The sequence below is a fragment of the Ovis aries genome, chromosome 17 (assembly GCF_016772045.2).
Source record: "Ovis aries strain OAR_USU_Benz2616 breed Rambouillet chromosome 17, ARS-UI_Ramb_v3.0, whole genome shotgun sequence".
In the NCBI taxonomy this organism is placed as follows: domain Eukaryota; kingdom Metazoa; phylum Chordata; class Mammalia; order Artiodactyla; family Bovidae; genus Ovis; species Ovis aries.
The window spans coordinates 5,695,174-5,767,262 of NC_056070.1; positions in this window are offsets into that span (position 1 = coordinate 5,695,174).

Below are 72,089 nucleotides of genomic sequence, written 5' to 3' on the forward strand. Positions count from 1 at the left end.
TTCCAAAGAATAGCAAGAAGAGATAAGGAAGCCTTCCTCAGTGATCAGTGCAAAGAAATAGAGGAAAACAACAGAATGGGGAAGACTAGAGATCTCTTCAAGAAAATTAGAGCTACCAAGGGGACATTTCTTGCAAAGATGGGCTCAATAAAGGACAGATGGTATGGACCTAACAGAAGCAGAAGATATTAAGAAGAGGTGGCAAGAATACAAGAGAAGAACTGTACAAAAAAGATCTTCATGACCCAGATAATCGCGATGGTGTGATCACTCATCTAGAGCCAGAAATCCTGGAAGGTGAAGTCAAGTGGGCCTTAGGAAGCATCACTATGAGCAAAGCTAGTGGAGGTGATGGAATTCCAGTTGAGCTGTTTCAAATCCTAAAAGATGATGCTGTGAAAGTGCTGCACTCAATATGCTGGCAAATTTGGAAAACTCAACAGTGGCCACAGGACTGGCAAAGGTCAGTTTTCATTCCAATCCCTAAGAAAGACAATGCCAAAGAATGTTGAAACTACCACACAATTGCACTCATCCCACACACTAGCAAAGGAATGCTCAAAATTCTCCAAGCCAGGTCAACAATATGTAAACCATGAACTTCCAGATGTTCAAGCTGGTTTTAGAAAAGGCAGAGGAACCAGAGATCAAATCGCCAACATCCCTGGATCATCAAAAAAGCAAGAGAGTTCCAGAAGAAATCTGTTTCTGCTTTATTGACTATGCCAAAGCCTTTGACTGTGTGGATCACAACAAACTGTGGACAATTCTGAAAGAGGTGGGAATACCAGACCACCTGACCTGGCTCTTGAGAAACCTATATGCAGGTCAGGAAGCAACAGTTAGAACTGGACATGGAACAACAGACTGGTTCCAAATAGGAAAAGGAGTACATCAAGGCTATATATGGTCACCCTGCTTATTTAACTTCTATGCAGAGTACATCATGAGAAACGCTGGGCTGGATGAAGCACAAGCTGGAATCAAGATTGCCGGGAGAAATCTCAATAACCTCAGATATGCAGATGACACCACCCTTATGGCAGAAAATGAAGAGGAACTAAAAAGCCTCTTGATGAAAGTGAAAGAGGAGAGTAAAAGAGTTGGCTTAAAGCTCAACATTCAGAAAACAAAGATCATGGCATCCGGTCCCATCACTTCATGGCAAATAGATGGGGAAACAGTAGAAACAGTGGCAGAGTTTATTTTTTTGGGCTCCAAAATCACTGCAGATGGTGATTGCAGCCATGAAATTAAAAGACGCTTACTTCTTGGAAGGAAAGTTTTGACCAACTGAGACAGCATATTAAAAAAAGTAGAGACATTACTTTGGTAACAAAGGTCCGTCTAGTCAAGGTTATGGTTTTTCCAGTAATCATGTATGGATGTGAGAGTTGGACTATAAAGAAAGCTGAGTGCTGAAGAATTGATGCTTCTGAACTGTGGTGTTGGAGAAGACTCTTGAGAGTCCCTTGGACTGCAAGGAGATTCAACCAGTCCATTCTGAAGGAGATCAGTCCTGACTGTTCATTGGAAGGACTGATGTTGAAGCTGAAACTCCAGTACTTTGGCCACTTCATGCGAAGAGTTGACTCATTGGAAAAGACTTTGATGCTGGGAGGGATTGGGGGCAAGAGGAGAAGGGGACGACAGAGGATGAGATGGCTGGGTGGCATCACCGACTCAATGGACATGGGTTTGAGTGGACTCCAGGAGTTGGTGATGGACAGGGAGGCCTGGCGTGCTGCAGTTCATGGAGTCACAAAGAGTTGGGCACGACTGAGCGACTGAACTGAACTGAACTTGTCTCTTTTAAGGGCTCACCTAATTAGGATGGGCTCACCTAGAATAATCTCCCTTTTAATTAACTCAAAGCCGACTGATTAGGAATCTTAATTATTTTGGGAAAACACATTGCCACCAATCAGAGGGGGTTGTTGCTGTTGTTTAGTCACTCAGGTGTGTCTGACTCTACAACTCCATGGCCTACAGCACACCAGGCTTCCCTGTCCTTCACTATCCCGGAGTTTGTTCAAACCCACATCCATTGAGTCATTGGTGCCATCCAGAAATCTCATGCTCTGTTGCCCCTGTCTCCTACTGCCCTTAGTCTTCCCAGCATCAGGGGCTTTTCTAGTAAGTCAGCTCTTCGCATCAGGTAGCCAAAGTACTGGAGCTTCAGCTTCAGCATCACTCCTTCCAATGAATAGTCAGTGTTGATTTCCTTTAGGATTGACTGGTTTGACCTTGCTGTTCACAGGTGCTACCTACACTCCAAGAAAGAGGACTCTATAAGGGGATAGGTATGTACCCAAGATAGCTGGAATCTGGTGGATGGCTCTTAGAATTCTACCTATCACAGCTATAAAAGCTGAGGTTGCAGTCTTAAATGCTTGCAAAAATAGTCAGGCATAATTACCTGTGAAGATCTCAGATTTTGTTAGGAGGGACTAGTGGGGTCTACGAGGACCTGGAGAAGATGTTTCTTCCTCGAAGAGGAAAACTTTCACTTCGTGGCATAGCTGCTGAGATAATCTGGAAGTCCTGGAAAAGCAAATTCCTGAGTTTCAAATTGTAATTAAAAAAATAAAAACCCCACAATTGTGGGTTGAAAGCAATCTGTTGACCACATGCATGAGTTCTGTATTTGAGAAAGCCAAATCCAGTTGTAGGAGATGACAAAGTTGACCTTGCCAAAGAGAAATCCCACGCTAAAGACAAAATAGCTTCAGGAAGACAGTCAGCCAGGGCCCTGTATGTGGCCGTGCTTCTTGGGTACCAGAAGCTGACTTTGGAAGTCAGACCTCTGAGGTGGAGCGGGGCTGACTGGAGAGAGCAAGATGGGAGGTTGGGGTTCCACTGGGATCACTGCACTGCGACAGTGTTTACCCTGAAAAAGCCTCTCGGCCTTGCAGTGCGGTTCCATGAGCAGAACGACCCATCAACTGCATTTGTAACACAACACCTTCAACGGTTTGCTGGAAAATTGCTCCCCAAATTATACTTCTGTGAAGGGTACACAGTAATAATGCACCACAAGGGCAAAGAAAAATGCATTGCAATTGGATACATTGAATAATGTAATGTTTCCACAATACCAGAAAGCAGATTGTATTATTAAAATACCAAAGCCATTTTAAAACGCAGTGTTAAAATCACCATGAGCAGGCTTTAAGACTGAGAATAACAAATATTGAGTTTTTCTTAGAGTTATGGTGGGTCAAAAAATCCCCGAATCCACTTATACTTTCAGAGAATAGACAGGCATTTACTGGAAAGGGGGACTAAAGTGCAAAGAAATCACTTTGGCTCTCATTCAAGAGAGGAGTGGCAAAAGGGTAGATATTTGAGCATTTCTTTAAGCAACCTACAAGGTGCAGGAAGCAGGGGCCTGGCCAAAAGTCATGACCAGTTTAGATCAGTCTCCAAAACGCCAAACTTTTCTGGAATTGCCAGTCTTTGAGGGTAAAATAGTCGGTACTTTCAGTGTCCTTAATGACCTTATTTTATGAAGGTTGCTCAGTCATGTCCAACTCTTTGTGACCCCATGCAGTCCATGGAATTCTCCAGGCCAGAATACTGGAGTGGGTAGCCTTTCCCTTCTCCAGGGGATCTTTCCAGCCTAGGGATCGAACCCAGGTCTCCCTCATTGTAGGTGGATTCTTTACCAGCTGAGCCACATGGGAAGCCTCACAATGCTGAAACTAGAACAGGACCACCTGCAAGAGAAGTCACCTTTCCAGCCCTTGCTCCCCGGTCCACTGCCTCGGGCCGTGCCTGCAGGCGCACCGGTACAGGGGGTAGCCATCTCTCTACAAGCAATGTGCAGCTTCTTGCTTCTTCATTTCTTGTGTATGTGCTCTATTTCTCTCTGCCAGTTGGGGGAATAGTGTGTGTGAAAATAGCTGTAGGTTTGCAGAACCAATCAGTAATAAGACCCAACCTTGGGATTTCCCTGGTGGCCCAGTGATTAAGACTGGTCCAAGTTTCCACTGCAAAGGGCAAGGGTTTGATCCCTGGTTGGGGGAACTAAGATCCCACATGCCATTTGGTGTGGCCAAAAAGGAAGAATAAAATAAGAATTAAAAAAAGAAGACCCAGCCTTGACTGATGAAAGACCTTGGCACCCAGTTCCAAACTGAGATAAGAGGAAGTTGAGTGGACCTACTTCAAGTCCAACCAGAACCTCTCCAATTATTTTCTTTCCTGTCAATCTCATATTTATTAAACTTTGCATTATTTCATCACTGTATCCCAAAGAGGATGGCATGGGAAGGGAGTTGGGGAATGCCACTAACTGAAACTGAAGCCCGAAAGACCTACCATCCCACGGATGAGACTAGCCATCTGCTGAAGGGATGACTTGGAGTGTGCTCAGATTAGCTGAGACAGACTCCCCAGACGCATCTAAATGTCATTGATCCGAGATAAATAGTAAGTAGCTTTGTAATAGTAAATGATATAAATAGTAAATAGCATTGAAAAAGACACTGATGCTGGGAAAGATTGAAGGCAGGAGGAGAAGACGATGAGATGGTTGGATGGCATCACCAACTTGATGGACATGAATTTGAGTAAGCTCTGGAAGTTGGTGATGGACAGGGAAGCCTGGTGTGCCTCGTCCATGGTGTCACAAAGAGTTGGACATGACCGAGTGACTGAACTGAACTGATTGAAATACTAATCATGGAAACAGTACCACATTAATGATAGAAACAAGTAGTTGCTCTACTTGGGGTATTTAAAAGCATAAAGATGAAGAACAAGTTGAAGAGCCACTATTTGTCTCTGGCCCTGGGCAGAGGGGTGGGTGCTTTGATGGGTCCCAGGTCTTCTGGCCCACTAGGAGGTGCTCCTCATTAGGGCAGAGGCTCATTAGAGCTTGATGACATCAACCATTAAAAATCTTCCCATGCCCCACTCTGTGACCTTGCCTTGAGTTAGTAATTTCGTTTTTCAAAAATACTTTCCATTTTAGAAAAAAAAAAATGTACTCAGCAGCTGTCAGCTAGTTTCATGAGTTTGATTAGCCTGAACCAATCATCCAGAACTCTCATGAGCTCACAAGTTGAGCTCCCGAACCCTAAGATCTGAAGACCCTGGTGGTCTTGTCAAGGTACCAGCCCATGAGTTCCTGCCTTGCTTAAATTACTCTGAAGAGAAGTCCTTGCAGCCACAAAAAAAAAAAACAAGTAAGAAGCCCGGTTAACAACTGAGATGGTCAGTACCCCAGAGTCTTCTTTTCTCCAAACCCATTAGCCCATTCGGCAGGGAGACTTCTTGCCAGGTGAGGGCCCGGGAGCCCCAGCACTGTGGCACAGAGGTGGGTGTGGCAGGTGGAGCTCTCAGAGCACTTCAAGCCTCCAGCTGAAGGCAGCTGCTGTTCTCCCTGTAAGCAGGCAGGGATGGCCGGAAGAAGGACTTGCCAAGCTCTGCCTTTTCGTGAGCAGGCTGGCCACTTCAGCATCTAGACTAATGCTGCCTACCGGGTTTTCTCTCATTCTGTGGCTTCTGTCTGCAGACCTCTGTCTGCTTGGGCTGCCATAACAAAACAGCATAGACTGGGGCGTTTAAACAACAGAAATTAATTTTCTCATGGTTCTGAATGCTGGAAATCCAAGATCAAGATGTTGTCCAGTTTAGCTTCTAGTGAGGACTCTCCTCCCATCTTGCAGACAGCTCCCTTCTTTCTGTGTTCTGACATGGGGAAGTGAGGGAGGGGGGCGTGTAGAGGGGGAGAGAGCTCCATGTCTCTTTTTATGGAATCCCAGGGACGGGGGAGCCTGGTAGGCTGCCGTCTATGGGGTCGCACAGAGTCGGACACGACTGAAGTGACTTAGCAGCAGCAATCCCATCAGACAAGGGCCTAGCCTCATGATCTGATTAATCCCAAATCCTCATTTCCAATTACCATCACCTTGGGGGTTCGAGTTTCAACATGTGAATTTTCAGAGAACACAAACATTCAGTCCTTCGTGGTGCCCTTCTCCTTGTCGCTGACTTTTCCTCAGGGCCAGGAGCCCATTGCAAGCCCCAGGAACGGTAGTGAAGAGCAGGGCTGAGACTGTTGTAAAATAGAAGTGCCACGTCCTTTTAGAGAAGAGGTGTTGGGAAAGAAGAGCTGCTCACGGAGCTTCACTGACGGGGCTGGTCTCTTTTCTTTTATGAATATGCCCAAGGAAAGTGGTTATAGCCCAGGGACCAACCTCAGGTGCTGCAAAGGAGCCATGGAGGGAAGGGACCCAGAGAGTCACACACCAGTCTTGGGTTCCTTTTGGTGGAGAAAAGCAGTTTTGGGTAGGTAAGGCTCATAACACCTCATGACATCACTGCATTTATTAGCAACCAGCGTGAAACAAACAACCTTTTCTGAAAGCTGAATGACAGCCCAGAATGCATCCCCTTCAGTGCTTCCACCACTACCCGCTACTGTAGATCATTTGAGCAGTGTGAGAGTCGCCTGGAGGTGCGATGCTGCTGTCTTTCTGGTTGGCATCAGGCAGCCAGATCCCCTGACTCAACTGCCGTTATGGCCACTTGGGGAAAGTGCCTTGGGTGCCATCTCTAAGAGGACAGCTACAGACCTCACTGGGTTTCTAAATAAAGTTTTATTGGAGTATGGTTGCTTTACAAAGCTGTGTTAGTTTCTGCTGCACAGCAAAGCGAACCAGCTATATGTATACATATACCCCATCTGTTGTGTGATTTCCTTCCCACTCAGGTCCCCGCAGAGCACTGAGCAGAATCGCCTGTGCTATATGGTAGGTTCTCATTAGTCACCTGTTTTATGTATAGTTTTGTATATATGCCGATTCCAGTCTTCCAGTTCATCCCACCCCTCTTTTCCCCTCTTGGTGTCTGTATATTTGTTCTCTACCTGTGACTCTATTTCTACTTTGCAAATCAGTTCATCTGTACCATTTTCCCAGATTCCACATAGATGCGTTAATAAACCATATCTGTTTTTCTCTTTCCTGACTTACTTCACTCTGAATGATAGTCTCTGGGTTCATTCAAAATTGGCAAATGGCACAATCTCATTCCTTTTTAGGGCTGAGTACTGTTCTGCTGCATATATGTCTATGCTCCTTTCACACAGGGTGGGAGTGTCTGCAAAGTATTTTGTCCAGTCAGCACACGTCTCTGGCTCTGAGGCCCAGGCCTCTCTCTGACTGGACTCAGTATTGACGCTCGGGTCCTGCACAGTTGTAGTCACATCTGGGGGTTTCCTGACACCCATCCCTGGTCCTTAACACCCAAACTAAGCCAGCCAGCGGTACCGGCTCTCCCCGCCCTGAAGTGAGCTTAGGAGGCAGCAGTGGGCGATAATTAAACAGATTTTGGAGGTGAGTGATATGAGCATGGTTTCATGGGGGGCCTGAATCCAGACAGACTAAATTCCAGCTCTTCATGACTTTCTGTGTGACTTAGGGCAAGATGCTTAACTTTCTTGAGCTTGTCTCCTCCACCATCCGATTATGTGAACATTAACTTCTGCAAAATTCCTGACACAAAGAAATAGCACAATCAGTGCCGGCTATTATTACTAGTATTTTTACTATGTTATTACTAACATTTTGATTGTGGTCACCCTTAATAGGCGGACAAAACTCAGTGCTGGAGACTCCAAGGATCCTTTGTGTGGGGTCCTTTTAGGGGTGACCACATCTGGCAGCTCCTAAGTTCATGATGAGATGTTAGTCTCAGAAAGAGGGGCTCGCAGGGCTGGAGTAGATAGGCACAACTTTAGGAAGAAACATGACCGACTAGGCAGGTAGCCAGAGAGAAACCAAGAAGAATTAGACACAGGCAGAAAACCCATCTGAGAATGGGTATGCTACAGCTCTGGGTCTCAGCTCAGTGGAAGCCCAGGCCTCCCAGGGCAGGGGCAGCCAGGGCCCTTTGGTAGCCAAGGTGAGCCCTAAGTGGAACTTAGGTTAGACAGGGCTGTTTACCTCTGCAGTCTGGACGGAGCCTAAGGACGGTTGTTATTCCGTCACTCAATTATGTCTGACTCTTTGTGACCATGGGCTGCAGCATGCCAGGCTTCCCTGTCCCAGTATCTCCCAGAGTTTGCTCAAGTTCACGTCCATTGAGTCAGTGATGCTATCTAGCCATCTCATCATCTGCCTTCCCAGCATCAGGGTCTTCCCCTGTGGGTTGGCTCTTCCCATCAGGTGGCCAAAGTATTGGAGCTTTGGCTTTAGCATCAGTCCTTCCAATGCTGGAAACAAGTTCCACCCAGACTTTCTCAGTATGAAAACTCAAAGAGTGGGTCAGAGTTGCTATCTGGGATGAGAGGAATACACAGGGTGAATTTCTCCAGGTCAAATTCTCAGCAGAGATCTGGCTCTGTCCCCAAGAGAAAATTTGAGCTAAAACTCAAATTGCTTGTTTATTAGCAAATGTAAATAATGTACAAATTAAACCACCTACTCCTGTTGAACTAACTTAGGTTATACTGGGGCTGGGATGGAGTGGCTGCTAGTTAGATAATGCAGTCATGCAAATTAACACATGCCTGGTTTCTAGGCAGATCACTACTGTCCACAGCCTGGGGCCGGAAGGGAAATCGGGCATCAGACCTGAAAGAAAGCAGTAATCTCTGCTTTGTCTGTTCTGACACTTTTCAGCTGCTTTCCACAGGAGTCTTTTGGGGAGAACATTCAACACCTTTTTTTCTTAGCCCGACGATGCAAGGAAGCAGAAAATAAAAACTTGGGAAAGAATAACTTAAAAACTGGCATCTTAAAGAAAAATTGGCCTCTTGGCCAGTGTCTGGTGATCTAGCGAGGTTATCTTTGTATGTCTTGTATTTCTCTGTAGCCTCCCAGAACTTCTCAGAGACCTAGAACCATACTCCATCAAGCGGTTATTCAACTTGTCCAGAAGAGATACCTGGACCTCCTTGGGTGACGGGGGCTGATTCCAGGACACAAGGGAAAGGAACAGCATAGGATTCCTGATTTTCGTTAGCCACAGATGTCAGGTCCTCAGCTCTCTCAGGTCCAGAGAGGAGAGAACCTGAATTATTCGGGTGATAGTCTGAGTGCACACACAGCATTCATGTTTGCTAAGAGAGATGTCTGATTAGGTCCCTTCGTCACCATCTAATACAGAGCAGCCTCTATTGGGCTGAGTGTGTGCCAAGTCTCCTGCCATCCCAGTGACCTGCCTGCATTGGTTGGGACACCAAATAGCGTAGCATCAGATGTGGTCCAGGTAGCGTGATTGGCCCACTAAGTGCAAGTAATAATCTGGGAAGCCAGGAAGGTTGTGCTCGAAAAGCATTCTTGAGAAGGGGGCTGAGGGCAGGGTCAGGTCCTTACCGTGTCATAGACCAGCGCCAGAATACCTCTGCAATTTCCCCCAGTGCAGGGTGGTTGAGCATCATGGAAGGCATGTCAGGGTAACTCCATGCGAGCAAGGCAGGGGGTAAAGACTGCAGGTGACGCTAGGGAAGGAAGCTCATCTCAGCTTTTCACACCTTGGCCACTTTGTTCCTATCTATGGCTTCTGGAAGCCCACTGCCCACGCTAGATGCCTTATTCCTAACTCCACCTCACTCAGTAGGCGAAGGTCAGTGGGACGAGACAGGAGAGATTGAGGGAATGGACTCACCATGGCCTCTGTGGAGATGCCCTGGGTCTCCTCCTTGTCTCCCCTGGAATTACCTGTCTGTCTGTAGAACCATCTCAGGCAGAAGCCCAGCATGGGCAGCGCTGATGAAGGGTGTGAGCAGCTTCGTGGAGAGGCGCCCCTGGGACATTCTCCTGGGATGGCGCGCCATGGTGGAAGGACAAGGCATATGGAGACGTGTAACAGATGGTTAAAATCCCAAATGTAACTTTTGTCTAGGCTCCCTATGGAACTAGCTGTGAAAGTTTTGGAAGGTCACTTAAGCTTTCCAATCTTTAGTTACCTTATCTGCAAAATGGGAGAAATAACCTAACTTTAAAGAGTGTGGTGAGCATCGAATAAAAATTTTGGCTTTAAAAACATCTTATAATTCTCAAATGTCATGCAAATGTTTTGTTTCAAACTGTTACTTGAATGATGTTTCTTTTGCTCAATCTGACAGAAAAAGAATTTTTTTTAAATGCAAGATTGCAATGCTGCCAGAAAAAAAAAATTGGAAAAAATTTCTATTACATAAAAGGCTAAGATACACAGATAACTAACTGGATAATATTAAGCCCTTCCCAGGTGGCTCAGTGGTAAAGAATCTGCCTGCCAATGAAAGAGACACAGGAAACGAGGGTTTGATCCCTGGGTCAGGAAGATCCCCTGGAGTAGGAAATGGCAACCCATTCCAGTTTTCTTGCCTGAAAAATCCTATGGACAGAGGAGCCTGGTGGGTTACAGTTCATGGGGTCTCAAAGAGTCAGACATGACTGAGCGCGCCCACATCCACATCCAAGACCTTCTCTTACCTAGATATTCCCATCTCTCTTCAGGAGTTGACAACTGGGCATTTCCCCCAGGAATCCTACCTAACAAAAAATATTAGCATCAGAACTTCACTGGGTTTTCAAGTTTGCATCACATTCCCTGTGGGCTGTTATGTTGAACGTACGGTTGGTTGCATGTTACATTAATTAATTTTTGTTAAACACCTTGAAAAGGAGTGACTATATAAATAGCTGCTAAATCCATATATTGTGAATGTGTTTAACTCTACCCAATGTGTGTAAACACACACACAGATCTAATTTAGAGTTGACATGTAGAAATCAATAAAGGATGTCACAGCAAAATATCGGTGAAGGCAAAATGATTTTTTAAACACTCTTCTGAAATGTTCTGCCCTTTCTCATGGGTAATTTGTCTGTCACTTCTGAGTTCCAGTTCCCCACTGGCTCTGTGAGTAGCATCAAAGCTTGAATAGCCCTACAGGAAAAGGCCTAATAATCCTCTGTGCAAATAGCTACTTTGTTAGGCTTAAGAGAAAAATTGTGATGATGGGCAATGTATCCTCAAAATATCTCCAGCTTGATTTAAAGAATTTTCTTTTTGGCTGTGCCACACAGTTTACAGTATCTTAGCTCCTCAAGCAGAACCCGCAACGAAAGCACAGAGCCCCCACCAGTAGACTGCCCGGGAATTCCCAACGATTTGAAAAAACCCGTACGGTCTCTGCTGCAGAGGCCTCTGGTTTGCTCTAGGAAGAATCTGCATGATAGGTACATTCTTTCACTAGGGCTGCCTCCACAACTTTGAGAAAATATACTTCTGTTGTTCAAACCACTCAGTCTGTGGAGCCCAGGAGGTTTTGGCAGGATGCGCCTCTTCCAAGGCCTCTCTCACTGGCTGGTTGACGGCCATCATCTGTCTGCGTTTCATGGTCTCCTGCGTGTCAGCATCCCATTCATCTCTTCGTATAAGGACACCAATCACATTGGACTAGGATTCACCCTAGTGGCCTCATTTTACTTGGATTACCTCTTCCAACATCCTGTCTCCAAATACTGTCACATTCTGAGATACTGGAGTTTAGGACTTAAACATGTGAATTCAAGAGGAATGCAGTTCCTCTCATGACACTGGAGATTTTTTTAAGTTTATTGAAGTATAGTTGATTTACGATGTTGTGTTAATTTCTGCTGTACAGCAAAGTGATTCAGATAAATAGATATATATTCTTTTTTATATTCTTTTCCATTATGATTTATTACATGATGTTTAATATAGTTCCCTGTTCTATTATAGTAAGACCTGTTGTTTATCCATCTATGTATAATAATTTACATATGCTAACTCCTAATTTCCAATCCTTCCCTCTCCTCCACCCCTTAGCATCCATAAGTCTGCCTGCTATATCTGTGAGTCTATCTCTGTTTCATAGACAAGTTCCTTTAAAAACCAAAAATAAAGTTGCCGTGTGGTCCAGCAATCCCACTCTTAGTCATATATCCAGATAATACTTTAATTTGAAAGGATACATGTACTTCAGTGTTCATTGCAGCTCTATGTACTATACGCAGTATATATTTACTACATTCAAGACAGCAAAAGAAACACAGATGTAAAGAACAGACCTTTGGACTCTGTGGGAGAAGGTGAGGGTGGGATGATTTGAGAGAATAGCACTGAAGCATGCATATTACCATATGTGAAACAGATGACCAGAGCAAGTTCCATGCTTGACGCAGGGCATTCAAAGCCGGTGCCCTGGGACAACCCAGAGGGTTGAGGTGGGGAGGGAGGTGGGAGGGGGTTCAGGATGGGGGACACATGTGCACCCATGGCTGATTCATGGTGATGTATGGCAAAAACCACCACAATATTGTAAAGTAATTATCCTCCAATTAAAATAAATTAATTACAAAAGAAAAGACACATACACCTCAGTGTTCATTGCAGCACTATTTACAATAGCCAAGATGTGGAAACAACTTAAATGCATGGGTAAAGAAGATGTGGTACATACATACAATGGAATATTACTTAGACATAAAAAGAAGGAAATAATGTCATTTGCAGCAACATGGACAGATCTAGAGATGATCTACTAAGTGAAGTAAGTCAGAGAGAAAGATGAATCTCACATAACATTATGTATATGTGAAATATAAAATAGGACACAAAGGGACGGTAGAAAAGTTTGGTCTTGGTACAGGGCAAGAACTGATGTTGTTATTTAGTCGCTCAGTCATGTCTGACTCTTTGCAGCCCCATGGACTGCAGCATACCGGGCTTCCCTGTCCTTCACTATCTCCCAGAGTTTGATCCAACTCATGTCCATTGAGTTGATGATGCCATCCAACCATCTCATCCTCTGTCACCCCCTTCTCCTCTTGCCCTCAGTCTTCCCCAGCATCAGTGTATTTTCCAGTGAGTCCGTTCTTTGCATCCAGTGGCCAGAGTATTGGAGCTTCAACTTCAGCATCAGTCCTTCCAATGAATATTCAGAGTTGATTTCCTTTAGGATTGACTGTTTTGATCTCCTTGCAGTCCAAGAGACTCTCAAGAGTCTTCTCCAACACCACAGTTCAAATGCATCAATTCTTTGGCACTCAGCCTTCTTTACGGTTCAACTCTCACATCCGTACATGACTGCTGGAAAAACCATAGCTCTGACAATATGGACCTCTGTCAGCAAAGTGATGTCTTTTTTTTTAAATACACTGTCGAGCAAGTATTTTTTAATTTCATGGCTGTAGTCACAGTCTGCAGTGATTTTGCAGCCCAAGAAAATAAAGTCTGTCACAGTTTCCTTATTTTCCCCATCTATTTGCCATGAAGTGATGCCATGATCTTATTTTTTTTTGAAAGTTGCGTTTTAAGCCAGCTTTTTCACGGTCCTCTTTCACTTTCATCAAGAGGCTCTTTAGTTTCTCTTTGCTTTCTTCCATTAGGGTGGTGTCATGTGCATCTCTGAGGTTATTGATATTTCTCCCAGCAATCTTGATTCCAGCTTGAGCTTCTTCCAGTCCAGCGTTTCTCATGATGTACTCTGCATATAAGTTAAATAAGCAGGGTGACAATATACAGCCTTGACGTACTCTTTTCCCAGTTTGGAACTAGTCCATTATTCCATGTCTGGTTCTAACCGTCCTTGACTTGCATACAGAACTGATGAAAACCTTTTCCCTCTGGATCCCTAAATACCAGCTTTGTCCCACAACTTACTGTTTTCATCCTTATTTCTTGATTTCTAAAACCAGTTCTGACTTTCTCCTGAGGCTGTTTCTGCTATGATGGAAGAGAGGTTCTCCGACCCAAAGACTGTCTAGAGGACATGTATGGCCCCAGTTTACGCTGGTGAAAGAGGGTCTGGAAATGAAGGACACTTGTGTCATATGGGCAGTGACTTTAGCCTGAGCTAAACTCTCAGATCCACGTAATAGCTATCAAGTCTCAAGAACTAAATGGCTACCCAGTGAAGTCCACTAGAACTTTCTGTGATGGATGTAAATGCTCTATATGTGTGCTGTCCGATGATGGTAGCCAGTAACCACCATATCCACCAAGCATTTGAAATGTGGCAAGTGCAGCTAAGGAATTTAATTTTTAAATATGTTAATTTTAAGTAATCTAGTTTAAATAGCCACACAGGGATAATCACTGTCACATTGGACAGCACCGTCCTAGACCAAGGATACATAGGAACAGCTCTGGTGTTTGTGGGATGCAGCTGGATTGAAGCAGCGCAAGCTCCTGCTTCTTCCCAACAACACACACTCCCTATGCCCTCTGCTTTCAGTTCCAATGGCCTTTGGAGAAGGAAGTCATCACCAAAGTCCAATGGAGTGTGCACTCCCTGCCACCAGCTTCAAGTTGGGGGCCCTATAAAAAGCTAGGTTAGTTTATTGCTTTACAAGCCAAAGTCTCCAAGAAACCAGATGACTATAGATAGAAATGTTCCTTAGCCACTGGAGGAAAATTTTCTCACTAAGAAATCTACCTCTCAGGAAATATTAACCTGGAAGATTGGTTGAGAGCAATTTTGAGCCCATTGTGGCTTCCTTTGCAAATACTGCTCTGAGAACTCAAGTTAGAAGCCTCCATCAGAATAGGGCTTTGGTCAAAATACATAGTACCTGTAACACCTGAGCGTGGGTTCTTATCATCTCATCCTGTAAGGGGTTAGCATCTCTGGGAAATCAAGTCACATTTGCTCACTCTTATCATGCATCTGGCTCTGCAGAGCTTAGGTAAGTATCAATTTAGAGCCCTACCATTTTTATTTGTTATTTCACAGAGGTAAGCAGGGTGAGAACTGCCCAAGACAGTGAAGGTAGCCATTACCCGTCATTGGACTAAGTATATAATTTCCCCAGCGATCCTCTGAGTAATAACAAAAACTTATGTGAGGTACATGTAGTGTTATATTCCCTGGGGCTTAATATGGCTCTCAGTAAAATTGATTTTCTGAAATCTTGCAATATACCTCATCAAACTAAATGAAACCTGCTCTGGTTTTATAAGAAGTGATTGGATTCCCTGTGATAAATTAACCCACACCGTCAGAGAGGCACTGGGTAATAGGCCGGTTCATTTCAGCCCCCACAGCTTCCATCCACAATTTTTTTTCCGCAGGCCCTCATATAACTCCATCTGGGGCTGGGGGGAGCTGCCACTCAGCTGAGAGCCTCAGTGGGCTTAGCTGGCCCCATGGAAAGTCATTTCTCCAAGACGATGATTCATCTCCAATTCCACATGAAGGGAGCATGCCACTGTGGAGAGGAGGCCTCCTAGGACAGAGAAGAAGGCTCGAGTGGGAATTCTGGGGCTTCAGGGAAATGGATTTTGTGAGTGATCAGATGGGGGCCTTGTCCAAGGGGAAAAGCCCTTGTGCTTCTGTGATTTCTCCCCTCAGCAGCATCATTGTGTTATGTTAGTGGAGATCAGAGGGCCTCTCCTGACCTGTTGTTAAGCTTTACACACACACACACACACACACACACACACACACACACATATATTATATGTATATCTGTGTGTATGTGTTTATTTATTATTTTATTTTTTAAAGATTTTTTTTTATGTGGACCATTTTAAAATCTTCATTGAATTTGGCACAATATTGCTTCTGTTTCATGTTTTGGCTTTTTGGCCCCGGACCATGTGGAGTCTCAGCTCCCTGACCAGGAATGGAACCGATGCCCCCACATTGGAAGGTAAGGTCTTAACCACTGGACCACCAGGAAAGTGCCTATTTCTTTATTTTTATAACACTTCTGAGAGGCTGGAAACAGCTTTGCATCTCTGAGAAAAAAGGCCATCTGAAATCAAGTCTCTCCTCTGTAAAAGACAACTGTTAGCTGTGCCTCTGAGGCCCAAGGGGGGCAGTTTCCCTTGGAAGGAGCAGTGATTATGGTTGGGCATTGATTCACTCCATCCCTGGGAGCTGAGTTTCCAAGGAGAGAGCTGAAGAGAAATTACTCAGAGCAAATCCTAGGGGAGGAAGTCAGTCTCCTCTGTGGGAATAACTAAGATCCATTAGGCAGGCATATCTACATAGCATTTGCAGGAGACCACAGCGTATCATGACAACATTGAAATCCAACTGACATTATGCACCAAGTACTGGGGGAGACTGATAGCAAAATTGCTTATCACGCAGAACGATACCCTAGATGCAAGCACTGTGTTGCTAAAATTCTGTCTGGTATGGTTGATTTGGCCAGAATAGACAGAGCCTCTGAAGAGTGGAAAAGGCAGGAGTTTAAACAAACCAAGTGCCAGATCCCCTCTCGAGACCCACCACCCCCAGAGCATATTCGTGCCTGGCCCCACGCCTTTCTCCCCCTTCCTAAGGTCCTGCCCAAGTTAATAAGTCTTGGAAAAAGCAAAGAACTGGCAACTTCCGCCAAGCAGACTATGTAGTGTCTTGCTCAGCTAGAGGGTAGTCTTTTCAAGGAGAATGACAGTGGGGGAGAGATATGCAGTATTCACGAAAGATTTGGGGCAACAGGGGTAGGAAAAATGTGAGAGGTGTTTTCTGTTTGGGAGCACAATGAACGTCAATGTTTTTCAACCCAAGAGGCCGAACTATCCAACAGAGCAAACCCAAGAGAGCAGTGAATAAAGTCACCTGGGAAGACAGAGAAGTGAGTTTAAGAGCAATTAGGTGTCACAGAGGGGAATCTTGATATAAAATAATGGGTCAATGTTTATTATTAATAATGAAAATAGTCATACATCGTGGGCTAAAGAAAGTTTTGCCTTTGTTATTCAAATTAATGTTTTCTTTATTAAGGTAATAAAGGATCCTGGCATGCAGGTTAAGGTTTAAGGTCAGAGTCAGGGTTAGGGTTAGGGTTAAGGTCTGGCTCCTTTCATAGTATCTCCAGTCCTATTTATCACTATAACCTGTGTGTCAAGGGTGCATAGCACATGGCAGTGCAAAACAACTGCTTTATTCTTCACTGGGAGGATTTCCAAGAAGCAGTTACCCTGGATGGGTTCAAGTGGAGGGAAGGCTGTGCTCAATCAGATGATCTAATTCACAGGCTGCTGGGATTATCTCTCCCTTCCCTCAGCCCCTTCAAATGGGCCCCTCTTCCCTGCAAGCTTCTGGGTGCTGGCTACTTGCTATTGGCTTTGTTTGATCCTGTCAAGACCTGGAACATGACTGTTGGCACCGGATGCCCTGTTGGGTTTGTTGTAAGTTCTATAACTCACTTCAAGCCTCTCATGTTTCATTTCATCCTTGAAATAGAGAGAATGGAGTTAGCAAGCCGGGGTTAACTAGGATTTGCCATCTTTTTATCTTTCTCCTCTGATATCAGTATTCTAAGTTTACTGAGGTATATGATGTGTGTGTGTGTGTGTGTATGTATGAGAAAGAAGGAGAGAGAGAGAGAATCTGTAACCAAATCAGGAGAAGGATAGTTCCTCCAGGCTGTAACCTCTTTCTGTTTGTAAAGGGCACCTTCAAAGAGAACCCAACCCTTTGATAGCATGCTAAAATGTTCATTTTTAATTAGTTTCTACTTTCTTCATATCGCAGCAATTAATCCTGCTTCCTAACTTTCATCTCTATAAATAAAGGTATTTAACAGAATTGTAATGTAGTTATATCCTCTTCACCTTCTGTTTTATCTTGCAAAAACACATTATTCCCAGAAATGCTTGTGTTCTGACCTTGCTCCAGAAGGTGCAAAAATGAGCAAATTTCTTGCTATATGTTTCTGAGAGTTGAACATCTCGCTTCAAGACATTGGTGGGCCCATATTTGGTCTGTTTGTTGGATCCATATGCCTCAGACTGAGCTTCTCTCGATGCCATTATGATCTCAGAGACACGCAGAAGCAGGGCAGAGTTGGCCCAGCAGTGCGGGAGGACCCAGGGGAGCATGCAGCAGCCGCTGCGGCTCTGGAGTTCAAACAAGGGTTTTCAGCCACGGCATCCCCCAAAGCAGCAACTGCCATCTTCAGAACGAAGTCAGCAGTGGAGGCTTACCCAAGGCGACAGTGAGCAAACCCTTTGGATTTTACAGGTTCCGTCCTTGAACTTGGATGTATCTGTTGACTGATGAAAGTGGAACTTGGGTGGGGACAGCTCCTATTTTTATAAGGCAGTTCAACCCTATTTTGGTTTCTAATCTCAACCATGCGGTCCACAGTCCTCTGCTCAGGGGTGTGATGTGACTGGACATTAGAGTGGGGAGGAGAGGAAAGGGGGCTGGAAGCCGCGGGGCCGCCAGTGCGTGGACCACTGTCCTTGGTCCTGAACGTGAGCTTCGTGCCGCTTTAGGGCAAGGCCACACTTGACAGCTGATGTCTCCTGTGCATCCTCTTCCAGCTAGTCTGTGTGAGGCCAAGGAAGAGGCTGTGGCAGCACAGAATGAGAGAGGACATCAAAGAAATTCAACCTTGCAGTGGGAAAAAGGATTTTTATTTATGGTGATAAGCAGAGGTTTCATTTGAACAGAAGTCTTGGTAATTTCTTTACAAAACATCCTCTTTAAAGGATTTAAAACAAAATCAGTTTCTGCTCTGCTACGGAAGAAACATGGCTTCAGCTTATGCTTTACAAGGCTGTATAATACCTGGGTGATTTCATGTAAATTTGACCATTATTAAGTTTTTCCTCTGGGATGTGAGTGAGGAGTCACACACTAGTGTTCTCCCCTCATGGACCCCCAGCAGCCTGATACAGTGATAGTAACTCCCTTCCTGAGGGTGTGTTTTGCTGTGATCATGAGAATGTTCATGGACCACCAGCAATTCCTAGTTTATATTAAGGATTCTCCAAAACATCCAGCCAAACTGTCTGCCCCCTCTCAGACAGGCACTCTGCTCTCCCCCGTATCTCTGTGCCTTTCCCCCCAAGCACTCAGAAGCATCTTTTATCTTACCACAATTCAACCCGCAATCTCTTGGCCTTGGAATGGGTTCAGTACGAAGGAGAGAAACCAAGATTAGCTTTTGGAAGTCTCATGCCAAGGCTGAAAATGTGAGCAGGTTTCCAAGGACTGTGTCTTTTCAGATGGAAACCGAACTCAAGATGTTTCCAATTCTTTGGCAGCCTGTCTCCGCTTTGACTTTTCCATGCAAGGAGGTGTAAGAAGTCTATTTACAACTATTGTATAATGTAAAGGTGAATTATTTTGTTGCTATGTTTATTCCTGTTTAATTGAGGAAATTATATCATTTAGCCAAGAGTAAAACCTTGGAGATCTTTCTTCTCATTTCTCTGCCTGTCTGGGGAAACAGGCAGAAGTAAACAATCATGCCCTATTTTATTCCTAGTTAAATGAATTATCACCATAATAATGACCAATAACAGCATCCTGTTTTGGCACAGTTCAACACAGGAATTTCTCAGTGCAAGCTTTGATCTTTACCGTGAATTCTGAACCTTCCTGGTTCCTCAGCTCTTTAAGTTGACCTCTATCCTAGCTGAGGGCAGGACCTTTGAGAGCTAATATTACTTTCAAATTTAGATGAGCTATCCCTTAAAGCACAACTCTTTTGTTGCGGTTATACACAATACCTTTCTGTAGGCCGTTATTGCTTGTTTAATTTTCTATGGAAACATTCTGCATGCAGAGCTCTCTTCCTTACCTCTGCTCCTGCTGCTTCTCCCAGGGGGACCACTGGAGCTGGCGGCCAGTTGCTGCGGATTCACCAGGACACCATGGTAGAAGCCAGATACCTCCTGGGGTTTGATGTTCTGAATCTGGGGAGGAGGATAATGCTTTTGTCACATGGGAAACGTGCTGAAAACTTTGTAGTTCCTGAAATTTGAGCAAATTTTAGTTATCCAGTGAAGGCTTGAAAGACAAAGACTGATCAAGGTCAGGCATCTCGAAAGCGCTGTCTGTGGATCCTTCGGGTTATACCCTGAACCTACTGAGTCAGAATTTCTGGCATCTCTATTTTTTAACACCCTCCTCTCACTCACAAGTTATTCTAAAGGTACACTAAGGTTGGAGAACCACTGAGTTAGAGTATAGGAATGTTTCTTCAAGCAGAGAAGCCTAACCTGAGCATTTGGGACCCTGTGTTTGGAACTCTGCCTCCGAATTCTGGGTACTGAAGAGACTTGCTTGATGTAGCTGATGCAGACATATGTACCTCACTGCAAGGTGAGTCCTAGCAGGGAAAGTTGCATCTGGCTGAAGCACTGAGGCTGTCCTGGGACCTAGACTGTCAAACGAAGTTGGTGTTGTTAGGGAACCACGGACTGGATCCATCTGCCTTGGCCAGGCATGATGATAATCACTTGAGCTGTCTCGCCACAGGAGGCCTCAGTAAGGCACGTGGTGCTTCCACTGAAACTAAATGGGAAAATTCAGGAGGGACCAAAAGGAGGGAGGAGACACCAGCCTACAGTGTGTCCTGCCAACTTCCAAGAATCTTTAGAGCTGAAATTCATCTTGGCTGAGAGATGTGCGCACCACCAGCAAGGACCTAGTGTCAGACTAAATACGGGCCAAGCAAGATGACCAGCCAGAGACAGCCCAGAAGGTACCCCTATCGCCATAAAACCCGAGACTGCCACATAGCAGAGCCGTCCTCCTGGTTCCCTTACTCTGCTGGTCTCCCCTCGGGCACCCCTGCCCAATTAAATCTTTCCTTTGTCCGTTTGTGTGTCTCCCGCAATAATTCACCTCCTGGTGTTAAACAAGAGTCCACCCTCGGGCCCTGGAAGGGAGCCCCCTTTTCTGCAGCAGCCTCATCAACACAGTGTGATGCAGAGTCATGGCCCAGGAATCAGGAGATGCGTGGTCCTGGCCTGGCGGCGCCCTTGTCAAAAGCTCAGTCTTGGCCACAGCCTTCTTTTCCACCGGGCCTCAGCTTCCATATCTGTAAAATGAGAGGACTGGAATAGGTCTGTGGTTCCCATGCTATTTTCCTCAGAGTCAAGAAAGATGAAGGCGCAAGAGGCAGGCTGCATTTTAGAGGTCAAGATCTTCTCTTCCACCAGAGAAGCTGAGCTTTCATCTTGTTCTACATCGCACTTCCACAAAAATGTTGTTTTTGAAAAAAGAAGTCTTCTGCTTTAAACAAAAAAAAGAAAGATAAGAGCAAATTATTAGGCCAGATGATCTATACAATCCTGGGTTTTAGTTGGTTGATCTAGGAAAATACAGCTTCTTCTCTTCGAAACAGAGGATTAAGAAAAACTATACCAACCACTTTGCATGTCAGATTCATCGTACAAAATGTTAATTTAGCATTTGTCATTTAAAAATAAGCCAAGGCTCTAGAAGTTCCATTTTTCCCACAAGAATACAGATAAACTTTAGAATGCTTCTATGAGAGAGAAGTTTGGGCTTTGTCAACCTCGATACTTTACGAATAGTTAAAGATAATAGATGAATTCATAACACTGCTAGGATTTTCCTCAAAGGGAAACAGCAGGAGTTGATGAAATCTGGAGTGTTTGACTGGTTGACATTAATGGCTAATATTGGGTTTTGAAATATATGTGTGTTTTCATTTTCTGTATCAGCTCTATTCCACATTAATAATGGAAAATCTGGAGTTGATTGCTTTTTGAAAATGTCTGCTTAATACTGATGTCCCCAATCACTCCAGCTGAAGAACAGAGCCACAGCCAACAGACAAGAAAGAGAGTTAGGTGAGATCCCATCCATCCACAGGGGAACTGAGAGAGAGTTAGGTGAGATCCCATCCATCCACAGGGGAACTGAGAGAGAGAGTTAGGTGAGATCCCACCCAGCCACAGGGGAACTGAGAGAAAGTTAGGTGAAATCCCGCCCATCCACAGGGGAACTGAGAGAGAGTTAGGTGAAATCCCACCCATCCACAGGGGAACTGAGAGAGAGTTAGGTGAGATCCCACCCAGCCACAGGGGAACTGAGAGAAAGTTAGGTGAAATCCCGCCCATCCACAGGGGAACTGAGAGTTAGGTGAAATCCCACCCATCCACAGGGGAACTGAGAGAGAATTAGGTGAAATCCCACCCATCCACAGGGGAACTGAGAGAGAGTTAGGTGAAATCCCACCCATCCACAGGGGAACTGAGAGAGAGCTAGGTGAAATCCCACCCATCCACAGAGGAACTGAGAGTTAGGTGGAATCCCGTCCATCCACAGGGGAACTGAGAGAGAGTTAGGTGAGATCCCACCCATCCACAGGGGAACTGAGAGAGAGTTAGGTGAAATCCCGCCCATCCACAGGGGAACTGAGAGAGAGTTAGGTGAGATCCCATCCATCCACAGGGGAACTGAGAGAGAGTTAGGTGAGATCCCATGCATCCACAGGGAAACTGAGAGAGAGTTAGGTGAGATCCCACCCATCCACAGGGGAACTGAGAGAGAGTTAGGTGAAATCCCACCCATCCACAGAGGAACTGAGAGTTAGGTGAAATCCCATCCATCCACAGGGAAACTGAGAGAGAGTTAGGTGAGATCCCACCCATCCACAGGGGAACTGAGAGAGAGTTAGGTGAGATCCCACCCATCCACAGGGGAACTGAGAGAGAGTTAGGTGAGATCCCACCCATCCACAGGGGAACTGAGAGAGAGTTAGGTAAGATCCCATGCATCCACAGGGAAACTGAGAGAGAGTTAGGTGAGATCCCACCCAGCCACAGGGGAACTGAGAGAGAGTTAGGTGAGATCCCACCCATCCACAGGGGAACTGAGAGAGAGTTAGGTGAGATCCCACCCAGCCACAGGGGATTTGAGAGACCCAGGCATAGCCCACTGATCTCTTCCTGCCTCATTTTTACCAGCTGAAATTGAGGAAACAGGTGCAGTTGAGTAACCCATCTTTTGTATCAGGGAGCTTTTTGGTGTTTTGTTTTTTTTTTTTAACACATTGAATCAGTCATACATATACAGATAGCCACTCTTTTAAAGATTCTTTTCCCAAATAGGTCATTCCAGAGTATTGAGTAGATTTCCCTGTGCTATACACTAGATCCTTATTAGTTACCTATTGCATATATAGCAGCGCGTATAGGTTAATCCCAATCTCCCAATTTATCCCTTCCCCGCCTCTCCCCCTTGGTAACCATAAGTTTGTTTTCCACACTGTGACTCTATTTCTGTTCTGTAAATAAATTTATTTATACCCCCTTTTTTTTAGATTCCGTATAACATTGATATATGATATATGTCTTTCTCTGTCTGACTGGCTTCACTTAGTGTGACAGTCTCCAGGCCCATCTATGTTGCTGCAAATGGCATTATTATTTTGTTACTTTTTATGGCTGCGTAGCATTCCGTTATACACGCATATGTATGTGCCACGTCTTTATCCATTTCTCTGTTGATGGATATTTCGTTTGCTTCCATGTCCATAGGAAGTTTTTTTTTTTTTTTTTTAAGTTCATGGGTGTATTGTTCTGTTAGGGCTGCCCTAACAAAGGACCACAAACTCAGTGGCTTAAAGAACAAAAAAATATTTTCTCATAGTTCTGGCAGCAAGAGGACAAAGATCAAGTCATAAATTTGGTTGTTTTTCTCTAGAACCTCTCTCCTCGGCTGGCAGAAAGCCTCTGTGGCTGTGTTCCCACGAGGTCCCTCTCTCTATGTCCTAATCTCCACTTTTTAAAAGGACATCAATCAGATTGGACTAGGGCACACCCTAGTGACCCCGTTTAACTTACTTATTTCTTTAAAGACCATGATCCAAATGCACAGTTACATTCGGAGGTACTGGATGTTAGGGCTTCAATACATGAACAGTTAGGGCTTAAATATATGAATTTTAAGGGAACACGATTCAGCCCATATTAATGGGTTAACATAAGTACAGAACTTTGAGTGGTACTAAAGAATTACTAAGCATTATCACTGTTACTATTATATTTATTATTACTGTTATTAAGTTGCCATTATTAGAATGCATTTTGCCCTAAATGATTAATTCCTAATCTGTCCATCTGGAATGATCTCTAGGTCTCCAGGACAGAACTGGCCAATTCTGGCCCAAGCCTGTTGTGGACAGCAGGTCGGCACCTCTCTTCTACGAGGGGTCCAGCTCCTAGAGTGTGCAGACCTGGCTTTGCAAGTTGCTGGTTTTGTAAATTCTCCACGCACTGATATCATCCACCTGTCCGCTCAGCATAAGGTATTTCATGATGAGATCATTTAAATCTGATTTTGAGGTCGGGGAACAAGTCATATTTTTTTTTTTTTGAAGATATCAAATGGTATCAAAAGCTTTACCAGAGTCAGGCTTTGAACAGTGGGACAGTACGTCACACTTTGATTCATACAGGAAGGATAAAAATAGACCAGCAACAATGGGAAATTATGAGACGTGTCTCTTGAGTCTTCACTGAGAGCCCAGAGGGGCTGTGAAGGGAAATAAGTGTATATGGAGAGATTACCTTCTGCCAGCATCTGCAAGTGTGTGCCTTGGGGCTGGCACCTACTGTGCTTGATAAATCCTGGGTGATTGATTAATAGAAAAAGATAAGCTGGATACTGGGCTGCAATCCGAGACTTTTTGCTTTTCACATTTAAAGGAGTCTGAATTTACACCTTCCTGGGTCATAATAGCTTGATTTTAGAGCAAGAAAGGAAAGACCCCTTACCTCTACCCCCGCCTGCGGCCCTGGCACTCAGGAAAGCCTGTGGACTCAGACAAAGTTAAGGACAATCACGGTTAGTCTGGAGGAGAGCATGCCAACCCACCCCAGTGTTCTTGCCTGGACAATCCCCACGGACAGAGGAGCCTGGCGGGCTACAGTCCATGGGGTCTCAAAGAGCTGGACACGGTTAGTCGGTACATCCAGTCCTAGGAGGACTCACGTGTGTGTCTAGAACAAGCAAATGCTCAAGAGCATCCATTTTGACTCTGATTTTGGAATTACTTTCTTGGGTGTGTCTAGAGAGGATGAATTCTGACTGCTGTCTGCTGGCCGCTTCTCCCTGGGCCTGTATCGGGGGTCGGGAGTGGGGTTTTGGGAGTAGTGCTTTCACCAGCTTTTCACTATCATGACACACAGAGAACCAAGCTTGTAGAGTTATCCAGGATCATCCTGGGATAGCCAGGTATGTGAATCAGGGTGCAGTTCAGGAAATCAGAAACTGCTCTATTTATTGTATCCAAGAGTTACTCTGTGACAGCACAGGGAATTGGTTAAAAACTGGCATTGGGACTGAGGCGAGAACCCACATGGAGGAATGAACTTTGGCACCGCCAGGCTGGGGGGAAAGAGGAAGGAAGCTGCGATGCTCAGACCTGGAGCTTGGAGGAGGGTCCCAGGGTGCTGGGCCCAGTCCTTGCAGAAGGCGTGTGCTGACAAGCCGCTGCTGGCAGCCAAGAAACTCAGAAGGGGGGCCCTGGGCGCTGGGGCCTGGCCAGGCTGCTGCCGATCCTTCTGAGGGGCAGGAGGGTGCACAAGCCGTAAGCTGGGTTCAGGGTGGAGGGCAGGAGCTAAGGCGAGGTCATTGCTGACCGAACAGCCAGCAGGTCAGCAGGAGAGCGTCCTCTTCCTCCTCTTGGCTTCCGGTCTCCCTCTCTCGCTTGTGGGTAGAGCCTCCCATGGACATGTCTGTGATGGCTCCATACTTGCAGCTCCCCAGCACCCAGTATCTCATCACGGAGCAGAGTGCAGAGGGTGGCTCTGGAATCTGGAGGGGATCGCCATAGTTGGCACCCAGGGCTGGGCTACTAGCCGAAGGTATCTGGTCCCATCCCCTGCCCCTCAAGATGGAAAATCAAATCTCAGCCTAATTAGAGCCCACTGGGTGTAAGATCCATCAGGCAGTGCTGGTTTAGAGACCTAACTGTCAGCAAAGAGAGATGAGGCCATAACGTGGGGAGAAGGAAGGAGGATTTGGCAAACGCTGTGAGGTGAGAAGTGTCCCTGGGTGCAATGAGAGGACAGAAAGAAAGCAGTGTTTGAATGTGGGCTCAAGATCAACTGCCAGAACTAAAGCCAGGTTCCAGCCCTGAGGGTGCCCCTGACCTGGGGCGAGCTTCTTAACCTTCCGGAGCTGAGAGCTGCGCAGAGCTAGTGAGGATTAAATGAGATAATCCAGGTAAAGTGATTAAACCAGGGCTGGTCACAGGTGCGCAGTCAACGTGTTGGTCTCTACGACTAGAGAATTCATGCACTTCCTTCCTCCCCTCTCTCTGTCCTTATGATCCTGATTGCTCTGCACACGTGATGACCCATTTCCTCATTCTGACAGGCCTGTGATACTCAAATTCCATGTCAGATACACTTTGATCTTTACTGGCCGGTTAGAGACTTCATCCTCTTTGTAAAGCTGGTGGGGAGAATGGGTCCACTCAGGGTCCTTTCTGTCTCCTACTCTAAAGCAGTGTGGTTCTGCCCATGTGATGAAGTCAACTCCCCTGGTATCTGGGAGCTTAATCTTCTGTCTGGTTGGAATTAGTGCCATGGTTCCATATTTAGGAACAGTGCTGGAGTGGTCATTACTGAGTGCCTTGCTACTACTCTTGGTGACTGTGGGCAGGTAACCAAAGGTATGGTTACATGCCAGCTGGCTCCATGAGACACCTGTCTCTGAAGCCAAGCGGTGTTTTTAAGGTAAGGGTGCTACCCATGGGACTGGGCAATAACACCTGCCTCTGACTGTGAGCAAGCTCTCAAAATTTATCTCCTGCTCTTGGTCCTATGGCTTGTGCCTGACCCCATAACCAGCTGCTGTCCTTGGACTTCAGATTTCACACTGGCCTGAACAGTGGGCACCTCCTTCACATTACCTGCTGCTTTACCCCAGATTGGATGCTCTCACCTCAGACCCATAGTCTCCCATGTTCTGGCTCTGTGTAGTCACTCTGGTTGGGTCAATTGATGTGGGGATGTACCTGGAGAGGTTGGAGAAGGGAATGGCAGCCCACTCCAGTACTCTTCCCTGGAGAATTCCATGGACAGAAAAGCCCGGTGGGCTACAGTTTATGGGGTTGCAAAGAGTCGGACACGACTGAGTGACTTACACACATTCACACGCACACCTGGGCAGGTACCCTGACAAGATGGTATTCCTTGTGTATTTGAAGGTCACTAACATCTTCCCGTTAGAGATACATTGCTTTAGTCCAAGGTATAGGGCTTGGGATGGTAATAAGGGGAGGGAAAGGGTTTTATGGTGAAATCATTTAGGAAATACTGGGTTAACATGGTTAGACAGGTTCCCCTCACCTCAAATCTTCCCTGAGCTGTTAAGGTGCTGATGTTAACTGTGAGCTTCCAAGAAAGGAAGTAGGAAGCAGTGTTCCGCTATCCTGCCATCGTCAGCTCGTTTTGGAGAAGTAGTGCCTGAGACTGACAAGTGCTGTGGTGTCAGAGCTGACATTTTCTTGTGATCTCTGTCTTTCTGTCTCTTTCCAGGTGTCTTCTTCCTAAATAAAAATGCTGTGTGACATCACTTGTATGTGGAGTCTAAAATATGACACAAATGAACTTATCTGCAAAGCAGAAACAGACTCACAGACAGAGAAAACAGACTTGTGCTTGCAAGGGGGAGGCAGGGGGCGGAAGTGATGGGGAGTCTGGGATTAGCAGATGCGAACTATTATATACAGGGGAGATGAACAACAAAATCCTACTGTATAACACAGAGAACTATATTCAATATCCTGTGATAAACCTTATGAAAAAGAATATATGTGTGTGTGATGAATTATATTGCAGAACAGCAAAAATTAACACAGCATTGTAAATTACCTATACTTCAATTTCAAAAAAGTAATTCTGAAAGGAAATACATATCAAGTCACGATCACTTTAGTGAAAATTAGCCCAATTAGTTTCCAAGCACTTGGGTTTTTCCTTCCTGAAGACCCTCCGCTGTCTCTTCTTTTCCATCTCATCCTAACAGTCTGCTTGGACTTGGCCTGGAAGGGACTGATGGGGAAGACGTGGATCCTGAGCCACCTCACCTCACCAACTTTCCACTTTACTCCTTTATTGTGTTTCCTCAGTTCCCAAACTTGGGACTTTTCTGTCCATCTGTCGTGTCCTCCAGCCCACCCAGTGTGGGTCCCAGGTCTTTATGCCTGATCTCCCCTTCCTCATTCCTTCCTTTCTCAGATGAGTTTGGAAGGTCACTGATATGGTATATATGAGGATAGTAGAATATTTGTGATGTTGTGAAGTCAAGTGGGCCTTAGAAACCATCACTGTGAACAAAGCTAGTGGAGGTAATGGAATCCCAGCTGAGCTATTTAAAATCCTGGAAGATGATGCTGTGAAAGTGCTGCACTCAATATGCCAGCAAATTTGGAAAACTCAGCAGTGGCCACAGGACTGGAAAAGGTCAGTTTTCATTCCAATCCCAAAGAAAGGCAGTGCCAAAGAATGCTCAAACTACTGCACAATTGCACTCATCTCACACACTAGTAAAGTAATGCTCAAAATTTTCCAAGCCAGGCTTCAGAAATACATGAACTGTGAACTTCCAGATATTCAAGCTGGTTTTAGAAAAGGCAGAGGAACCAGCGGTCAAATTGCCAACATCCGCTGGATCATGGAAAAAGGAAGAAAGTTCCAGAAAAACATCTATTTCTGCTTTATTGAATATGCCAAAGCCTTTGACTGTGTGGATCACAATAAACTGTGGAAAATTCTGAAAGAGATGGGTATACCAGACTACCTGACCTGCCTCTTGAGAAACCTGTATGCAGGTCAGGAAGCAACAGTTAGAACTAGACATGGAACAACAGACTGGTTCCAAATAGGAAAAGGAGTACTTCAAGGCTGTATATTGTCACCCTGCTTATTTAACTTGTATGCAGAGTACATCATGAGAAATGCTGGGCTGGAGGAAGCACAAGCTGGAATCAAGATTGCCGGGAGAAATATCAATAACCTCAGATATGCTGATGACACCACCCTTATGGCAGAAAGTGAAGAGGAGCTAAAAAGCCTCTTGATGAAAGTGAAAGAGGAGAGTGAAAGAGTTGGCTTAAAGCTCAACATTCAGAAAACAAAGATCATGGCATCTGGTCCCATCATTTCATGGGAATTAGATGGGGAAACAGTAGAAACAGTGTCAGACTTTATTTTTTTGGGCTCCAAAATCACTGCAGATGGTGATTGTAGCCATGAAATGAAAAGACGCTTGCTCCTTGGAAGAAAAGTTATGACCAACCTAGACAGCATATTCAAAAGCAGAGACATTACTTTGCCAACAAAGGTCCATCTAGTCAAGGCTATGGTTTTTCCAGCGGTCATGTATGGATGTGAGAGTTGGACTGTGAAGAAAGCTGAGTGCTGAAGAGTTGATGCTTTTGAACTGTGGTGTTGGAGAAGGCTCTTGAGAGTCCCTTGGCCTGCAAGGAGATCAGCCCTGGGATTTCTTTGGAAGGAATGATGTTGAAGCTGAAACTCTAGTACTTGGGCCACCCATGCAAAGAGTTGACTCATTTGAAAAGACTCTGATGCTGGGAGGGATTGGGGGCAGGAGGAAAAGAGGACAACAGAGGATGAGATGTCTGGATGGCATCACTGACTCGATGGACATGAGTTTGAGTGAACTCCGGGAGTTGGTGATGGACAAGGAGGCCTGGTGTGCTGCGATTCATGGGGTTGCAAAGAGTTGGACATGAGTGAGCGACTGAACTGACCTGAACTGACCTGAACTGAGGGGTCCTCATGCTGTTCCACATTATATTCGTTGTTCAGGAGGAAGAAGAAGGGTGAATGCTATATTCATGGCTTCTGACTGCCAGGCTAGTCCTTTTTCTCCTTGAACCAAGCTGCTCCCAGGACTGTATCAATCAAGACTTTTTATTCTGTGTTTTTGATGCTTTAACATTTGGGACCTTGATATCCCAGTGAGACTGCCTCTCCCACCTAATTCCTAGAGATACCAAACAGCTCACCTGTCTTGCAAACATGCCTTGTAAACCAATCACCTCCTAGATCAGACTCTCACACTCCAGGCCACTATCCACATTCCTAATATCCCAGGGCCAGGTCTCAGGCACCTAGGGACACCCCTGTGCCCCCAAACCTGCTGAAATTATTCAAACAGCCAATCCTAGGCTTGCTTACCTGTCTCATCCATTCTTCCCCATGGAAAGTGTCTCCTCCGAATTTCCTCCCTACCTCTGCTGGTGACCTTGGTGCTTCCCCATGTAACCCCTCCTCTTGGGATCTGTGAGTGTAACAAGCTCTGATCTTCATTGCCAGTTGTTTCCTGAAAAATTCTTTTTATATCTTATATTTTAAAACAGGGCTTGGTCCCAGGGAACTGGCTCCACTTTTGGAAGCCCTCCGAGCTCTGGGCCTGTGGAGGCCCAGAGGAAGGATTTCCTGGTGGTGGAGATCTGTGGTGTGAGTGAGCCTGCTAGTTCCTGCCCCTGGAGATGGCCTCTCTGAGGGAGGCCCTGACATCACTGCTTCTGGCTCTGGAAGATCACTCTCTAGGGTCCAACACTGACAAAACCACCATCTTTTTTCCTTGTGTGTTTTCACTCAAGCCAGGCATGCCAGAATTTTCAAAGGGAAATCAACTTCAAAATAAGAGAAATCAAAAGGAAAAATGTACCAAGAAACACACACACACACACACACACACACACACAAAACCTCACTAACATACATAGGAACCAAAAACAGAAAATGAAAGCAAAAAAGGAAAGAATGGAAGAAAGGAAAGAGAGGAAAAAGGGAGGGAGGGAGGAAGGAAGGAAGAAAAAGCGAAAGAAAAAGGAGAAAACCTAAGAATGGTTCACTCAAAAGCTCTGGCCTGCAGCCATCCTGGCCGTGCTCCAGCCAGTCCTTTCAGTCCACAAGAGATGAGCTGTTACTGGATGACAGTGAATTCCACCCCCCCTCAATGCCCCCATCCCTCCCCTCCACCCTCAGCTACATTATTGATTAAAAAACTGGCATCATTATGGGATCCATTTGGCAGCCACTTCCCCTCTTTGGGTAGGGTTCAGGGCAAATGAACATTGCACTCAGATATTGCTTTCGAGTGTAACTATTCCATTCTGTCTGCACCCTGATTTGGGGTCACACCCTTTCCTGCAGCCCCAGAACCCCAGGACCCCCAAGCTTCATCTGCCTCCATCGCTGCTCCCTGCCACCAGCTCCCAGTGGCCCCCAATCCTCTAGCCTTGCCTTTTTCTGCCACAGGCTTTCTCCTCCGGCTCTCTTGGACATGATGGTCTGGTCCGGGCTCGCTACTCTGGCCTGTGATCTTGACACTCTGGAAGACTCTGCTGTCGAAAATTATCCTAAGCTCTAGTGCATGCTCCTGGGACACTGTTGAACACAGCCTTGAACTCTTGAAGATCTGGAAGGGACATTGTACAGAAACCATGTTATTAGATGCTTCTTGCTATATTCTTTGTATGATAAACAAACATCATCACTCCAGTAAAAAAAAAAAAGTTAAAATAGTTAGAAAGGGAAGGAAAGCAGGAAAGACCACACAAAGACAAACAACAAGGCTCTTTGAGCTTCTATGACCTCATTCATATCTATAACAAATAGCGCGTCTTCCACTGAATAAATACTTATTGAGCACCAACTCATTTGGGTACTATGACTTCTAGACTCTGGGGGTATATCAATAAACGGGAAAATCTCCATCCTTGTGGTGCTTCCATTCTACTGAGAATGTTCAGTGTCTGCAGACACTAAATACGATAAAGTAGCAAATTAATTAACCAATGGAAGGTAATAGGTGCTGATGAGAATCCAGAAGGCAGGACAGGGCATTAAGGCACTCCAGGGAGGCTCCAACCTGGATTCTTAGAGACAGAGAATTCAGTCAAGGCCTCAATGAGAAGGTGACATTTGAACCTTACGGGAAGTGAGGGAGAATTTATGCAAATATTAGAGTGCTTTAGACAGATGGTTCTAGATGGGCCAGTGCAAAGGCTGCGGCATTCAAGGATAGCAAAGAAGTCAGTGTGGCTCCAGCAGGATGCATGAGGGGAGAGCAGTCAGAAAGGGATGGTGGGCTCCTGGGTCATGGAGCATCATGGGAATGATAGGCTTTATAAGTGCTTTGACATTTACTCTGAGTAAGATGGGAGCCATGGCCAGCTTTGAACAGAAAAATAATGTCATTTGACTTATATTTTGAAAAAAGTGCACTTCTAATTTATTGAACACTTGGGATGATGCCAGAAATTATGTTAAATACTCCACATGCACTATTCTTCTGATCTTCACAGCAACTTTTTGGGAAAGAATCTATTATTATCATCTAAACTTTAAGAAGTGAGGAAACAGACTAGAGAACTGAGAAACGTGCCCTTAGACAGCTGAGACGTCAAGGGAGCTGGTGGAGCCCCTGACTTCCTGACTCGGAAGCAAGAGCCCGCGACCTGTGCCTTGTGGGCAGTGACATGGCCCCACTGGACTCCCAGCCCTCACCAACCACCTGGCCACTTTCTGGAGAGCACGATGCTCGAAGCGAAAATGAGACCCAACCTCAGCTCTCTGGGTGCCGACTTTGCACGAAGGACATTTCACCCCTGCTTGGCTACATTTAAATTTCTCCTTCACATGTGACCCCATTGCGGTTCAAAGTTCATACTGATCAGCACCAGCCCATGAAATCGGTACATTGTGAAGACACTGATTGAAAGCAAGCATGTGAATATTGCTTATAAAATGCCCCTTCAAACCTACAGATCGATAGTGAGGCCTCGCCTTGTTCCTGTCTGACCTGCCCAGTTTGGCAGGCAGCCCACCTTGGCACTGCAAACCAAACAGCAGATCATAAATCTGGGTATGCCTCAGATTCTCATAGTACCCCCAGCATCCCGCTCCAAGTGGCTTAAATTGGTCAGAGCCTAGGACATGGTCCACTGAGCAACCCCTGGCCCATGTAGAACCAGTCGTGTGTGTCTGTGAGGTGGGTGTGTCAAATAAAGGATGAGAGAGTTAATGCAAAGGGTTAAGATTAAAAAAAAACAAAAGCAAAAGCGCAGTTGTGCTGGGGAAGGTGTGGCAAGGAGCTGTCTGAGAGGGCTGGGACAAAGCCAAAGGGCTTCTTTTTGCAGCCTCCTCTGATGGGCAGCTCTGCACCCCAAGAGCAAAAGCTCTAAAACATCATTACTATTTAAAGTGACATCATGATTTATAACAAGATATACATATTTGGTCTTTGTTCCTATTTCTGTCACTGAGCTCCTAAAACCACTGGAATTTTCTAAGTAGTGAGAACAATTAAGATGTCTTTTGCTATGCTAATAAGGCTACTTTTGGAAAGCACCCTGGTAACCTGAAATGGGAAGGGGAGAGGGGTTGGAAGTTGACTCAGATGCCAGAGGCTGATGATTTAATAAATGGTGCCTATGTAAGGAATCCTCCATAGAAACCCAGAAGGATGGGGCTCTGAGCGTTTCTGAGTTGGGGAACACACGTAGATTTGGGGAGAGCGATGCACCAGGAGAGGACACGGAGCCTTTTTACCCTTTCCCCACTCCTTGCCCTGGGCATCTTTTCCAACTGTTTGTTCCTGAATTGTATCTTTTCACAATAAATAGGTGATCTAGTAAGTAAAAAGTTTGTCTGAGTTCTGTGAGCTGCCATAGCAAATCGATCGAACTCGGGCATGGGAAGCTCTGATCTGTAACTGACTGGTTAGAAAGTCACAGCCTGGACTTGTGACTGGTGTCTGAAGTGGGGAGGGGTGGTGTTGTAGGCAGAGCTCTTAACCTGGGAGATCCAGTGGCATCTCCAAGGAGACAGGGTCAGACACCTAACTGTACCCAGAGCATTGCTTGGTGTGTTAAATCGCGCGCGCGCACACACACACACACACACACACACACACACACACTCATACACACTGGAACTGGGTGCAGAATGGAACACCTACTGGGAGTGCGAGTGGAGGGAGCAGGAGAAACCCTGTCAGGCTCAAGTGAGACTCTTCCCAGGACCATTCAGACAAGGCAAGTGCACTTCTCCAGGCCAGAGGCTTCCCTGAATGCAAGTCCGAAGGAAAGCGCAGTCACTGACCAAGGCTACCGAGCCAGGGGCCACCTTGGAACTCCACCGGACACGTCTGTGGAGTTTTCAGTGTAACTGTGACCTTGACTTTCACTGACCTTCAGTTGCTGTTCTTCCCAAGAGCATTCTTACCAGAGGGAAGCATTTGGCCACAGGACAAATATCAGCCAGGCTTAGCGGGCGGGAATGCTGCCCCCGTTGGAGCCTCTGGCTCTTGACAGGCTTGACCGGAACATCATCCTGTCTGGCCAGTGCACAGGCAGCTTCTGTCTACACTGGCACACTTCCCATGTCTATGCCACCCTGAAGAGTGGAGCAAACCTGGACCCAATGACTGTAGTATTTGCAGCCGCATCTCTCAGAGGCAGCAGGTGGCAAGGGCTTGGCAGTCTGTGAGTGAGGCTGGAGAAAGTGGACTCCTGGAGCAGAAGCAGCAGATGTGGCCCCTTGAAGGGTGCTGCTGTTTGGGGGCAGCGGATGGCGACTGGACCACGGATGTTGCCACCTGTGTGAACTCAAGAGTCACTGGGGCAAAAATTAGTCAGAACCCAATGGAACCTGCTTCTTCAGAAAGGATTCTAGTTAGACCATTCATTGTTTTATTCAGCAGTTTTCTTTATTTTGCGTGATGATCGATTAGGAACTAGGAATAGAGACATCTACATTGTAGATGTCTCTACAATTTCCGGCAGAAATCTACAATTTCTGCCTTCAAGTTTGCAGTCAGACCAGTGCTGACCAACACAGCTTCCTGAGGGGCTAGAAATGTTCTCGAGTTTCCCAGGGGATCTCAGTGGTAAAGAACTCGCCGGCCAAGGCAGGAGGTGGTAAGAGACAAGCGTTCAGTCCCTGGGTCTGGAAGATTCCCTGGAGGAGGGCATGGCAACCCGCTCCAATATTCTTGCCTGGAGAATCCCGTGGACAGAGGAGCCTGGCGGGCTCAGTCCACATGACTGAAGTGACTTAGCACGCGTGCTGAAAAGTCCTCTCTAACTCTGCGCTAGCCAGTAAGGTGGCCACTTGCCACATGTGGACTATTGAGTGCTCAATAGAGGGCTAATGCACCCGAGACAGTAAATTTTATTTTATTTATTTATTTATTAAATTTTTATTTTTACTTTATTTTACTTTACAATACTGTATTGGTTTTGCCATACATTGATATGAATCTGCCACAGGTATACATGAGTTCCCAATCCTGAACCCCCCCGCCCCACCTCCCACCCCATATCATCTCTCTGGATTATCCGAGTGCACCAGCCCCAAGCATCCTGTATCCTGTATCGAACATAGACTGGCGATTCGTTTCTTACATGATAGTATAGATGTTTCAATGCCATTCTCCCAAATCATCCCACCCTCTCCCTCTCCCTCTGAGTCCAAAAGTCCGTTCTATACATCTGTGTCTCTTTTGCTGTCTCGCATACAGGGTTATCATTACCATCTTTCTAAATTCCATATATATGTGTTAGTATACTGTATTGGTGTTTTTCTTTCTGGCTTACTTCACTCTGTATAATCAGCTCCAGTTTCATCCATCTTATTGGAACTGATTCAAATATATTCTTTTTAATGGCTGAGTAATACTCCATTGTGTATATGTACCACAGCTTTCTTATCCATTCATCTGCTGATGGACATCTAGGTTGTTTCCATGTCCTGGCTATTATAAACAGTGCTGCAATGAACACTGGGGTACATGGAGACACTGAATTTTAAATTTTATTTAAGTTTAATTAATTCAAATTTAAATTTAAATAGGCACTTGTGAATAGCTACCTTATTGAACAGAGCAGGTTTAAAGGAGGAATCAGTAAAGATATTTTTGGCTGTGAATCACAGTAGATGCAGCTCAGAATCAACAGAGAGTCTACAGAGATGGGATGGTCCTTGGGTTGATTCAATGCAAACATCATCAAGGATTCCGGTTCCTTCCAGGTCTCCTTCCTGCCTTCCTCAGCACGTTGACTTTGACTTCAGCTTTTTCCCTCACAGTCATAAGATTGTTACTGTATCCCTGCCCACAGCATCAGTGTGAGGGCTGTGTTCCTGTTTCTCTTGCTAAGGAGAAACACTTCTCAGACGCCCCCACTGCCGCTGCCCCAGCATCTCCCCTCTGGTCTCACTGATGAGATCTGTCACACGCTGTGTCCGCGATGGATGCATGACTGATCACCATCAGCGGATGGAAGCAGCAGGGTGCCCCTTGAGGCCTGGCTGCTGGCTGGGCTCTGACACTGAGCAGGCATGGGAAGTGCTGTCGGTGGATAACCACCCGAACTGACTCAGTGGAGACTCCAACAGGTATGCAGTTCTAACACACACAAAAGATAAAGGCTCTAAATGATGTAGGAATGAAAGGCTATGGGAGTACAGAGAAAGCAGTGGTAAAGTCTTCCCAGGAGATGTAGAAAAGGTAGCTTCTTAACTGAGCCCTGAAAGATCAGATTAAAAATCGTCACTTGCCGCAAGCGTGGTCTAGCTAAGCTCTGCCAGTAGGTGAGGGGTGGCCCACACTTGGACATGCGAAGCTCTTCACAATAATGATGGCATCATCCCATGGCTTTCTCCAGTTATTCTTCTGCTTGCTCTCATTTCATTTTTCTCTAAAGAAATGGAAAGGAAGTCTCTTGAGCCAGTGGTGAAACTGACCCCTAATTTCTTGCTCCGTGTAGTCACCATCTCTCCATCCATTCATCCACCTTCCTTCACACCCAGCCTTTCTTTGATTCAACTTCCTTCTCTTGGAAGATCAGATGGAGAAAACTGGCAAGTGAGAAGTGGTGTAAAGAATAGGCATGTGATCTGGGACACACGTACACACACCTTTAGGAGGCCCCTGGTAGTGGGTATGATGAGGCCATAGAGATGGATCTTTTTCAAGATTTTTTTTTTTAATGTTGACTATTTTTTTTAAGTCTTAATTGAATTTGTTACAATGTTGCTTCAAGTTTATGTTTATTTTTAGCCTTGAGACATGTAAGATCTTAGCTGCTCAACCAGGGATCGAATCCTCACCCCCCTGCATTAGAAGGTGAAGTCTTAACCACTGGGTCATCAGGGAAGTCCCAGAGGTGGATTTTAATGACACTGATGAGTGGATTTTTTTTTTTTATGCCAGGCATGTTGTATTATAGTAAAGGAAAACTATTAGCATTAATAACAGCCAAGATGGCGGTCTGCCCCATCTCTCGCTATTTTCATCTTCAGCAGCCCCTGCTTCTACCTTGAAGATGGTTCTATCCCGTCGCTGGTAAGGGGCTGAGTTGTCTCTGCCTGGGGCTCATCTACATCCTCTTCAGGGAAAGCAGCCAAGGATATGGCCACGTTTTTGCTTCAACTGTGGCGTCTCATAAGCCCCATTGCACCTTGGGTTGGCAGCTGAGGGATTTCCCACACATTTAGTGAGACATCTGAGAGTCAAAGGGATGCAGAAAAGTCATCTACATAATTTAAGACATTTCCTCCCTTACGTGCACGCATGGGCACAGATCCCCACATGCACACACACAGAGCTGAAATACTAGGGGCTGTCAGACAATGCCTTCTCTCAGCTGTTGCTTATTCTCTCCATCCAGTGAATTTCGCTGAGAAAATGCGCACGCCTGAGAAAGAAGAGTTAAGTGGTCTGATGTTGGGGAATAGAGTGTGAGGGAAGCTATTATGTCAACAAAATGTTGAGAGCCTTCTAATTTTTAGCCAATTGTTTAAAAGACGACAGATGGTAATGTTTATGAGATGTATAATTCAAGGCAAATCTGTCCAGATAGAGAGGATACAGCATCCTTAACTTGGCTAACAAATGTTGAGCTGCTTTCAGATAAATAAAACCAACCAAGCCCAAGGCACATAATTGCAACATTGGAGAGATGGAAAACAACCTTATTTTTTTTATTATAAATAAAAGAATGATGTGTATGAGAATAAGGGATTGGGATGTTTCTCTCCTTCTCTGCTCATCAGTTATATCATCAGTCACAGGTGAGGGCAGGACAGCTTCAGATCTTGAATCTTCAACATTTGTCTGCTCTGTCCAAGGTCATGCTGCAGACCAGTTTTTTAGTTATGCAACTTTTTGTTTTGAGCCGAATAACGAGATCTTTGTTTCATTAATATTTAAGAGTAATTTAGATTGTGCCAGATGATCTTAAAGCTCATTTAAATCAGCTTGAAGATAATATTAAGCTTTCTCCCAGCATAACCTACTACCATAAATGATAGTATCATCTGCATATAAATGATAAGCTGAGTATGATAATGAATAGCCAAGATAATCAATACAGAATGACATCTGCATTGGATTCAGGATAAATCTTTCAAGAATCCATTATTCTGCTTTCAGAGTTAAAGATGCATTGTTTTTGTCCAAATCTTCTAAAGAAAACACAAAAGGTTTTCATGAAATGACTCTTTTATTATGTTGGAATGGGGGATGTCCACAAATTATACACGTACTGTTTTGCAAATACAATAATTAGAGTTCACACAGATCATTACTTTATTGGATTGAACAACTGTCTCTTGGCAATTGCTGCTGCTTTTCCTTCCTCTCCTCCTCCCCGCTTCCCGGTTCTCCTCCTTCTCCTTCTTCTCCGCCTCCCCCATCCTTCCTTTCTGCCCCCCTCCCCCGCCCCCCACCTCCCTCCTCCTCCTTCTCCCTCGCCTTCCTTCCAACGATGAATGCTTTCCAAATACTTTTTCACTTGGGACTGACTTGAACCCTTATTTAAATTGCTACAGATCTGTAGGCTGCCTGCCTATGACACCATCTAGGGGAAACCTTCATATTCTAAAAGTATTTATTTGAATAAATCATATCTTCCCTCTTTTTTGGGCTTCCCTGATAGCTCAGTTGGTAAAGGATCTGCCTGCAGTGCAGGAGACCCCGGTTCAATTCCTGGGTTGGGAAGATCCACTGGAGAAGGGATAGGCTACCCACTCCTATATTCTTCAGCTTCCCTTGTGGTTCAGCTGGTAAAGAATCCACCTGCAATGCAGGAGACCTGGGTTCAAGCCCAAGGTTGGGAAGATCCCCTAGAGAAGGGAAGATCCCTTAGAGAAGGTAATACCCACTCCAGTATTCTGGCCTGGAGAATTCCATGGACTGTATAGTCCATGGGGTTGCAAAGAGTCAGACATGACTGGGAGAATTTCACTTCACTTCCTTCTTGATTGATCTAGAACTTACTGATATCTCTTATTTGAATAAAATAGAAACTTTGGATAACTATGTATCAAATATGATTTGTAAGAATTAGGGTATATTTTTTTTTTCCTAAGAGAAGAGACAATTTTTAAAGTCAAAGAGAAAAAGCATAATAAGGAGAAGTGGAGAAATGGACAAAAAGAAAAGTCAGTGTCAAAAGACATGAACTGGTCTGTGTGTGGCTGAAGAGAGAGGCCGCAAAGTCAACCCTATTCATCTCCTTAGCAGATCCTGGGTAGCGTCATGCAAGGTGGTGATTCTTCTTCCTTTCCTCCCATCTCTCCTCACATCTTTTTATCTCTGATGTTCTAGCAGGACTTCCCCAAATGCATCAGGGTCTCTAATCCACATCCCAGACTTTCAGGAGGTGCTCTTAAGGTTTTAGAGCTGGTGGAGAAGGTGGGGTTTGCTCCTGGATCAGGAAGGAATGGTTTTCCCTCTTTGCAGACTCAGCAAGGCCAGTTACTGTTCTGAGTCCAGGGAGATGGAAGAGATGGTAAACATCCCAGTAGACAAGCCAATAAGCTCCCTGTGGGCAGCTGGGGATTTGCCTGGTTTATCTGTGTATCTCCTCCCACAGCCCCTGGAATGGAAAGTATACCCAGTGTTTGTTAATGGAATGAGTGGCTGTAGTTAGAGAAAGTCTATTGTAGAGACCGAGGGCTTACTGTTCCTCTGCATCATTGGACTCGTTCAGGCAAGCAAGTAACTCTTCTCTTCTGGGACTCCCTCTGCCCACTCCTGCCCCAGCTCTACATTACTTGAGGAATCATTTCTTTGACTTTCCAGATCTGGAGAGAAAAGACCTTGAGATGAAGGTCTTTTGCCCCTCTCTCAGGGAGGCACAGTTCCCTGAGAAGCTGTGAGGGAAGAGGAATTATGGGGACTCTAGGTGTGGAGAGAAGATCTAGGGGAAAAAGAGCTAAGGGGACTCCAGGTAAGGTGGGGAGATCTAGGGTAGAAGTCAACTCAAACTGTTCTGCAAACATCACCCTGCCTCATGTCTCCTTATCTTGGCCTTGCCTGTGCTTTATGTCTAGAATGTTCTTGTTAGTCTAGAGGGTTCCTGCTCGTCTTCCTTCAAGATTCTGCCCCAACTGTCATCTTCTTTTTGAAGTTTTCTGATATTTTTTTGGTAACATTAAATCTTCTTTCTTTGCCTCTGTGTTGCTTTATGTATAACTTTATTAGCACTGGATATTTATCTCCAGGCGTCTGTCTTCTCCACAAAGCTGTGGACTCTGAAGGACAAATTTTGTTTCTCTTGATGTGTGCTATGCCAAGCACAGTGCCTGGCACAGAGTAGACACTCAAAGGGGGTTTGCTGAATGAGAATGATGATGCCGCAGGGCATTGAGATGGCACCGTGCAAAGAGTGCTGTCAGGCTGTTTAGCTTGTACACTGCACGTCTGTGCACTGAGCTCACATCTCTGGATGTCTTCCCTCTGAGTGGAAAGATGGGGAGGTTGGGGCTTAGGAAAAGGGTCATCCCAGAGCTTCCTCTGTTCCTCTTCTGCCTGACTCCAGGGCTCTAAAACGATGTGAGTTCTCGAGTGTAACATGCTTTCCAGGACCAGAGGTCTTCCCTGTGTCCCCTCAAGTCTCCCTGTCTGTGGCTCATGTCTCAGTCTCCCTCAAGAGACTTCTTGACCTTTCATTCCCTCCATAGGTAAATACTTGTGTTTTCATTTGAGAATAGTATTGAGACCCGATCTTTTCCTGTTGGGATCATTTGTTGAGACTAGAGAGGAGGAAATCATAATGCCTACAGTGGAGGGAGAGAGGAGTGGGATGAAAGTGGAAAAAGTTGCAAAGAAAATAGAATAGAGCCCAAGGAAATCTCCCTCAGTAAGTGGCCAGGCCCGCCCGGGTAAATGAGAGAACACACACAGGGGAACCAGAGGGCCAGCCAGGTTTCAGCCACGAAGGGGCAGTTCAGCTCTGAGGGCAGGGCTGTGCTGAGGGGGAGGAGGGTTGCTGGGGTAACCGGCGCAGAGAAGGTTCCCATCTGAAGAGCTTTCTCACTTGCCTGATGCTCTGACCAACTACGGTGATCATCTCACAATGCTCAGGGCTTCCTCTGAGGTTGGTTTATCCTTTTCTAACAATGGTCACAGGAACACAGCTCCTTAAAACCTTTTCACACCTTTAATTGTTGTTGCTGTAATCGGTGATGCCATCCAACCATCTCATCTTCTGTTAGCCCCTTCTCCTCCTGCCCTCAATCTTCCCCAGAATCAGGGTCTTTTCCAATGAGTTGGCTCTTCACATCAAGTAGCTAAAGTATTGAAGCTTCGCCATCAGTCCTTTTAATGCATATTTAAGACTGATTTCCTTTAGGATTGACTGGTTTGATCTCCTCGCTGTCCAAAGGACTCTCAAGAGTCTTCACTGGTGCCACAGTTTGAAGCATCAATTATTTGGCTCTCAGCCTTCTTTATGGTTCAACTCTCACATCCATAAATGACTACTGGAAAAATAATTGCTTTGACTATATGGACATTTGTCAGCAAAGTAATGTCCCTGCTTTTTAATAAGCTGTCTAGGTTTGTAGTAGCTTTCCTTCCAAGTAGCGAGCATCTTTTAATCTTGTGGCTGCAGTCACTGTCTGCAGCGATTTTGGGGCACAAGAAAATAAAATCTGTCACTACTTCCACTTTTTCCCCACCTGTTTAACATGGAGTGATGGGATCAGATGCCATGATCTTAGTTCTTTGAATGTTGAGTTTTTAAGCCAGCTTTTTCACTCTCCTCTTTCACCTTCATCAAGAGGCTCTTTAGTTCCTCTTCGCTTTCTGCCTTTAGGGTGGCATCATCGACATATCTGAGGTTGATATTTCTCCCCGCAGTCGTGATTCCAGTCTGAGTCATCCAGGCTGGCATTTCCCAGATGTATTCTGCATAGAAGTTAAATAAGCGAGGTGACAGTATGAGGCCTTGAACCCGATACACAAAGCGAGGCTGTGTTTTGTCACCTGCCTTTACTAGTCGCGGTTCAGTGGTTGAAGGTGCTCAGAGGGGGCCACAGCTCCAGGCAGGTCTGCTCTCCCCTGTGGCCCTCGCTCGGAGGCGCTTGCTGTGTCCTCCGGACAGGCATCCCAGGCCCACGGAGTGTGGCTGGAACTGAGGAGCCCTTTGATGGTGAAGGAGGAGATGTCACAGAGACATCCGTTTCCTTCCTTGGGGTAAACTTCACTCTTTGTGGCTCTGCCCAAAGCCAGAGCTTTCCCACCTGAGCATGGAGCCTCCGCCGGGAGATTCAAGAGCCCTTCTCACCAGTCGGAATCAGTGGTTTCAAAAAACGTCTCCTCTGAAAGAGTCGGAACAGGGTGGGCGCTGGGCATACTGACGGGGGTAGGAGGCGGTGAGAGCAGGGGCGCTCAGAGAAGAGCCGAGAGGCGGGCGGTGCGGAACATGCCCTTGGCAGGCCCTGCAGTTTGTTTCCTCAGTAACACAATAGGAGGAAACCTCTCACCAGATCTAGGAAGCAGATAAGGCCCACTGACCTCATGATGGTCAGTGAACTAGGCCAGCGTGAGCCTAGCTATGCAGAGCTCTTCTCCCTGCGTGTGAGCCGCAGCCCTCTCCCTAGGACACAGGCCAGGCTGGGCTTCGTCCCCTCCTGCCCCCCACAGTCTTCTGCTGCTACCAGTGGGAAAACGACCCCCTTTAATAGCCAGCCTGTGAGGTAGCTGTCACTTTACACCCTGCCCCACACTGTACAGATGAGGAAACTGAGGCAGAGTCGAGGTCAACAGGACATAAGAGAAGAGGAGTTTGAACCCAAGGAGTCTAGCTGTAGAGCCTGAGCCCTAACCCATGGCAAGAACCTGCCTTGCCATTTTCAAATAAGATGTTTGTTTAGAATCAACTCAAGAGTTTTATTAGGGATCACTGAGAACAGAAATGGGCTTCCCAGATGATGCTAATGGTAAAGAACCTTCCTGCCAAGGCAGGAGATGTAAGAGATGTGAGTTCAGTCCCTGGGTCGGGGAGATCCCCTGGGGGAGAGCATGGCAACCCACTCCAGTATCCTTGTCCAGAGAATCCCAGACAGAGGAGCCTGGTGGGCTATAGCCCATAGGGTTGCAAAGAGTTGGACATGCCTGAAGTGACTTAGCATGCAGTCACGAGACCAGAACTCTCCTCCTGGGCCCCTGGGTCTCTTCACTGGTGCTCAGATATGGCCACTGGCATCTTTATTTACTGAGTTGGGAGGAGAGACGGTCTTCAGACGTCACATCTCTGTGGGGGTGGTGCTGGTGGGGGTGAACCTGGACTCCTCAGCAGGAGCCGTGCTCCTGCTGCTAAGAAGCACGATTCTTCCTCACCTTGTCTCATAGGCCCAGTGGTCTGTCACCCAGGCGTCTACGTCTTATTTTGCAAACTGAATATCTGCCGGTTATTGATTTGTCTGACACTGAGAAACGTCCGCCACTAAAAGGAACGCCGGGCCTTTCATTCTGTCCTCTCCCTTCCTATTTTCTTTATTGAGGAAAACGTTCTATGACAAAAACCACAGTAATGGTTCTTTTCATGTTCTGGGCATCTTTCAAAGGAGAGTTCATAAAACTTCATCCCAACCTTGTCAGGTGAACATGGCCACTGTGTGAGAGATGAGGGACCTGAGCTTGATGAGGGGAGTTAAGGGGGTAGGGGAAGGGGGCCCAGTGGGGTGGGGCACCCGCAGAAAAGGCCGCTGGGCACCTGAGGCTCTTACCTTGGCAGCACCAAGAGACTGAATTTAAGCCTCACAAATCTCAGGCCACTCCCAGAAACAGTAAAGCAGAATCTGGGATACGGACCCCAACTGCACACCTTTTAAAGGCTCCCATGTAATTCTACTGTAGCCTTCTGCTTGTTGCACGGCACTTCTTTCCCCCCTTTTTTTTTTTTTTTTTTTTACTCAAAAGACATGTGTAACTCCAGCCCAGTCCTTGTTATGGAACTGAGGTGTGGGCTTCTATCCAAAAATGGCCCTACCAGCCAGCTCACTCATGAACCCCAGAGTGGGTTCTGGGAGTCCTTTACTTTGACTTTCAGTGACAATTGATATTCATGGTGAGCTAGTTATCTGTTACTGCATAACAAATTACCCCATACTTACTGACTCAGAACAACTGACATTTATTATCTTGTATTTCTTGTGGGTCAGGAGTGTGGAGGCAGCTTAGCTGGGTGATTCTGGCTTAGAATCTCTCATTAGGTTATAGCCAAGATGTCAACTGGGGCTGCAGGATCCCCCAGCAAGATGATTCCTACAGATGGCGATAGGCAGGAGGCCCCAGTTCCTCACCATGTGGGCCTCCAACAAGGCTGCCTGAGTGTCCTCCTACATGGTAGCTGGCTTCCTCTAAAGTGAGTGACTCAGGAGCCAAAACAAGGAGAAAGACAACAGTTTTTTAGGTCTTCATGTTAGTCATCATATACCATCACTTCCACCACATTCTATGGCACATGAACAGAGAACTTCCAGATGTACAAGCTGGATTTAGAAAAGGCACAGGAACCAGAGCTCACATTGCCAACATCAGTTAGATCTCAGAAAAACCAAGGGAGTTACAGAAAAGCATCTGCTTCTGCTTCATTGACTATACAAAACACTTTGACTGTGTGGATCACAGCAAACTGCGGAAAATTCTTAGAGAGATGGGAATACCAGACCACCTGACCTGCCTACTGAGAAACCTGTATACAGGTCAAGAAGCAACATTAGAATTGGACATGGAACAATGCACTGGTTCAAAACTGAGAAAGAAGTATGTCAAGGCTGTGTATTGTCACCCTGCTTATTTAATGTATATGCAGAGTTCATCATGGGAAATGCTGGGCTGGATGAAGCACAAGCTGGAATCAAGATTACTGGGAGAAATATCAATAACCTCAGATGTGCAGATGATACCACCTGTGCAAAAAGCAAAGAGGATCTAAAGAGTTTCTTGATGAAGGTGAAAGAGGAGAGTGAAATAGCTGGCTTAAAACTCAACATTCAAAAAACTACGATCATGGAATCCCATCACTTCATGCAAATAGATGGGGAAAAAGTGGAAAATGGCAGGTTTGATTTTCCTGGGCTCCAAAATCTCTGCAGATGGTTATGTAAACCATGAAATTAAAAGACATTTGCTCCTTGGAAGAAAAGCTATGACAAACCTAGGCAGCATAGCAGAGACATTATTTTGCCTACAAAGATCTGTATAGTCAGGGCTATGGTTTTTCCAATAGTCATGTATGGATCTGAGAGCTGGACCACAAGAAAGGCTGAGACCCAAAGAATTGATGCTTTCAAACTGTGGTGCTGGAAAAGACTCTTGAGAGTCCCTTGGACAGCAAGGAAATCAAACCAGTCGATCCAAAAGGAAATCAAGCCTGGATATTCATTGGAAGTACTGATGCTGAAGCTCCAATACTTTAGCTACCTGATGTGAAGAGTCAACTCATTGGAAAAGACCCTGATTCTGGGGAAGATTGAGGGCAGGAGGAGAAGGGGCTAACAGAAGATGAGATGGTTGGATGGCATCATCAACTGAATGGACATGAGTTTGAGCAAACTCCAGGAGATAGTGAAGGATAGGGAAGCCTGGTGTGTTGCAGTCCCTGGGTTCACAAGTAGTTGGGCATGACGTAGTGACTGAACAACTACAACAAGCCATTAAACACAGCCCACAGTTAAGAACTGGGAAATTAGATTCCACCATTTAGAGGGAGAAAGAGCAAAGAATTCATGGACATATGTCAAAACCATCACAGTGGGGTACTGGAGATTAGTGGCTTTCCTCATTTTATCCCTCCTTTTTCCCCAGATGGAGGCCTTTGTCCTGGATTCCAGAGATGCACCACGACGCCAAATGCACAGCCGGGAGAGAGACTGTATCCCCTGGGCCAGCTTCCTTACTTCTGCCTTCTCTCTGTTTTGTTCTGGTCCTTGACTTATTTTCCCCAGAAACCCCACAGCTATCTGTCCCAGCTCTGCTTTCTCTTGTCTGGCCTCGGTGTGAATTGTCAGTCTCTTCTCAGTGTGGTCCTGCTTCTGGGGGTGGTCATGGGGCTGGGGATGCTGTGGACCAAGAGGGAGGAGAAGGTAAGAGAAAAGAAGTCCTCTCTGCGGTCTGATCCCTCACTCAGTCTGTTTCCTCCATGAATCATAATCTCCCAGGAGCTCATCTCCTATTATGCTAATGGAGTGTTTGTCCCATTGCCAGACTTGAATGACATTATACAAGGTCTGGCTTTGAGCTGTTGGAAATTGGAATTAGAGCAGGAGGGAAGGATCTTGCCCACAACATTTGAAACCTTGATTTTAAATTAATTATACATAATTAGCATAATTTAATTACACTTAGGACAGAAGTTTTCAAAGTATGTTCTAAGGAACCTAAGATTCTGTGAAGATCTTTGGGGAATTTTACAAATGTTTTATTGAAAAATTTTAAATACCATATGTTTTCAATTGTAAACAAATAATATATTATATACCAGCTTTTAACAATCAGCACATAAGCTTGTGCCTGCCAACCTAGCTTTGAGTGCCTGAGCCCAGGTATTGGAATAAAGCTCTTCCTACTATGACTATTAACTATAAAATGTCTGGAATTTGCAAAGCAAATCGGTTTTTCATAACCTGTTACCATTTGCATCTCCTCATCTGTGGGAATCAGTCTTCCCTCATAATTATACAATCAAAAAAATGCTAAAATAAATTGGATGTTTAGGCTGATGTAACTTCAATTTATGGCCCTAAGTCCCTGTTTTAAATTACGTGTCACAAAGATTTTCCATTATCTCCTTGATTGGCTTCTAATAAATAAAAATTTTGAGTGAAAGTCTATAAAGTAAATGTTTAATAATAATTTGCCCATTTTAATCTGTTTCCTATGTTAGTATATCAGAATACTTGCTGTTGCAAATTAGAGAAAACCCAACTCAAAATGGCTTAAAGTAATAGGAGGATTTGCCACCTTACATATAAAGAAATTCTGGGGTTGGTGGATTTGATGGCTGAGCAACATTGTGGAGGACCTAGGTTCCTCTCATTTCCTATTCTGCCTTCCTCAGGGTGTTGACTTGGGGTTAATTCCCTGCAAAATGGCAAGACAGTTGTCAGTTCCAATTGCCCCATGCTCACACGGTTGTCAGTTTCAAGCATCCCCTGCACACACGTCCCCAAATAGTCAATGGGCAGAAAGGGCAAAGAGTCTCCTCTTAGGACCAAGCGCTCTTTCCCAGAAGCCCCTGAGCAGGTCTCCCCCTGGTGTCTAATTGCCTAGAGCCTGTCTAAACCAGGTTTAGAAGGAGAAAGCCCACCATCATTGGCTTTTTCTGAATCACAGACCCTGAAACAAACCTGGGCTCAGCCAGCATGATCATAGGAAAGAAAGACTGTTGGGACCCTCCTAACAGTGTATGCTAGGACATGGATTCATTGTATGAATTATTTGATAAAATAATTTTCCAATTTAAAAAATCAGTTGGAGAAACCAGGATTATTGGGAACTTTTCTTGGATTGGCCTTGTGGCTGTTTTTGCTGATGGTCAGCTTTGCTGATCCTGCCCCAGTTTTGTTGGGAGAGAAGGGAGAGCTCCCGTCTGTATTAACTTCGGGGCTTGCAGCCTGCTTTTTCGCATCAGTCCTGTCTGCAGTCACACTGCATGATATCTTCATGGGGAGTGACAGTTTACAAGGTGCTCTTGTAGATATTGACCCAGTTAATTCCCAAAGGATGATGTAGTCCAGGGGCTCCAAAACCTAATTGACCACCCCATCATCCCCATCACATGGAGGAGCATCTTGAGCTAATGAGAGTCATCATTCCAACTGTGGCCCCACTGAATCAGAATATCCCAAGGTAGGGTTTGGGAATTAATTTTTCTCAAAAAGTGCTTACTGGAAACTGAGAGGGGTTTGACGTGGCTGGAGAGTTGGTGCAGCTGGACAAGAGGCTGCAGATGTCGGTGGTGGTCAGGTGAAGCAGGGACTTGACCTTTGTCCTGTGGGACATCAGGTGAGCACCTCTGCAGGCATCATCAGGTGAGACATGGCTGACAGGTGACGGGCGTTAAGCCAAAGCAAAGTCAGGGCGAGAAGAGAAGATGGCCCAAGAAGAGGCTAAGGATACACAGTCAATAGGGCTTGGCTTCTTTCTTTGAAATTTTAAAGCACTGTAGTATAGGTGATTTACAGGGTCATTTGCAATATGCTAATTTCTGCTGATTCAGTTGTATACATGTATACATTCTTTTTCTAATATTCTTTCCATGATGGTTTATCATAGGTTATTGAATACAGTTCCCTGTGTTATACAATAGAAACTTGTCGTATGTCCATTCTCTATATAAAAAGAATTAGCAGATTACATTTGCTAATTCCAGCCTCCCATGCCATCCTTCCCCCAGCCGCCTCCCCACCGGCTACCACAAGTCTGTTCTCTGTGTCTCTGAGTCTGTTTCTGTCTTGTAGATAGGATCGTTAGTGTCATCGTTTAGATTCCACATACAAGTGATATCATGCGGTATTTGTCTCTCTCTTTCTGACCTACTTCACTTAGTACGATAATCCTAGTTGCATCTGTGTTGCTGCAAATGGCATTATTTCATTCTTTTCTGTGGCTGAGTAGTATTCCATTGTGTATATGCACCACATCTCCTTTACCCATTTATTAACGGACATTTAGGTTGTTTCCGTGTCTTGGCTACTGTGAACAGTGTTGCCATGAACATAGGGGAGTGTGTGTGTGTGTGTGTGTGTGTGTGTGTGTGAGTCACTCAGTCGTGTCACTCTTTGCAACCTCATGGACTGTAGCCCACCAGGACCTCTGTCACGGGAATTCTCCATGTAAGAATACTGGAGTGGGTTGCCATTCCTGTCTCCAGGGGATTTTCCCAACCCAGAGATTGAACCTGGGTCTCCTGCATTGCAGGCAGGTTCTTTACCATCTGAGCCACCAGGGAAGCCCACAGAGGGTGAGTGTATCCTATTAAATTATAATTTTGTCTGGATAAATGCCAAGGAGTAGGATTGATGAATCATATGGTAATTCTATTTTTAATTTTCTAAGAAACCTCTAGAAACCTCTGCTTTCCATAGTGGCTGTACCAACTTACATTTCCACCAATAGTATAAGAGGGTTTCTAGGATTTGGCTTCTAATGGAATTAGGAGAAAGACCTGACGTAGCTCCCCAGTATCTAGCGTGGAGGTTCTGTCTCAACAGACCCCTTTTCTCTGTCACTGACTTTCTGGCCAAGGAAGGCAACTTTACAGTCCAGCTGTCTCTCCTAAGGCTGAAAGTCCTAGCATTGCCTAACCCTCCCTTCTGCCCACACCTGACCACTAATCCCTAAACACAAGAGAACAATCATAAACAACCAGGCTTCCACTGAACTTACACATCATAGTTTTTGTCTGCAGGAAAAAGAAACAAATCCATTTCATGTCAGCTGGAGAAGAAACATCCATCTACAGTGTAAGCAAGGAGAGGGGCTATGTGAGGCTGCTGCTGCTGCTGCTGCTGCTACTGCTGCTGAGTCGCTTCAGTCGTGTCTGACTCTGTGCGATCCCACAGACAGCAGCCCACCAGGCTCCCCCGTCCCTGGGATTCTCCAGGCAAGAACACTGGAGTGGGTTGCCATTTCCTTCTCCAGTGCATGAAAGTGAAAATTGAAAGTGAAGTCGCTCAGTCGTGTCCAACTCTTTTGTGACCCCATGGACTGCAGCCTACCAGGCTCCTCCATCCATGGGATTTTCCAGGCAAGAGTACTGGAGAGGGGTGCCATTGCCTTCTCCATATGTGGGGCTAATTTGACTTAAATAAATCATTAATGAAGTTCCTTAGTGGCTCAGAGGGTAAAGAGTCTGTTTGCAATGCAGGAGACCCGGGTTTGATCCCTGGGTTGAGATGATCCTCTAGGGAAGGACATGGCAACCCACTCTAGTATTCTTGCCCGGAAAAGCCCATAGACAGAGGAGCCTGGAAAGCTACATGGTGTCACAATGAGTCGGACACAACTGAGCGACTTCACAAGCCAAATCATTAATGTTTAAATAAAGAAAATAAAGAAAAGTGCATACTAAAGAGCCTGGACTAAACCAGAAGATATTTGAATTCTTAAATTGTATTCTTGTCTCTTTGTATTCATTTTATTCCATTGTGTTCTAGATAAAATGAATTTTAATGTTTTGCTAAAACACTGACGGAAACTATGAATGAAGGGTAAAATGAAAATTCTTGAATTTCATAAATAGTTTTTTCATAAAAAAACACAACACCCAGGAAGAGCTTGGCAAATTTACTTTTTTTAAGGGCAATGTTTTATGAGCACCATCTCCAATCTGACCACTTACTTCTGTTTTGCCAAGATCTCTAGGCTGATTCCCATTCTGTATCTCTCCTCCACATACGGAAGTCCCTACACACCCCGGTCATCGCTTCACTCTCTGGAAACCCAGCTTGTTCAGTTGCTGACATCCTGGATGAACTCAGGAAGCCCACTTCTTTGCCACTAACATAAAACACATTAGAGGGAGTCAGTTCATGTATAATAAGGTGGAGAATTCTCATGACTTCAGGTCCACCGTCTCATTCACTGAAGAGCAAGTGGAAACGATGTTGAAGAAGAAACAGAGGTTTGGTGAAATGATGCCATTTGCAGCCACATGGACAGACCTAGAGGTTATCACGCTAAGTGAAGTAAGTCAGAGAGAGACAAATGTCATAGATATCACATGCACGAATGAACTCATCTATGAAACAGACTCACGGACATTGAGAACAGACGTGTTTGCCAAAGGGGCCACGGGAGGGACGGACTGGGAGCCTGGGATCAGCAGACGCAAACTGTTGTATAGTAGAGTGGGTAAACAAGGCCCCACTGTACAGCACAGGGACAGAGTCAGTACTCTGCAATAAACCACGGTAGGAAGCAATAGGAAAGAGAGTGTAAACATGTGTATAACTGAGTGCCTTTGCTGCATAGCTGAAATCACCACAACACTGTAAATCAACTATCAGTTCAGTTCAGTTCAGTTACTCAGTCATGTCCGACTCTTCGCGACCCCACGAACCACAGCATGCCAGGCCTCCCTGTCCATCACCAACTCCCGGAGCTTACCCAAACTCTAGTCCGTTGAGTCGGTGATTCCATCCAACCATCTCATCCTCTGTCATCCCCTTCTCCTCCTGCCTTCAATCTTTCCCAGCATTAGGGTCTTTTCCAATGAGTCATCTCTTCGTATCAAGTGGCTGAAGTATGGGAGTTTCAGCTTCAGCATCAGTGCTTCCAATGAACACCCAGCACTGATCTCCTTTAGGATGGACTAGTTGGATCTCCTTGCAGTCCAACGGACTCTCAAGAGTCTTCTCCAACACCAGTTCAAAAGCATCAGTTCTTTGGTGCTCAGCTTTCTTTATAGTCCAACTCTCACATCCATACATAACTACTGGAAAAACCATAGACTTGATGAGACAGACCTTTGTTGGCAAAGTAATGTCTCTGCTTTTGAATATGCTATCTATGTTGGTCATAACTTTCCTTCCAAGGAGTAAGCGTCTTTTAATTTCATGGCTGCAATCACAATCTGCAGTGATTTTGGAGCCCCCTAAAAAATAAAGTCTGCCACTGTTTCCACTGTTTCCCCATCTATTTGCCATGACATGATGGGACCGGATGCCATGATCTTAGTTTTCTGAATGTTGAGCTTTACGCCAACTTTTTCACTCTCCACTTAACTTTCATCAAGAGGCTTTTTAGCTCCTCTTCACTTTCTGCCATAAGGGTGGTGACATCTGCATATCTGAGGTTATTGATATTTCTCCCGGCAATCTTGATTCCAGCTTGTGCTTCCTCCAGCCCAGCATTTCTCATGATGTACTCTGCATAGAAGTTAAATAAGCAGGGTGACAATATATAGCCTTGACGTACTCCTTTCCCGATGTGGAACCAGTCTGTTTTTCCATGTCCAGTTCTAACTGTTGCTTCCTGACCTGCATACAGATTTCTCAAGAGGCAGGTCAGGGAGTCTGGTATTCCCATCTCTTTTAGAATTTTCCACAGTTTATTGTGATCCACACAGTCAAAGGCTTTATACTTCAAGAAAATAAATTTTGAAAAGGATTTGAAATAGTCAGTTTTTAAAAAGCGGCATATCTATCCAATGGAATTTTACTCAGCACCAGCACCATGCAAATACATGGATGAATTTAAAAATAACTGTATTGAGTAAAAGATGCCATACCCATGGGTGTACATGTCCCCATCTGCAATCCGCCTCCCACCTCCCTCCCCACCCTATCCCTCTGGGTTGTCCCAGTACACCCGTGGCTGATTCATGTCAGTGTATGGCAAGAACCACCACAATACTGTAAAGTAATTAGCCTCCAGTTAATTAATTTTTTAAAAAAGCCAGACCCAATTGTGTATGTATGTTGATGCTACTTTCTCCATTCATCGTCCGGCTCTCCCTCGCCCACTGTGTTCAGAAGTCCACTCTCTGCATCTGCGTCTTCTTTCCTTCCCTACAGATAGGTTCATCAGTATCATTTTTCTAGATTCCATATATATGTGTTAACATACTGTATTTGTTTTTATCTTTCTGACTTACTTCACACCATATAACAGGCTCTAGGTGTAAGATGGGTGGCTGGTGAGAAGTTTGCTGTGTAGCACAAGGGAGCCCAGGCTGGCACTCTGTGATGAGGGGGTGGGGGGAGGAGAGGTCTGTATAATTATGGCTGATTTGTTATTGTTGTATGGCAGAAACCAGCACAACATTGTAAAACTTTCTTTAAAATTTTTTTAAATTAAATAAAAGAAGCCAGACCATACAGTATACGACTTCATTATTAATAAAATTTTGTAAAATGCAAACTACTCTATGACAAAATACGTGGTGGTGTCTAGAGACGATGAAGGGAAGAGCAAAGTACTAGGAGTACAAGGCAACATTCAGGGGCGATGGATCCACCGGGAGTCTTGACGGTGGTGAGAGTTTCACAAGGGTATACGTATGTCAAACCCATCAAATTTATACTTAAAGTGTGTGCAATTTATTATGTCTCAATTCTACATAAATAAAGCTATAAAAAGAAAAGCAATGGGAGGAAAAGAGAGACTGAACATTCTCAACTGAAAGTTTTCAACCCAAGATGACTAATCGTCATTCTCGAGGGAAGTTTTTCTTTATAATTTTATAGCTGTTTTCGCAGGTGTATGGTTCCCTATTAACCCCGCAAGTCATGTCAGTAGGTCGTTTCTGTTTACCAGATGCTTGGGCATAAGGAGGCTTTAGAGACACAGGTTGGTGAAGATGTAAAATTAGTCTTTTCTGTTTTGCCTAGTCCTATTTGCAGCTCCTGGTGGTTCTGAAGGATTTCAACCTCAGCCTGCGCTGGAGGCGGGAGCCTCCCTCTGTGCCTGGCCCCTCTCCAGCTGCCCTTTCTCTCCTCCGTGCTCTGGAAGGTCCGACGGAGCAAGCGGCAACTGTGTGCCTGGAGATGCTGAGCAGGAGTGCAGATGCCGGGAGGAGACGGCTCCCCTGGGCAGAAGCACTGCTCAGAGACCAAATGCCTTCCCTGAAGAGAAGCAGAAAGAGAAATCAGAGCAGGGAGGGGTGAGACCAGGGCAGTCTGCGGAGAGAAGGAGCCCTTGCTGCCTGTCGTGGGCTCTGGGACGCAAAGCTTGTAGAGGTGAGGTCCCGGGGCCCGCCCCCTCCTCCGCATCTCTGCTTGTCTGCATTTTCCATTCACAGACCTCGCTGTGGTGTTTGTGATAATGATACTCAGATCCTCGGGAACAATCCTGCTCAATGCAGACACCTGCTTAGAATGTGGGGTTAGGGCGACGGCTTATCAATTGATACCGTAACAGCAGGCAGATGTTGGTGCTCAAGAACATGAGAAATTTCAGCCAGAATCACTCCTGCCATTGGCTGTGACACCAATGATATTATATGTATTGAATATATTTTCTGTAATCTATGACTAGTCCAGTGTTCTTGCCTGGAGAATCCCAGGGACGGCGGAGCCTGGTGGGCTGCCATCTGTGGGGTCGCACAGAGTCAGACACAACTAAAGTGACTTAGCAGCAGCAGCAGCATGACTAGTCAGGCATTGAGCTAGGCGTCTTAGACTCATTATGTATTTAATCCATATACCCATCCTGCCAGGAAGTTAGTGTGATCCCCATTCTACAGATGGGAAAATTAAAGGTTAAAGAAACAGAGTGACTGCCTCTCTCACCCAAGACCATATACTTAGCAAGTAGAGCTGCTGGGACTTGAACCTCGGTGAGTCCAGCTCAAAACCCAGTTCTCTTTCTTCCCCGGCAGACCACCACCCTTCCTGGGCCGCTTTCTGTCGGATGCCATCTGCCTATCTCGTATCTCTTCTTTCTGTTTTGGCTTCAGGTTTTTGTTTTTTGTTTTTTTTTTCTGTGCTCTTAAGTTTTGTCTGCCCCCGCATCTCTGCCTCCTAACACGTGAAAAATGACATTAGCTGATAAAGAGTTTAGGGGGAGCACTCACAGTTTCAGAACAGAAACAAAAAGACCAAAAAGCAGTCTGGGCATCACCTTAGGAATTGGAAAGACTCTAGTGGGGTTAGACATCACTGACCTTCAAGCTGTTTCTCTAAGCAGTCCTGAGTAGTCTCCTAGTCAAGGAGACAATTTCAAGGTGGAAGGGTGAGCTCCAGAGCAGGATTCAGGGTTACACAAATGAATGCAGATGCCAGGCCTCTTTTTTTCACGGAGTCAGATGGATCCACCCTGAGGACTTCGTGACATTCGTTTGTTTCCCTTACCTGGTCTCCTTGGGTGATATCCTCTCATAAGAGGCAAGGGGCCAGGAAGTGAAGATCTGGGGAATAAGAGGAAATGAGAGCTCTTTGGGAAAGGACAACTGGGACAAATTAAAAGGGTGGAGGAGATGCTAGCCTAAACGAGGGACAGGAGAAAGGCTGCAGGAGAATAAGCAAGAGGAGTGTGTCTGTGGCCCCTGGACCAGCCGAATGCAGGTTTGTTTCCTATAAAAAGATACATTTTTTTTTCTGTCTTCTCTTGGCAAACAATGACAAGGAAGAATGCTTGCAGAGTTTCCTGAAATGGAATAGTCTGCAGGCGTATTCCGATTGAAAGAAATGTGTTCTCAGATACCTTATTATGTTCCCCACCAACTTGTTTTTATTTCAAATTGCCTACAACAGGTGCTAGAGTCTGGGCAAACTGTAATAGCGTACCTTGCAACAGCTGTGCATGGGACGCCCCTAGAAATAGTCCAAAAAGGTTATACAACGTGACCAGTCTCCTATGACTCGGAGCAGCCCTAGAACTTAAAACATTTCCCTGTCCTCGAGTTAAATCAGGCCCGCCCGTGTGATATGTGTGCTGTAACTTTATATGAAAGGCTGCTGACAGAAGGGTGGATACCGTGACCACAAAGCTGGTGGTGGGCACACGCAAGAGCACGCGGTGGACCCAGCTCTGCAAGTACAGACTATTCAAGATGAAGTTGGTTCTGTTCCCCACCCCCCCACCAGTCCGCGGAAGACTACAGAGTTTAACGCAGCTGCCACTCACAGCTAACGAACGCACTTCTCGAGCTGCAGCCCACATGGAATGAACCATAGTTTCTGAGAACATTTCTAGCACCCTTGTGTCGGCTCTTTTTCTCCAGCTCAAGAAAGCGCACGTGAATGCAAGTGAGTGGCAGTGGTGTCACGACATCTGTTCTAATTTATGCAAATAAATAAATAAATAAATAAAATCCCTAAACTTTATTTGTAAGAGACTCATAGAAGCACAACCTACAGTTGATGCTGGTACTGTGTGAACCAGGACTGCAGCTGAGAACCATTGGCTCATAGGACCACCTTACTTAGATAAAGAATGTTGGTCACATAGAACAGAACACAGCTTTTCTTCCAGTGTTTTCCCCCATGTGATTTGAAATGGGACAGAATGCTTGCAGGGAGCAGAAGTCTAACCATGTGTCTTGGTCAGGATTCTGAGTTGCAAGAGACATAAACAGATTCTGGTTGACTTAAATAGAAAAGAAACATATAAAAAGGGTGGGGGTACACGCATGGCTGATTCATGTCAATGTATGGCAAAAACTACTACAATATTACAAAGTAATTAGCCTCCAATTAAAATAAATAAATACATAAATTTAAAAATTTAAAAGGGTAATGCTGAGCTCACAGAGTTGCCAAGGCACTGCAGGGCTGGTGCATTCAGAACAATATCCCCACTCAGGCTGCAGAACCTTCCTGGCCAGGGCACCGATGCTACTGAGTCCGCAATGAAGTGGCTATTCCCACCCATGCCACCAGCGAACACTGCCAGCCCAGCAGCTCGTTTTCTGCAAACCCCTCCACTACCAGAGGCCTGTGAGGAAGCCCCAGATGACTGGCCAAATGGAGGGCCTGAGATGGAATCCCAGAAAGTGTTTTAAAGTCAATGTTCTATGAGGGAAATGAGTAGATAAACTTCATTCTGACATTCTGCTAGACTGCAGGCAAGGCCACCATGCTTCTTGTTCCCATTTTCATCCCCAGGACCTAGCATATTACCTGGCACTTAGAAAGGGTTTAATAAGCATTTCTGGAAATGACGTGAAATTGAATTTTAAATTTAGAAGCACCCTTTCCAAGGGCTGACTGCCAGTCACTATTGCAAATTAGCTCTAGTAAATCAAGGTAAATGAGGAAAGCAATCAAAGATAGACTCTCTAAGCTCAGGGGTTGTGTTCACTTACCTTCCACACTATTGCCCTTTGACCTCTGGGTTAGTGGTTGGTTTGTCTGTTTTTACGCACAATGACAACTTTCCTTTTTCTAGTAATAACTGTATGTACCTGTGCTTGTCCATCCAAATGAACAAATTGATTGAAGGTTTTTTGCTATCAAGAAATGAAATGCTCACCAGCCTTCATCTGGAGGTCAGGGAATCTCCCAGAGTATTTAATTCTGTTTTGTGAGACTTCTTTCTTGGATGGGGGAGGGAGCAGAAATGGGGATTCTTTACTTACGGGCAAAAACAGTTTTCAGAGGCCTGTTTGCCGTGTCCCTACAATTACCTGGTCTGCCGTGGGTCGCTAAGAGTCGGACACGACTAAGCGACTTTACTTTCACTTTTCACTTTCATGCACTGGAGAAGGAAATGGCAACCCACTCCAGTGTTCTTGCCTGGAGAATCCCAGGGATGGGGGAGCCTGGTGGGCTGCCGTCTACGGGGTCGCACAGAGTCAGACACGACTGAAGCGACGCAGCAGCAGCAGCAGCAGCAGCAGCAGCAGCAGCACATTACATTCCTGTTGAATCACCCGGGATGTTTTGCCCTGTTTGTTTCTTCCTGGTCCTTTGCAGAATTCCCAAGTATAAGACTAGAGAGGAGCGGGTATGGCAGAAGATCATTCCTGAAGCAGATTCAGCAAGATGATCCATGTTAATACATTATATGATTAGTGTTTGAGTTCTGCTGTAAAATGGCAGTATGGATTACTTTCCATAGCATATGTGCCAAAAGTTTTTTTAATTGATTTTGAATAAATCATAAAAATTATACCCTTTGATCAGAAAAATATCTTTTAAAGTTCAAAGATACAAAATCTCAGGGTTATTGGTTAGGAGACTAGAGCAGTGTTTTGAAATGATCATAAACTAGATTTTATCTAAGTTCAATCAGATGAAAGCGTGAATATGCCTATTCTCTGCCAGTTATTTTCTTGGGGAGAGGGGTTTTTTCAGTACATATGTGTATATGTTGAGTTTCTCTACATATATTCTCTCCCTCATTGGTGCAGAAATTATCTTTTAAAATGATTTGCTTTCTTCAGTTCTGAAAAATATAGCATCTTGATTACAATTATGTTTAAAATAAGTATATGTGAATTAAAAATTATCTCTAAATGGGATAATTGTTGGTTATTGAATTTTTTTCTTTTTTCCCTGTAGTTTCCAATTTTTCAGTAATCAGCATGTATGGCTTCCATGATCAGAAAAAATATACATATTACAGACATTTTTGGCTATATGATCTTCTTGCATTCTTAAAAATTATCATCCTACAAAACATTCACCCCAAAATAACAAGTTTTATGGGGAAACGAGGACTGGAGCAGATCACTCAAACCTATGGAAATTTTAAACCAAAGTATTTATAGAAATCAATAGCAATTCTAATAAAAATAGTAGCATAGATAAATACATGAAGCTTGAAATCCATATATTTTCTCTTTTGCAATATATGTCTTGGTGGGCATTCATTTCTGATAGAGAACATTTTCATCAATATTTGGATTTAGGATGTAGCCTTCTTCATGAATTCATTGTTTTGACATAGAGTATAATATCTTGGCAATATCTTTATTTTCACTTTCAGTCTGCTCAGAACAGCTTAAGATAGAGGAAGCATAAGGTATATGGCAAGTCGCTGAACCAGACAACACGTACTGAAGTCAAGACTGGAGAGTTCCAGTTTCTTCCTGAATTCTGGCATACATTTGTAAGACTTTAATTTTTGAGAAAGCCTCCCTCAGGTTGCTTCAACATGTTAATACACCAAGGGGAACTGCGCAAGAACGATGCTATTTCTGCATTATACTCACCTCATCCCCTCCTTGTTGCTCAGTTGTGAGCTGATTTATATGAAAGGAATATGCATGGCCTTAGAGCAGAGTTTTTAAAAATTCTAGGCCCTGCCATTGTAGGGTCTAGACTGTAGAGAGCTGGAAAGAGCACCAAGAAGAAAAATCTGGATAAGCTAAAAGTGAAAATTTATCTTCAACCGGCTCAGAGGTTAAAGCGTCTGCCTCCAATACGGGAGACCTGGGTTCGATCCCTGGGTCAGGAAGATCCCCTGGAGAAGGAAATGGCAATCCACTCCAGTATTCTTGCCTGGAGAATCCCATGGATGGAGAAGCCTAGTAGGTTACAGTCCACAGGGTCGCAAAGAGTTGGACATGACTGAGCGACTTCACCTCACCTTATGGGCAAGAAACCAAGAAGCTAAGGAAAGATGGACTTCTTTTCCCAAAGGATAAGCATGAACACTGGTTCACTTGCGGCAGAGCATGGGAAAAAGAAATCTCATACGCTGTCTATTCATAAATAAGAAAAGATTAGCTAAAAAGTTAAAGAATTACTGAAAACGAGATGGGTTAGTGTGAGAGTATAGAACTGGGGTTGGGGGGGCACACATATTAGGGACATTGATTCTACATCTCCATGAGCTCTGGATGCTCATCTTATGGGTAAGACTGGGGGTCAAAGACCTGGAAGAAGGAGCAGTTCCTGTGGAGCAAGAGCCTTGAGCTCCTGAAGGTGGGCAGCAAACCCCGACACCTGCAGCTCGTGTGGAAGGAGTTAAGAAGACACCCTCTCCCTCTGGTCAGCCTGAAGGTGGGCAGCAAACCCTGACACCCGCAGCACGTGGGGAAGGAGTTAAGAAGACATGTCTCTACCTCTGGTCAGGAGGCTCTCCTGGGTCCAGTATCCTACACCAACACCAGGAGAGTTCTCCTGTTGCTCGAGGAGGGTGGGAAACTCTCATCTACACTGGACCTCTCAAAGATACCAGGTAGAGTTTGGCTGCCAGGGGAAGGGGGAAGAGGATCACTGAGACAATCCCCAAACTGAAACCAAAATCCAGGACTTTCCTAGGCTGATGGTGAGCCAGGAGAATGAAGAAACCATCTGCACCTATCTGCCCATCTCCCACCACCAGGGTAGCAAACCCCAAGTGACAAACAACATTTATCTTCTTTCCGATGAGAGGCAAGAGCATTGAAAGGGATCCTCTTTGAGGCACACACAAATAAGGAAGGATGAAAAATAAGGGTAGGTTACCTGACACCCTAAGCTTACGGTAAAGTTAGACCAGAGTTTCTTAACAGCGTCACTGTTGACATTTGGGCCACATAATTCTTGGCTCTTCTGTGTACGTGTGTGTAGTCACTTCAGTCATGTCTGACTCTGCAATGCTATGGACTGTAGCCCACCAGGCTCCTCTGTCCATGGGATTCTCCAGGCAAGAATACTGGAGTGGGTTGCCATGGCCTCTCTCAGGGGATCTTCCCAATCCAGGGATCCAACCCTCCTCTGCTTGCACCTCCTGCATTGCAGGTGGATTCTTTACCCACTGAGCCATCTGGGAAGCCCTGTCCTATGCATCACAAGATATTTAGCAATATCCTTGGCCTCCACCCACTAGATTTCAGTATCATTCACCTCCTCTAGTTGTGACAATCAGAAACATCTCTAGACATTGTTAAAATTTCCCTGGAGGCAAAAAGAACTCCTTGTTGAGAACCATTGTGTTAGAGAAATTTGAAGTTAGTAATGTACTGAAGATGGACATAAGCATAATAAAACTCAACTCACCTTAACTTATTACTAAGTTAAGTCAATCGACTCAACCTCACACTAAAGGCTTGGAAGAGAAGGCATACCTTCTTTCCAGACCTATATGGTATTTAATTTAGTTTCTATTATTTTCCGCATGATGTCTAGCACTCAACAAAAAATTATGAGACAGACAAAAAGAGCAAGAAAAACCAGCTCAGTGTTAAGAGCCGAAGTTATCAACAGAATCAAACTCAAGAGACAATTTTGATGTTGTTACTATGAGGGAGGAAATTATTCTGATTAATATTTAAAAGCTCTAGTGGGTTAGTGAACAACATGCATGAACAGGTGGAGAATTTGAGTAGAGCGACGAGGAGAGGAAAAGGGAAAACAAGAGGAGGAGGAGGAAAAATACAACTGACACATCGTATGGAAACACTGAAAACCAAATATTCTCAGAAACAAGATATAATTAACTCTCTAAAACAGAAATAGTAGGAAAGCATTGTGGTATTATTGCATGTGTAAAAGTAAAATGTATGACAATGGCAGAACAAAAGATGGGAAGGAGGAATTGGAGATTTACGTATACACGAAGCCTTATAATATTATTTGAAGGTAGCATGTAATAAATAAAGATGTATATTGCAAACTTAATGGTATCTACTAAATATCTTTTAAAGAAGTCTAAATAATAAGACAATACTAGAGATAAAATTGAATAAAAATTATTCAATTTAAAATCAGATGAAAAAAGAAGCAAAGCGACGTATGAAACAAATAAAAAATGAGTATTAAAATGATAGATTTAAGTCCAAATATAACAATAATTGTATTAAATGTAAATAATAAATATATCAATTAAAAGACAGAAATTATTAAACTGGGTTAAAAAAGCAAGATTCAAATTAGATGCTTTTATAAGAAATCAGCTTTAAATATGAACATTTATTTAAGGAACTTAAAAGTAAAAGGATAGAAAAGGACATACTATATAAGTGCTAATCAAAAAAAGCTAAAGTGACTATATCATTACAGCACAGAGTAGACTTTAGAACAAAGACTATTACCAAGATTACAGAATGAAAACATAATAAATAAAAGGGTTCATTCATCAACAGCACACAACAATCTTAAAGAGATGTATATTTACAGACTTCAAAATACATGAAGTGAAAACTGATAGAAATAACAAGAGAAAAGATAAATCCAAAATTATAATTGGAGATTCCAGCTTTCCTACCTCAGTAATAGGTAGGACAAGTTGACATAAAATTACCAAGGAGATAGAAGATTGAACAATATCAACCAGCTTAACCTACTCAAGACATTCACAGAACGTGCCACCTAACAATAGTATAATATACATTATCTTTTCAAGTGGAACATTAACAAGATGGATCATATTTTGGGCATAAAAAATCCTAACATATTTAAATGAATTGAAATAATATAAAGTATGTTCTCTGACCAGACCTCTAGTTCAAAGAATTAAACTAGAAATCAACAGCAGAAAGATATCTGGAACAGTCACAAACATTTAGGAATTAAATAATACAATTCTATTTAACCTGTGAGTGTCCAGGAGTCTCCAGGGGAGGCGTGGGTCAACAGTGGCCTGCTGCGGGGTCAGGAACACTGAATACAACAGTGCTTGCACAAGTCCTTTTGAAGGAGATCACCATTGCTATCATTACCCTTACCATAGTATGGTCTCAGGCCAAACAACAGGCGGGGAACACAGCCCCATCCAGCAACAGAAAGTTGGTTTAAAGATTTACCGAGCATGGCTCTGCCCACCCAAACAAGACCCAGTTTCCCCCACAGTCAGCCTTTCCCATCAGGAAGCTTCCATAAGCCTCTTATCCTTATCCATCAGAGGGCAGACAGAATGAAAACCACAGTCAAAAATAACTAACCAAACTGATCAAAATGGATGACAGCCTTGTTTAACTCAATGAAACTATGAGCCATGCCGTGTAGGGCCACCCAAAATGGACAGGTCATGGTGGAGAGTTCTGATGAAACTGGAGAAGGGAATGGCAAACCACTTCAGTATTCTTTCTTTGAGAACCCCATGAATGGTATGAAAAGACAAAAAGATATGACATTGAAAGATGAACTCCCATGTTGGTAGGTGCCCAGTATGCTACTGGAGAAGAGTAGAGAAACAACTACAGAAAGAATGGAGGCACGGAGCCAAAGTGAAAACAATGCCCAGCTGTGGATGTGACTGGTGATGGAAGGAAAGTCAAATGCAGTAAAGAACAATATTGCATGGAAACCTGGAATGTTAGGTCCATGAATCAGGGTAAATCGGAAGTGGTCAAACAGGAGATGGCAAGAGTGACCATCGACGTTTTAGGAATCAGTGAGGTGAAATGGACTGGAATGCATGAATTTAATTCAGATGACCATTATATCTACTATTGTAGGCAAGAGCCCCTTAGAAGAAATGGAGTAGTCCTCATAGTCAACAATAGAGTCTGAAATGCAGTACTTAAGTGCAGTCTCAAAAATGACAGAATGATCTATGTTCATTTCCAAGGCAAACCATTCAATATCACAGTAATCCAAGTCTATGCCCCAACCACTAATGCTGAAGAAGCTGAAATTGAAAAGTTCTATGATGACTTACAAGACCTTCTAGAACTAACACAGAAAAAAGATGTCCTTTTCACCACAGGGGACTGGAATGCAAAAGTGGGAAGTCAAGAGATACCTGTTGTAACAGGCAAACTTGGCCTTGGAACACAAATGGAACCCAGGCAAAGGCTAACAGAGTTTTGCCAAGAGAATGCACTGGTCACAGCAAACTCCATCTTCCAACAACACAAGACATGACTCTACATATGGACCTCACCAGATGGTCAACACCAAAATCAGATTGATTGTATTCTTTGTACCGGAAGATGGAGAAGCTCTATACAGTCAGCAAAAACAAGACCAAGAGCTGACTGTGGCTCAGATCATGAACTTCTTGTTGCAAAATTCAGACTTATATTGAAAATAATATGGAAAACCACTAGATCAGTCAGGTATGATTTAAATCAAATCCCTTATGATGGTACAGTAGAAGTGACAAATAGATTCAAGGGATTAGATCTGATAGAGAGAGTGCCTGAAGAACTATGGATGGAGGTTTGTGACACTGTGCAGGAGGCAGTGATCAAGACCATCTCCAAGAAAAACAAATGCAAAAAGGCAAAATGGTTGTCTGAGGAGACCTTAGAAATAACCAAAAAAGAAGAGAAGCTAAAGGCAAAGGAGAAAATGAAAGATATACCCAGCTGAATGCAGAGTTCCAAAGAATAGCAAGGAGAGATAAGAAAGCCTTCCTCAGTGATCAATGCAAAGAAATAGAAGAAAACATTAGAATGGGAAAGACTAGAGATCTCTGCTGGGAGCCAGCACGGGAGATCCCACCCATGACAAGGTCATGTGGAAGAGACCTGATAAGCAAGGCTTCAGGACTCGAGGGACACCTAGACCTGCTCAAGCATCTACCCCCAAACCAGAATCTGTCTGCCTTACTATTTTATGCCTTTTACCAACTCTTCTGACATTAACAGGGGGCTATCCCCGACCACCTTTCTCTGGAGAAAATCAACTTAGGACTCTAGCTGATAAGTCTCCTGGACATGACAGGAATATTTCAATTCAAACCCCCTCTGTTAGCATTCTAGCTTGCCTGACAGGTTTATCCAGACTCTTGCAGCTACGCTTATGATTATTCACAGCTTCCCAACTGTGAGAGGCACAGGAAGCCTAAATATATAGAGCCTTTTGAAGAGTTAAAGACTATTAGAGTAGTGTTGGTGTAGGATTTCACTGTTGAGCCAATGCTTGCTGCTAAGTTCCCATATCGCTTATCCACTGTGCACCTGGGAGTGCATTAGTTAACATAGTTGGAATGTGAGAAAAACAAAATAGTAGCCTTGAATTTAACCACATCAGACCTTTGAGCTAAGTGGTTCTTTCTTCGTTGTAACTCGCTGCTCCTTTGCTCTGTGAGAACGTAACTCTGTTTGATACTTTCTGAGGCTGACATAGATTAGAAATATAAAGAAAAAACACTTCAAGGGAAAATAAGTTTCTGGTTGAGCAGCCTTTATCAAAAGAGGGTCATAAAATGTCCACAGGCCTCCAAGGCCAGAAGATAATGTACACAACATCGTTTGTGGGAAAGGTATGCAGAAAAAATCCTGGTTTCGACAAGGGCAAAACTGTGGGAGTGTTTGGGCTGATTCTGCGTAACCTTGCATCTTTCATTTCCCTCTATGTACAAGTCAAGGTATAAAAGTCCCTTTTGAAAATAAAGTTACAGGCCTCGCTCATTGAAGTTTGGTCACCCCGTGTCTTTCTTTTTTCTTTCTTTCTCTCTCTCCCTCTCTTCTTCAGGCTGATCCCTTGGAGCATAGAGGCTCTCTGTGTTCACTTTCCTGCCTGGGCTTCTAAGACCTGAACGGGAAGGCGCTCTGTGTCTTCACTCCCTCAGGAGACTGGGAGGGCGCCTGTGGCCTCCGTGAACAGAGCAAGTCCCTTGTCTTGGGGCTTTATTGCCTTTCTGTGTAAACAAAGGAATATCAGCCTCTTTTTCTCCTCTATTTTCTTATCTACAACATTCTTTCTTTATCTCTCTCTAAATCACTTGCCGACACCATCACACTTCGGATACCCTGGATCCAACCAGGGCAGGACTCTGGCAGATCTCTTCAAGAAAATTAGAGATACCAAGGGAACATTTCATACAAAGATGGGCTCAATAAAGGACAGAAATGATATGGACCTAACAGAAGAAGAAGATATTAAGAAGAAGTGGGAAGAATACACAAAGAACTATACAAAAAAAGATCTTCATGACCCAGATAACCACAATGGTGTGATCACTCACCTAGAGTCAGACATCCTGAAATTCGAAGTCAAGTGGGCCTAGGAAGCATCACTACGAACAAAGCTAGTAGAGGTGATGGAATTCCAGTTGAGCTATTTCAAATCCTGAAAGACGATGCTGTGAAAGTGCTGCACTCAATATGCCAGCAAATTTGGAAAACTCAGCAGTGGCCACAGGACTGGAAAAGGTCAGTTTTCATTCCAATCCCAAAGAAGGGCAAAGTCAAAGAATGTTCAAACTACCACACAATTACACTCATCTCACACACTAGCAAAGTAATGCTCAAAATTCTCCAAGCCAGGCTTCAACAATATGTGACCTGTGAACTTTGAGATGTCCAAGCTGGTTTCAGAAAAGGCAGAGGAACCAGAGATGAAATTGCCAACATTCTCTGGATCATGGAAAAAGCAAGAGAGTTCCAGAAAAACATCTATTTCTGCTTTATTGACTATGCCAAAGCCTTTGACTGTGTGGATCACAACAAACTGTGGAAAATTCTGAAAGAGATGTGAATACCAGACCACCATACCTGCCTTCTGAGAACTCTGTATGCAGGTCAAGATGAAACATTTAGAACTGGACATGGAACAACAGACTAGTACCAAATAGAGAAAGGAGTATGTCAAGCCTATATACTCTCACCCTGCTTATTTAACTTATATGCAGAGTACATCATGCAAAATGCCAGGCTGGATGAAGCACAAGCTGGGATCAAGATTGCTGAGAGAAATCTCAATAACCTCAGATATGCAGATGACACCACCCTTATGGCAGAGAGCCATAACAGGAACTAAAGACCCTCTTGATGATAGTGAAAGAGGAGAGTGAAAAAGATGACTTAGAGCTCAACATTCAAAAAACTAAGATCATGGCATCTGGTCCCATCACTTCATGGCAAATAGATGGGGAAACAATGGAAACAGTGACACACTTTATTTTCTTGGGCTCCAAAATCACTGCAGCTGGTGACTGCAGCCATGAAATAAAAAGATGCTTGCTCCTTGGAAGAAAGGCTATGACAAATCTAAACAGCATATTAAAAAGCAGAGGAATTACTTTGCTGACAAAGGTTCATCTAGTCAAGGCTATGGTTTTTCCAGTAGTCATGTATGGATGTGAGAGTTGGACTATAAAGAAAGCTGAGCACTGAAGAATTAATGCTTTTGAACTGTGGTGTTGGAGAAGACTCCTGAGGGTCCCTTGGACTGCAAGGAGATCCAACCAGTCAATCCTAAAGGAAATAAGTCCTGAATATTCATTGGAAGGACTAATGCTGAAGCTGAAGCTCCAGTACTTTGGCCACCTGGTGCAAAGGACTGATTCACTGGAAAAGACCCTGATGTTTGGCAAGATTGAAGGCAGGAGGAGAAGGGGATGACAGAGGATGAGATGGTTGGACGGCATCACTGACTCAATGGATATGAGTTTGAACAAGATTTGGGAGTTGGTGGTAGATAAGGAACCCTGGCATGCTGCAGTCCATGAGGTCACAAAGAGTTGGACATGACTGAGCAACTGAACCAAACTGACTTAACCTGTGATGAAAGTCACAAGGAAGATTATGAAAATATTTGAATAGAATGAAAACACAGCATATCAAAATATGTGCGGTAGAGCTGAAACAGTGCTTAGAAGGAATATGTAGTGCTAAACACCTAATTAGAATAGAAGATCTTTAAATCAATCAAATCAATCTAAGCTATCACCTTAAGAAACTATTAAAAAAGAGAAAAATCTAAACAAAGAATAAGCAGAGAAAGGAAATAATAAAGAGCAGAAATCAATAGCATTGCAAACAGAAAAATAATAGGGACAGGTAATGAGACCAAAAGTTGCTTCTTTAAGATCAGTAAAGTTGATAAGCCTCTACCCAGATTAATTAAGGGGGAAAAAAATCTCAAATACCAATTGTTGTTGTTATTTAGTTGCTAAGTCATGTCTGACTCTTTGTGACCCCATGAACTGTAGCTTGCCAGGCTCCTCTGTCCATGGGAATTTCCTGGCAAGAATTCTGGAGTGGGTTGCCATTTCCTTCTCCAGGGGATCTTCCCAACCCAGGGATTGAACCTGCATCCCCTGAATTGGCAGATGGATTCTTTACCACCGACCTAGCTGGGAAACCCAAAATATCAATATAAGGATTGAAATAGGACGCATCATTACAAATCACACAGGCATTAAAAAGCTATTAAGGAACAACAAATAACACACAAGGGGATTCCCATAAGGATAACAGCTGATCTTTCAATAGAAACTCTTCAGGCCAGGAGGGAATGGCAAGACATACTTAAAGTGATGAAAGAAAATATCCTACAGCCCAGATTACTGTACCCAGCAAGGATCTCATTCAAATATGAAGGAGAAATCAAAAGCTTTACAGACAAGCAAAAGCTGAGAGAATTCAGCACCACCAAACCAGCTCTCCAACAAATGCTAAAGGATATTCTCTAGACAGGAAACACAAAAGGGTGTATAAACCCGAACCCCAAACAATAAAGTAAATGGTAACGGGATCATACTTATCAATAATTACCTTAAACGTAAATGTGTTGAATGCCCCAACCAAAAGGCAAAGACTGGCTGAATGGATACAAAAACAAGACCCCTCTATATGCTGCTTACAAGAGACCCACCTCAAAACAAGGGACACATACAGACTGAAAGTGAAAGGCTAGAAAAAGATATTCCATGCAAATAGAGACCAAAAGAAAGCAGGAGTGGCAATACTCATATCTGATAAAATAGACTTTAAAACAAAGACTGTGAAAAGAGACAAAGAAGGCCACTACATAATGATCAAAGGATCAATCCAAGAGGAAGATATAACAATTATAAATATATATGCACCCAATATAGGAGCACTGCAATATGTAAGACAAATGCTAACAAGTATGAAATGGGAGATTAACAATAACACAATAATAGTGGGAGACTTTAATACCCCATTCACACCTATGAACAGATCAACTAAACAGAAAATTAACAAAGAAACACAAACTTTAAATGATACAATAGACCAGTTAGACCTAATTGATATCTATAGGACATTTCACCCCAAAACAATGAATTTCACCTCTTTCTCAAGTGCTCATGGAAACCTTCTCCAGGATAGATCACATCCTGGGCCATAAATCTAACCTAGATATATTCAAAAAAATCGAAATCATTCCAAGCATCTTTTCTGACCATAATGCATTAAGATTAGATCTCAATTACAGGAGAAAAACTATTAAAAATTCCAACATATGGAGGCTGAACAACACACTTCTGAATAACCAACAAATCACAGAAGAAATCAAAAAAGAAATCAAAATATGCATAGAAACTAATGAAAATACAACAACCCAAAACCTGTGGGACACTATAAAAACAGTGCTAAGAGGAAAGCTCATAGCAGTACAGGCATACCTCAAGAAACAAGAAAAAAGTCAAATAAATAACCTAACTCTACACCTAAAGCAACTAGAAAAGGAAGAAATGGAGAACCCCAGAGTTAGTAGAAGGAAAGAAATCTTAAAAAATTAGGGCAGAAATAAATGCAAAAGAAACAAAAGAGACCATAGCAAAAATCAACAAAGCCAAAAGCTGGTTCTTTGAGAGGATAAATAAAATTGACAAACCATTAGCCAGACTCATCAAGAAGCAAAGAGAGAAAAATCAAATCAATAAAATTAGAAATGAAAATGGAGAGATCACAACAGACAACACAGAAATACAAAGGATCATAAGAGACTACTATCAGCAATTATATGCCAATAAAATGGACAACGTGGAAGAAATGGACAAATTCTTAGAAAAGTACAACTTTCCAAAACTGAACCAGGAAGAAATAGAAAATCTTAACAGACCCATCACAAGCACGGAAATTGAAACTGTAATCCGAAATCTTCCAGCAAACAAAAGCCCAGGTCCAGATGGCTTCACAGCTGAATTCTACCAAAAATTTCGAGACGAGCTAACACCTATCCTACTCAAACTCTTCTGGAAAATTGCAGAGGAAGGTAAATTTCCAAACTCATTCTATGAGGCCACCATCACTCTAATACCAAAACCTGACAAAGATGCTACAAAAAAAGAAAACTACAGGCCAATATCACTGATGAACATAGATGCAAAAATCCTCAACAAAATTCTAGCAATCAGAATCCAACAACACATTAAAAAGATCATACACCATGACCAAGTGGGCTTTATCCCAGGGATGTAAGGATTCTTCAATATCCACAAATCAATCAATGTAATTCACCACATTAACAAATTGAAAAATAAAAGCCATGTGATTATCTCAATGGATGCAGAGAAGGTCTTTGATAAAATTCAACATCCATTCATAATAAAAACTCTCCAGAAAGCAGGAATAGAAGGAACATAGCTCAACATAATAAAAGCTATATATGACAAACCCACAGCAAACATTGTCCTCAATGGTGAAAAATTGAAAGCATTTCCCCTAAAGTCAGGAGCAACACAAGGGTGCCCACTTTCACTGCTACTACTCAACATAGTTCTGGAAGTTTTGGCCACAGTAATCAGAGCAGAAAAAGAAATAAAAGGAATCCAAATTGGGAAAGAAGAAGTAAAACTCTCACTGTTTGCAGATGACATGATTGTCTACGGAGAAAACCCTAAAGACTCCACCAGAAAATTACTAGAGCTAATCAGTGAATACAGCAAAGTTGCAGGATATAAAATCAGCACACAGAAATCCCTTGCATTCCTATACACTAATAATGAGAAAGTAGAAAAAGAAATTAAGGAAACAATTCCATTCACCATTGTAATGAAAAGAATAAAATACTTAGGAATATATCTACCTAAAGAAACTAAAGACCTATATATAGAAAACTATAAAACACTGATGAAAGAAATCAAAGAGGACACTACTAGATGGAGAAATATACCATGTTCATGGATCAGAAGAATCAATATAGTGAAAATGAGTATACTACCCAAAGCAATTTACGAATTCAATGCAATCCCTATCAAGCTACCAGCCATATTTTTCACAGAACTAGAACAAATAATTTCAAGATTTGTATGGAAATACAAAAAAACCTCGAATAGCCAAAGCAATCTTGAGAAAGAAGAATGGAACTGGAGGAATCAACTTGCCTGACTTCAGGCTCTACTACAAAGCCACAGTCATCAAGACAGTATGGTACTGGCACAAAGACAGAAATATAGATCAATTGAACAAAATAGAAAGCCCAGAGATAAATCCGCACACATATGGACACCTTATCTTTGACAAAGGAGGCAAGAATATATAATGCAGTAAAGACAGTCTCTTCAACAAGTTGTGCTGGGAAAACTGGTCAACCACTTGTAAAAGAATGAAACTAGATCACTTTCTAACACCACACACAAAAATAAACTCAATATGGATTAGAGATCTAAATGTAAGACCAGAAACTATAAAACTCCTAGAGGAGAACATAGGCAAAACACTCTCCGACATAAATCACAGCAGGATCCTCTATGATCCACCCCCCAGAATTCTGGAAATAAAAGCAAAAATAAACAAATGGGATCTAATTAAAATTAAAAGCTTCTGCACAACAAAGGAAAATATAAGCCAGGTGAAAAGACAGCCTTTGGAATGGGAGTAAATAATAGCAAATTAAGCAACTGACAAACAACTAATCTCAAAAATATACAAGCAACTTATGCAGCTCAATTCCAGAAAAATAAATGACCCAATCAAAAAATAGGCCAAAGAACTAAATAGACATTTCTCCAAAGAAGACATACAGATGGCTAACAAACACATGAAAAGATGCTCAACATCACTCATTATTAGAGAAATGCAAATCAAAACCACAATGAGGTACCACTTCACACCAGTCAGAATGTCTGTGATCCAAAAGCCTGCAAGCAATAAATGCTGGAGAGGGTGTGGAGACAAGGGAACCCTCCTACACTGTTGGTGGGAATGCAAACTAGTACAGCCACTATGGAGAACAGTGTGGAGACTCCTTTAAAAATTGCCAATAGAACTGCCTTATGACTCAGCAATACCACTGCTGGGCATACACACCGAGGAAACCAGAATTGAAAGAGACACATGTACCCCAGTGTTCATCGCAGCACTGTTTATAATAGCCAGGACATGGAAACAACTTAGATGTCCATCAGCAGATGAATGGATAAGAAAGCTGTGGTACATATACACAATGGAGTATTACTCAGCCATTAAAAAGAATACATTTGAATCAGTTCTGATGAGATGGATGAAACTGGAGCCAATGATACAGAGTGAAGTAAGCCAGAAAGAAAAACACCAATACAGTATACTAACACACATATATGGAATTTACAAAGATCGCAATGATGACCCTGTATGCAAGACAGCAAAAGAGACACAGATGTGTAGAGTGGACTTTTGGACTCAGAGGGAGAGGGAGAGCGTGGGATGATTTGGGAGAATGGCATTGAAACACGTATACTATCATGTAAGAAACGGATCGCCAGTCTATGTCCAATGCAAGATACAGCATGCTTGGGGCTGGTGCACGGGGATGACCCAGAGAGATGTTATGGGGAGGGAGGTGAGAGGGAGGTTCATGTTTGGGAACGCACGTACACCCATGGTGGATTCATGTCAATGTATGGCAAAACCAATACAGTATTGTAAAGTAAAATAAAGTAAAAATAAAAATTAAAAAAATAAAAAGCTAATAAGGGAATACTATGAAAAACTTTATATCCATTAATCAAACAACTTGGATCAAAGGGTAAATTTCTTAAAAGGTATATTTAACAAGCCACATATAACCTGAATCACTATACATCCTGTTAAAGAAACTTAAGTTAT